Source organism: Bemisia tabaci, chromosome 10, assembly GCF_918797505.1.
Source record: "Bemisia tabaci chromosome 10, PGI_BMITA_v3".
Lineage (NCBI taxonomy): Eukaryota > Metazoa > Arthropoda > Insecta > Hemiptera > Aleyrodidae > Bemisia > Bemisia tabaci.
Window position 1 is genome coordinate 12,430,533 of NC_092802.1, and position 72,089 is coordinate 12,502,621.

General features: G+C 42.0%; 1 long non-coding RNA gene across 1 annotated transcript; it reads right to left on the reverse strand.

Moving 5' to 3' along the window:
* Window positions 1–29,443: 29,443 nt before the first annotated feature.
* Window positions 29,444–57,689, reverse strand: LOC109044676 (uncharacterized). Its single transcript, XR_002010313.2, has 2 exons — window positions 57,572–57,689; window positions 29,444–30,117 (listed from the first exon to the last, which is right to left on the reverse strand). It is a non-coding gene; the product is annotated as an uncharacterized lncRNA (long non-coding RNA).
* Window positions 57,690–72,089: the final 14,400 nt, after the last annotated feature.

Sequence of the window (72,089 nt, forward strand, 5' to 3'; positions counted from 1 at the left end):
AGGTGAAAAATGTTGCACAATCTTAGTGACATTGGAACGCTTGTGGTTCCTTTTTTCAAAATGCAATCCATATGTGCCATTGGCATCTATATGCAGGAAGCTGCTTTCATGGAAGAGCCAGAGATGGTAGTTCCTTATTGCAAAATGTAATCCGCTTGTAACAAACAAAACAATCACACGTGTTAATCTCCTTGCGTAGTTTTTTTGAATATAGAATTTCCGAAAATTTTCTCGTTTAGAATTAATATCGACTGCGAAATTCCCAAACCACGTATCTCGTTTGCTATTTTATATAATCTCCGCCCCTATTCAATTTATTTTAAGACAAGCAAATCAACATAATCGTTCCTCTAAGTTCTCAAAAAATTTCTTTCGTACGTAGAAGAAAAATCGCGGCAGTTTTTGAGAATCGTCGTCGAGTAGTTTTCCTATTTAAAAAATAATAAGTAAAATATGGTCGCAAACTGAGCTACGTGGTTTGCGAGCTCTACCATCGATATCCCAACAATTTTTCTCTGCAGAATAGCTTTCCTATCATTCCCACGGCTTAAACGTGCACCACTATCCAACAACGTGGAAGCTCGTATTGCCTACACTAAAAATTGAAGGCAAACTGACTTGATGTTAAACTAACCTCTTCCCGTTTGTTAAAAAGGAACTTTTATTTGTGCGTGTCTGAGTGAACTTGCTATATCATGATGATACCACTATTCGACCGCGTGGGAGCTCGTATTGCCTACACTAAAAATTGAAGGCAAACTGACTTGATGTTAAACTAACCTCTTCCCGTTTGTTGAAAAAGGAACTTTAATTTGTGCGTGTCCTGAGTGAACTTGTTATATCATTATGATACCACTATTCGACCACGAGGGAACTCGTATTGCCTACTGTAAAAATTGAAGGCGAACTGAAATGGCGTTAATGTAATATTTTTTCCCGTTCGGTTAAAAAGCTCTCTTTTTGCATTTGATTTCCCGCCGATAGAGATCGTCGGGGTATTATATATTGCCATCAGTATTGCGATAAATCTTTTTGACTTTTTTTCCGTTGATCGGACTTAAAATAAATCCAAATCCGTTTGAAACCAAAAGCAATAACCTCGCCATCCAACTCCCAAGAAGTCTGTCACAACTGTCAAAGGCCTGAGGCTCGAGATCGATAGCTAGCACGACTGACCACCTTTGCAACATCAGTCATCGAGGATCATATGATTCTGACAGGATTCGGGCCCTGCTGAAAGTTCCGAGCGCGGTTTTTTTGGTTCCTCGCGGCAGCCGAGCCAACAATTTGAAAGGGTGTTGCGTAAAGGAATTTGTTTTCGTTCCGATTTTATGGCCGTCGCTCGGCCGGCGAAATTGTTTTCAATGTAACCGCGTCCGGGCTCACCGAAAGTAAAAGTTGGAAACCTTCACTCTCGTCGGCTTTTAATGCATCAGGTTCGATCATTTTATTGTTATCGATCGGACGGACTCGGAGTTTAAGCCGAACCGAACATGCAGATCTGTTGTCGCATGTTTCGACGGATACGACTTTTACGGGAATGGAGATGTTGCATGTGTGAGGAATTTGCGATTTGATTAATGATTCTTATGTAAAAGTTTGTGAGAAACACGATGGTGCCACTGGTTTTTCTCTGAAATCAACTCCCAAGCTCAAAAAAAGCTCTCAAGTTGAGGCCAAAATGGAGGGGATATCCCACGCTATCCTGAGAGTCCACCTCTACATCAAGACAAACTCTCCATGCAAAGATAGGGAGCAAATACATTAGCAGGGATGCCGTGTTTTCAGTTTTGGAGTCCCCAAATAAAGTGGCAGCCCTGTCAATGTATTTGCTCCCTATCTTTGCACGGAGAGTTTGTCTTGATGTAGAGGTGGACTCTCAGGATAGCGTGGGATATCCCCTCCATTTTAGCCTCAACTTGAGAGCTTTTTTGAGCTTGGGAGTTGATTTCAGAGAAAACCAGTAGGACCATCGTGTTTCTCGCGAACTTTTACATAAGATCCTTTACCACAGGTTTAAAAGGCAGATCAATCGATAAATCGCAAAGCACGCCACAACACTGCTGTTGTCTTAGCAATGTATCGACGAAAACCGCTTGAAGTCGCCTCAACAAGGAGTATTTCATTAACATGAGGACGTTTTAATGCTCTTTGAATGATCTTAGCCTCGGCCAAAAAAATCTGGAAAATTATTCAGTGGCCCAGCAACTATCACGAAGCCCTTTTCTTCCGATTCAGTTCGGTAATTCACCGTCGTGCATTCGTCCGAGCACTTAACAGCTGTCGAATACCCAATAATCACGTTGCCGAACATCTAATCGCGCTCTGTATTACTTCGCGTGTTGAATGGAAGTATTATTGCACAATGCTCAACTGACAGCATCCTGATCATCTTGGCATCACCGGTGCACGAATTTGAGTACAGTACCCCATTTTTCAAGTACCTCATTTGAAGATATGCTAAAGAATCGATTATTAAGGTGTTCGTTGCAAGCACCCTGTTTATCGATCATTTGCCAAAGGTTCAAACGGCAGATCAGTCGATATATCGCAAAGCACTGCAGTGGCAACTGTGCAACAAAGCCGCGACAAGTTATCCAATCTCTTCCGCAGGTAAAAACCCACCCCTAATTCCCTCCCGTCTACCCTCTACGCAATCGGTGTGTTTCTCTCACTTACTCCTGCCACGCACCATCCGTTTGTCTCTCTCACTTTCTTTCCGACGCCGCAATGAAGCGGAAGATACGAGGAATGGTTATTAATTCGGCACTCTCCTCGCTGATCCCACGTTTTGATTGAGTGTACACTGCAACCCCTCATGTTAGTCACCGATCATAATGAATATCCTCAGACGAATCGACGCAGCCAAATTTTTGTATTCGCGGGTGTGAATAGGACGTTCAATTGGGGGGGAAAAAGTGACTATATTTAGGGAGCTCCAACACCGTAAGTGGAGATAAAATATTTCACGAAAAGTAAGAATTTGAAATTTCATGTGAAATTTCGTGAAATTTTAATATAACATTCAAAAATTGAGATTTATGGGTGGTTTTTATGAGTGTTTCTGCAATATATGAAATCCTCTGAAATGTTTTCAATTTTCTTAAATGTTACGTGAAATTTTATTCGAAATTTCATGGGCAATCTCAGGCCATTGGCGAATCCAGCAAATTGACAATGTCTTTTCTCTCCATTTAAACCTATGGAAATGTATCGATTCTTGACGGGCCAGGTGCTCCGACAGGAATCGATTCCTTAACGTAGGTTTAAATGGAGAGAATTCGGTGTTGCCAAATTGCTGAATCCGCTTCTGTCTCAGGTTGACCAACGCCTAACCAACGCTTTTATCCGTCGATAGACAATGCAATTAACTATCCCCCTCCAGAAACATATCAATAAAACCGAAAAAGTTTTTTTTTTTTTACTTGGGTGCGGAGATACCTTTTTTTTCTTGCTTTTTTTCTTTTTCTTTTAAGAGAGGGGGCTTTAACAACTGAAAGACGTGCCGAAGCTAAGTCCGACAAGAAATCTGCAACGCCGCAAACGGAAAAAACGTAGTTCCGCACTCTGGCCTCCCAAATACCATACCTCAATTCTACCGTGCGAAGGAAGAACGCCGTATGAACATTTGAGAGTTGCCAAAAATCTTCGAGTAAAAAATGTAATTTTGAAGAAAGTTATGCGTATTTTTCCTCGAAATTGTCCGATATTTTAGATTAAATTTGGAACAAAATTGTCTGAAAAATATTCAGAATTTTCTTAGTAAATTTGTTGCTTATTAGAAGAAATTTGGCAACGCCTGAAGGTCCATACGGCGTTTTTCCTAAGCACGGCAGAACGCATCATGGGCTAATATTTGTTACGGGGCCCAGGTCGGATCTTTCCGGGAGAGCCGACATGACACCTCCGCGCCAGATTGAAGAGGACCGGTTACTCGTCCGACGGACGGGGGGCCGTCGAGGGGGGGGGGTTTGGAGAATGAAAACAGAGTGTTGATTCTGGGTGAATAGCGATCACGATCCGACGGGTTGTCCAGCTTGAGGTAGTACCGTTACCGCGGCGAAGGGCCGCGCGGGGGGGGGGGGGGGGGGGGCACGGTTTCGGGCCCCAGAGCCCGGCAGCGCACCAGCGCACCTCCAGACTGCTACGGTGGGTGTCGTGCTTGCGAGATCGTCTTGAAAATCAGGGTTTATTTTTATGAAGCTCCGTGGGATATATAAATTTTTGCGCCGACCTAGCCCGCCTGGGGCTAGTGAATGCTAAAAAAATGCGAAATTTGCCTCCAAAATTGTAAAGGCGAAAAACATTCTGCACCCCTAAACACGCGCCCCGCGGATATCATATCACTCACACTTTAGAGAAACGCCGGGAACTCATCTCTTGTCTGTAATATTACCATGATTTAGTCCATAAATACAAAAAAATTGCACTGTTGATGTGAAGACGAGCAGGGGATAGTTTTTGCTCATGAGAGATTTTTGGCAACCAGGGAAGGGGACGAAATGGATATCTCTCTCTGCTTACTTTTCAATCCATCAAAATTTAGATCGAGTTTCTGCTCCTCACAGAGAAAAATTCCATTTAGATCAAAACTGCCGAACCGAAAAAACACGCTATTGGAATACATCATCGGGGATGAGGGAGGGGGCGGGTAACGCTTTTATGAATATTTTGGACATCACAGAGATAAAATAACCGTTGCTATATTGCTAATATTAAATTCCAGTTTCTCCATATTTCACTGGGGGAAGAAAAAACACATTGGATCCAGAGTCCAGACTTCTGAAACATTGACAAGAAAAAATACTCTTCATTCAATCAGATTTACGCTTAAATCAAAAGGAAATCCGCTCAAATTAAGAGGCTTGGTTCTTCATTTAAGCTAAAATCCGATTGAATCAAGAGTATTTTTTCTTGTCGATGTTTTTAAGAGTCTGGACTCTAATCCTATGTGTTTTTTCCCCCAATATTTCTGGAGGAATAATGTCACTTACTGCTGTCTTGCCTAAAACTACGTCATTTTCCGCGCACTTAAGGCTCTCTTATGCGTCTCGTTTTTACGCAATCAAGATGAATTTAACGGTTTTAGCTATTTCAGCGATTTCATCCGAAAGAGATATGACGAATTTTGAAGGAAACTCGATTTCGAAAATTCGACACATACCGTTCTTCTCGTTATCATGGCAGCTCCACTCAACGCGGTCCATTTGTTTTCCGTGATGTAAGCTCTCGACGCAAGCCGATCCACATGTTCCAAAGCATCAACCCCTACTCCGAAACCCGGCCCAATCCGGCACCTGCGGGTTCCCGGGGGATTTGAATATCGGCTACCTGTGTACCTGCTCCTCCCGGTCCCGGTCCCGGTCCCGCTAGACGGAGCCTGCGCAATCGCGAGCCCGGAACCTGTTCCCGGGATCCCATCTGTCCCGACCACCCCCTCCCCCTTCCGTAATCTCGCACCCTTCCGCGTTGTTGTTGCGTCGGCTCCCGCTGCATTTCCGTAAACCTCAACCTTTCTCGGGGTTCTCAACCTCGGCCTGGATCCGACGCGACGGTCACGCGCGGCGGGAATCGCCTCGGACGTAAAGTAGGCTTGTTTACCCCCGACGAGACATTAATGAGGCGTTTTGAGCCCCTCGTCTCCTGAAGGGTTGATCTCGAGACAGGACCCTCGTGCGGTGATTCCGGCGGCAGGTGGCGGCTCGTTCGCCCGACGCGTGATTTTGAAGGGAAACAAATGGGTCGTCGAGAGGCTAATCAGGCGGCCTTGATATTACCTCGTGGATTGTCGATAGGTTTCGGGCACTGTTTTGTTTTGTTGTCGTTGTTTTTTTTCCTTCTTCTTCATTTTTCAATTTTTTTTCCCGTTTATTTCTTCTTTTTTTGTTTTTCCTTCTTTCTTTTGGTTTTTCTTCTATTTTTGTTTTTTCTTCTTTTTTTGTTCCTTCGTCTTCTTTTTGTTTTTTCCTCTTCTTTTTTGTTTTTTTAATTTTCGTATTGAATTGAGCGCTACATATTGGAAATTTTAGTTTATAGCCGATTTCTTGAAAAATAACGAAAAAGTTACCCTAAAACTAGGAGATCGGATAATTTTAACACATGTAACCGAAACCGGCACTGCGCATCAACTACTTGTGTTTTTTTTTTTTTTTTGTTTTTTTTGAAAGTGTTGATGTAAAACATTATGGATATAGGACTTTATGTAACTTTTTGTTTTGTTAGGTAGCAAGTGGTTAAAATGAAGTTGTTGACCCCAAAAGTGAAGTTGAGTTAACAACTTCATTTCAACCCATAGCACTGGCTACCTAAGAAAACAAAAAGAAATTGGTTTTATTCATGGTTAAAATGAAGTTGTTGACCCCAAAAGTGAAGTTGAGTTAACAACTTCATTTCAACCCATAGCACTGGCTACCTAAGAAAACAAAAAGAAATTGGTTTTATTCATCAACCTGTAGCTGCTGTACACCTGACTTCTCGGAGTTCTGCTCTGACTAATTTTACTACATTTTGCCATTAAGAATGAGGAGACTTGTCTCGCCGTACTCTTTCTCACCCCATCCAGTGCCCGATTCCCTGGAAAGCTCTCACTCGTATCCCTCTCTCGGCCCGCGAGCCGCGAGTTAGAATTCACGACGAGCGTTTTACTCGCGCGAGCGTTCGCCGGAAAGGCCTCGCGAGCACCGACAACTGCGTCGCAAAAGGAGCGAGCCAGCGTGTAGGACTCGGCGGTTGTATAATCGGCGAATGACTCGTACTTCGCGCCGAGACAAAACCACCCATATCCATACGGTTCTCGTCGGCGGATGCGCGGTTCCTGGCCGGCGCCGCGGTATACCTCGCAGCTTGCGAGCTTTGGAAGGTGGCTGCGATGCTCGGCCGCCGATTGTGATCTGGAGAAAGCGGCCTCGACGCGCGCCCCCCCCCCCCCCTCCCTCCGCCCCCGATCCAGCCGCTGAAAACATTTTTGTTGCTGGGTTCTCGGCTGCCTCGCTCCGTGCAATTATATCTCTTCTGATCTCGTCAAGAGGTTTTTATCAACGGCCGGCGCCCCGTCGCACAGTGCAGTGTCCCATGGACAAAAATCGAAAATTCGACTTTGTCGGATAATAAAAATGACCGCTGGATTGAAGAAATGGATGGATGGGAAGAAAAAATTCGTAGTTTCTTGACACGAAAACGCTACTGGAGTGGAGGGAGGGGGAGGGGAAATCACGGAACCTGCGCGGATGCACAATTAGCAGAGATCCAGCAGCGGGCATCATATGTTATGACGGGTGATAACTGAAATTACTCTACTCAGAACGGAACAAGGTAGAATGTTTAGGTATAAAGTATGTTTGTCGATACAAAAACTATGTTGATCATTTTAAATTCTTAAATTAAGGGCCTCTCAGTCCGGTCTTCCGTTGATGATGCCAAAAATTCGATTTATTCTATATACGCATCTTCAAATGTAGATTAAAAAAATATATCAAAATATATCAACGCAAATTTTTGATATGTTGTTCAGAATACCTTCCAGATTCAGAATATGTTTAGTTTTTAGCCCTAAAGACCCCTAAATCGACGGAATCGTCATTTTTGTGACCTCAAGTCAGGGCTGAGGCGCGCACTGCGCGGCATATTGGCTTGTTTTTGTAACAGCCATACGGGAAACCAAAGAGAGCCAGTGTGCATGCATGAGTTCAGCCGTGTTTTTTGATAAGTTGTTAGAATGATGTTTCAAATCCATATCTCTTTGATTTCTACTCAATTGGACCTCAAATTTAACGACAATTATGGTGTCCGTCCTTTCATGTCAGAAATCAACTACGTGATCGATAAATGAGATGTGATGATATCTTTAAACAGAGATTAAAAAAATATATCAAAATATATCAACGCAATTTTTTGATATGTTGTTCAGAATACCTTCCAGATTCAGAATATGTTTAGTTTTTAGCCCCAAAGTCCCCCAAATCGACGGAATCGTCATTTTTGTGACCTCAAGTCAGGGCTCAGGCGCGCACTGAGCGGCATATTGGCTAATGACCATGTCTTTAAACATAGATTTAAAAAATATATCAAAATATATCAACGCAATTTTTTGATATGTTGTTCAGAATACCCTCCAGATTCAGAATATGTTTAGTTTTTAGCCCCAAAGTCCCCCAAATCGACGGAATCGTCATTTCTGTGACCTGAAGTCAGGGCTCAGGCGCGCACTGAGCGGCATATTGGCTTATGATCATGTCTTTAAACATAGATTTAAAAAATATATGAAAATATATCAATGCAATTTTTTGATATGTTGTTCACAATACCCGATAGATTCAGAATATGTTTAGTTTTAAGCCACAAACTGCCCCAAATCGACGGAATCGTCGGTTTTGTGACCTCAAGTCGGGAATTGGGTATACTCTTTGAACTGCATATTCGCCCCTGTTTAAGGCGAACTTTATGATTCCTTTCCGATAAAGAAAAAAAAAGTTACATACACATGTGCTTATTAGACATTATGTTCATTCTATACAATACTCTAACACATTCCCCCCCCCCTTGCCCCGAAAATTCTATCCGTCTTTCCGCATCGTCCTCTAGTTTTTCGGAATAACCGATTTTCCCTCGGATAATCACAGTTTTTGACCACTTTTTGTTTTTGCGACTTTTTTCTCACACAAAAATTTAAAAAAAAATATATAATACGTGTTAAAAAGGTTTAATCTGGGTAAACGTAACAGGGCCTGTTGTTAACCAGTAATTTCAGATCAAATCATGGGGAATGTGCCATGACCGTCTTTTTCCGACCAGAATCGATCTCTTTATAATTGTTACAGCCCTCCCTCCCCCCTCCAGGTGCTGCTTTAAGAATGTAATCCTATCTAATGATAGACTATATGGATAGGAGGTCTCATGTCAAATTTTCCTTCTCTATGTCCATCCGTCTTTGAGCTACGAGTTCAGTTCCTACCGCCCGAACGCTCACTATTTAGTAACTTTGTGACCGCTCCACCCCTCCCCGCCGCAAGTGTCATTTAAAAAATTTGACCTCATCTAACGATGGCCTATCGGTAGAAGAGGTCGCACCCAAATTTCACTTCTGTATGTGCTACCGACTTCGGACTAAAATGTTTGTCCCTACCGTCCAAACGTACGTCTTCAAATATCACTGCTTCCGCCCCCTCACCCCGCTACAAGAGTATCATTATGAAAGTTTGACCCCATCCGACAATAGCACATATTTATAGGAGGTCTCATATCAAAGAGCCGTATGCAAAAACGACATTTTTCGCCCCCCCCACTAAAACTTATTCAAACTTCGTCTATCAGTTATTAATACTAGAGCGCTTCTTTCCCCAAATTTTCAGACCCCCAAAAAATTTTGGGGGGGCGCTAGGGGGGGGGGTGGAAGTCAAAACCTGGGACCCTCGATATCTTTCGAACGAAACAAGATATTGAGGCCCGGTTTGGACGAAAAATCGTCTAAAATTGCATACTTTAAGATTCTAAAGGTCAAAATCCCAAAATTAAATTTTTAACTTAACTTATGTGCTTTTTTTCAGTTTTTGAGGAAAAACAATTTCTTTTAAACGGATTAAACTGAAATTTCACACTTTTTTGATTTGAACCAAAACCAGTTTTTTAAATTGTTCGTCTTTTTCCGCATCCAACGAGTGGTCGTATAAGCTGGGGAACCGAACGGTTCCGGAGTTATGATCGATTGAAGTTTCCGCTCAACGCGCGCCGACCGATTTTCGCGCGCAAAAAAGTCGGATTTGACTGTTATTAAATCAGATTTAATGTTCAAACTGAGCAAAATGCATTATTAGGGACTCTTGAGGGTCGCTGAGTTCAGAAATTACAGATACTTCCAAAAAATTCACGTTTTTAAAATTACAGCTCCGTACAGGACCACTGAGCGGCCGGTTGGCGCTCAGTGGGCCTCTAAAATAGCGCTACGGAGCTGTAATTTTAAAAACGTGAATTTTTTGGAAGTATCTGTAATTTCTGGACTCAGCGACCCTCAAGAGTCCCTAATAATGCATTTTGCTCAGTTTGAACATTAAATCTGATTTAATAACAGTCAAATCCGACTTTTTTGCGCGCGAAAATCGGTCGGCGCGCGTTGAGCGGAAACTTCAATCGATCATAACTCCGGAACCGTTCGGTTCCCCAGCTTATACGACCACTCGTTGGATGCGGAAAAAGACGAACAATTTAAAAAACTGGTTTTGGTTCAAATCAAAAAATGTGAAATTTCAGTTTAATCCGTTTAAAAGAAATTGTTTTTCCTCAAAAACTGAAAAAAAGCACATAAGTTAAGTTAAAAATTTAATTTTGGGATTTTGACCTTTAGAATCTTAAAGTATGCAATTTTAGACGATTTTTTCGTCCAAACCGGGCCTCAATATCTTGTTTCGTTCGAAAGATATCGAGGGTCCCAGGTTTTGACTTCCACCCCCCCTAGCGCCCCCCCAAAATTTTTTGGGGGTCTGAAAATTTGGGGAAAGAAGCGCTCTAGTATTAGTAACTGATAGACGAAGTTTGAATAAGTTTTAGTGGGGGGGCGAAAAATGTCGTTTTTGCATACGGCTCTTTCACTTTTCTATGACTTTCTGTCTTTGAGCTATGAGTTCGGTCTCTACCGCCCAAACACTCGCCTTCAAGTATCAGTACTCCCGCCCCCCTCCTCCCGCCCCAAAGTGTCATTAACAAAATTTGACCTCATCTAACGATAGTCTATATGTTCAAGACCTCTCATACCAAATTTCACAACTCTATGTGCTTGTGTCTGCGAGCTATGATTTTTGTCCCTACGCGCCATAAGGACACTGCACTGTGCGTCGCACGGTGGATCGAGTCAGTTAGAGAGGTTGGGCATCAAACTTTTAACTAAAACTTCAAATTTTGATGCCTTTTTCGTCAATTTTTTAATTTTAATGGGTACTCTTGGTAGACAATTTCAAGAGGAAACCTATGGAGCCACTTTCAAAACCTCAAGGTTTTGTATGAACGGTGTTATGAGCTTTTAAAGTTTTCAAATTTTGTCCGACCTCCTCCATTGACTCGGTCCACTATGCGTCGGATCGTTTGCGGGTACCGTTGCTCGGTGCGGTTCGGGAATCAAACTAATGAACCTAGTTGAAACGGATTTCATCCAGCCGTATGGTAGTAATAAACATCATATATGCCGTCGTATATCGGCGTCAACCGGAAAATATTGCTGAATATGCAAAATGCAAATCTGGGCTGTCCGGAAACCGTCAGGTGTTGCTGAGATTGCGCTAGCAGTGTTATTTTTCGGCTCATTCATTTTCAGAACTTGATTTTCGAAAATTTGCTTTAACTAGTGGTCTTGTTTTTATAATGAGAATTTTTCAGCCGAGGCCTTTGGATTCGTGTTAAATGATGGAAACAGTTGCACAATCTTAGCAACACCTAATGGCAAGTACCAACTTTGTAATTGGCTTTCTTAAAAGCAATAACTGTTAAAGCGGGGAGCTCTTTATTTCGGCCAAGAGTGCTTATACAAGGAAGATTTGACCAGGATTCGGAAAAATTATGAAATCAGGATTTCGCAGTCAAGAATCAGGAAAAATCAGGATTTCCCAAAATGACAAAAAAACACCCTGACACACCAATGATAAATGACACCCTGTGAAATTTCACGAAAATTTTACGCGAATCATACACGAGAATTGTATACGAATTTTCACACACGCGAGTAAATTTCACGAAATTTTCTATCTCTGGTAAGAAGATATGCGGTTAATATCCCGAACATCCGAGGAGGCGGCAACAGTGGCGCCGCCTCTTCGCGGCTGGCTTCCAGTTTGTTGCGCGCCTCTTTCTTTTTTTGATTGCCCAAAACAAATCCGAGAGTTTATTCCCACTAATTACAGTGGCCCGGGCCGGGCCCGCTATCACCGTTCCTTCCTGCTCCCTCCGTCTTCCGTCTTTCGATTCGGCCCTCTCCTCGCTCTCCCTTTCGGCGAAATTCGCTTCATCGGCGCCCGCTCATCGACGATCGTCTCAACTTATGAATCTAAAACACGTTTGTCCAAATTTTGGCCTCGGTAAATACGACCCAAGCCAAGGTAAGAAGAACAGAAGTATGCTCTATCAAGATAGGTATTCTTCATACACTGGAAAAAAAACACATTGGATCTAGAGTCAAGACTCTTAAAAACATCGACAAGAAAAAACTCTAGATCCAATGTGTTTTTTTTTCCAGTGTACAAAATTAAATCGTAGTACAGTATGTGGGGGTTTTTAGCCAACGTGCGTCAGAAATAGGTGAAAATCTCAATAGAGAGGGAAAAAGCTCACATGAGCACAATTTTTCCTCAAAGAGATATATTGTTTGGTGCAACATCAGTTACAACACTAGGTACGCTGCAATCAGTTTGAAAAATAAAATTTTGAAATTTCATGTGAAATATTTCATAAAATTCCATAAATTAATGAAAGAATATTGAAAAACGCCGGTTCATTTTAACGTGTAAATTGTGACCTTTTTTCTAATTTTGTGCGTTGAGAGTGCGGATTGCATACTCTAGCCCCTGAAAAATATAAAATATTTCACACCCTCGTAAAATTCCATGAGATATTCCTCTGAAATTTCAAATCTTTCCAATCTTACTTTTCCTTCAACCTACCCTGTGTTCTTCCCGACCCTTTTGAAGAGAATTCAGCATTCGGTTCCCGTCGCCATCATGGATATTTTTCCTTTAAGTTCTCGGGAACTTTAGATGAAATTACGAACAAAATTATCTGAAAAATTGAAGGAAAAATATTTACAAATTTTTCCGAAAATTCCTGGTTTACCAAAGGAAATTTTCCAACGTTTGAAGGCTCATACGGCGTTTTTCCTCAGCACGGCAGTTATTCCCATGAGAGCTCATGCATTTTTAGGAAGACGGGACATAACCTAAAGGCTATAACCAGGTATGGGTAGATGGTATTGGTGGACGATGAAAGCTCATGAATTTCGGCACTGCTTAGCGTGATTAACGACAGATCCCTATTCTCTCTGAAATTTTCCAAAATATGATGTGGGGAATTCAGGGGCAGTTTAATCTAGCGCTCGAATAAAACCCTCGAGTAATGCAACGGGAATTACGTCAGTGTGAATTCCGCATCGATTGCCCGTGTCGGGAAACACGCACCCACATTCATGCCGTGCTGAGAAAGAACCTCGTATGAGCATTCAACTGTTGCTAAATCTCCCCCGACAAAATATTTGTTTCTGAGGAAAATTATGCATATTTTTACTTTAAATTTTCATATATTTTAAATTGTATTACGAATAAAGTTGTCTAAAAAATTGGCAGAAGAACTTTCACAATTCTCTCAGTAAATTAATCTTTTATCGAAGGAAATCTGGCAACGTCTGAAGGCTCGTACGGCGTTTTTCCTTAGCGTGGTAGCTTTGTGGAGTCTCGTCGTCTACCCTCGAATTTTGTCGCTCAGTTGATGTAAGGACCTAACTCCATTTCAAAATGAACCATGTAGACCTAAGTACTAGCTCAAATACTCGCAGTTTTTGGTTTTGGCCACCAAGATGCCAAGATTTGATAACCATCAGTCCTTTATAAAATTTAAATGGTGCGAAAAGACATTGTTAAACATTAAGCTCAACATGTAAGTCAAGTAAGGTATCAATTTTGGTACAAATAGAAGCGGAAATCATTAAAATTACAAGATTTCAACAAATTGTAACAAGTTATACTCTTATTCTTATACTAACCCAATGAAATTTTTACTCTGTTTCAGGTGAGCGTCAGATACTTATTTGAAAATGCATGCGTAACTCATCTTTGATGGAATTCCCTGATCATCAAAGCGGGTAGATTCCCTTTCTCCAATCAATGAGTCCAGGTAAGCAGGCGTATTGAAGAGATTATGTAATGCGCTGAAAGTGTGCTTTTAGGTTCATACTTTTTTTTCAAGTCCACACCGGGTATCGTGTATTGATAGTTGTTTTTTAAGAAATTTTAATTCCTTCCCTCCAAAAAATATTTTTGATGAAAGCCGTTATTCGAACATCGCTCGTAACCTTTTAAACTGACGCTTAAGCCTGACGCGGTGACCCAGATAAATTCGACTAGTAGTCAAAGTCTGAATCACGGTGCAGCATCTAACGTTTCCTCATCAAAAACTTACGCAGATAAGAATGCACGCAATGATAACGTCAAAAAACGACATCCAACTGGAGGTTAACGTAACTGCCACACGAGACTGATCACGTCAACTTTTTGTTCAGCGGTGAATTTTAAAGCTCCATTTCGACAGGATCAATTTTATTCAAACGTCCTTTTAAAGGTCGTACAGAATTTTCAAAATTACTTTCAGTTATGCTATAGTACTTTGGAAAAAAAAACACATTGGATCAAGAATCCAGACTCTTAAAAACATCGACAAGAAAAAGTACTCTTGATTCAATCAGAATCTGGCTTAAATCAAGAACCAAGTCTCTTAATTTAAGCGGATCTCGTTTTGATTCCAGCAAAAATCCGATTGAATCAAGAGTATTTTTTCTTGTCAATGTTTTCAAGAGTCTGGACTCTCGATTCAATGTGTTTTTTGCCCAGTGTAGTTACTTTCAGATAATAGTTATTTCTATGATAATAATCAGTGATGAGGTCCAAACCAGTACAACTAACACTAAAGTTAATCAAATAATTATCCTCGCTTTTAAGAGTTGATCGACTAGCTTTAAACTGCGTACGTGCATCGATCGTTGATCGTGCCTTAAGGAAACACGTTTAAATTAAGAGGTTTCGCTCTGTATTCAAGCTAAAATTCGAGTGAATACAGGGTGTTTTTTCTTGTCAAAATTTTAAAGAGTCCAGACTCTGGATCCAACAGACCTTGCTTTTCAAGTGGAGTATACTCCGCTTCGCACTCGTATCGCTCCAGTTTCTTCGAGACAAAATAGACAAATTGAACGTAAGTTACTGAAGTTTTATGAGTCTTGACTCAAGATCCAAGAGACTTTTACCCGGCGTTCAGAAGATTTTCTGTACGTTTTCTGCCGTCAATATTCGAAGTCGAGAGCAAATATACGGGGTGCGAAAATACCTCGTCATTGAATTTTGTCTCGTCGCGGAACGAAACTTCAAACCTCCTTTCCTCGGTAGATCTTGATATAACTTGATTTCTTTCACTTATTCTCAGCCCAGATGATCTGAAGGAAAGTGATCGAGTAAAATAATCCTTACAACTTATATCTATATCATACGTTCAAACAGCCCTAAATTTCTCCAAGGCCTCAAGCAAATGTCCACTTCATTGAAATCGCATCTGATAAGGTGCACCGTACCACTGTTGGGCATCGTCTTTGATTTTTTCACGGAGTTCTTCACCAGTGACAAACGCATTTGGACGACCTCTCCCGTTCAATAACTGTCCGGTTCGTTGGCTACAGTAACAGGTCTTCAGTTGCCGCATCTCGGAAGAATTTAAATATTTTCCTCTTCCTTTATCTTCTACCGTCGTTGATTTGGGTAGGATCCTGTTTACATAACCTGCAAAATTCCAAGAAATGACTGCATCTTAAAGAATTATCCCAGGGGGACGAAAACCAGGGTGCCCATGCTGTTGTCTCCCTCAAAAAAGAACGTAATTACCTTTCAATGTCGCCAAATTTCCCCCGTCAAATTGCATTTTTACCAGGAAAGTTTTGCACATTTCCAACCGCAAATTTTACCGATTTTTCATCTGATCTCATGCAGAAATCCAAAAATATTTTCAGACAAAAATTATGCGCATGTACATACTTGTACAAACATCAATTTTTCAACCTTTGGATGGCGTTTTGTTCCTTCGTCCGGGAATCGGCGATCTAGGGACACACTGGAAAAAAAACCACATTGGATCTTGAGTCCAGACTCTAGAAAACATTGACAAGAAAAAGGACTCTTGATTCAATCAGATTTAAGCTTAAATCAAAAGGAAATCCGCTCAAATTAAGCAGCTTGGGTCTTGATTTAAGCTTAAATCTGATTGAATCAAGAGTATTTTTTCTTGTCGATGTTTTTAAGAGTCTGGACTCTAGTTCCAATGTGTTATTTTTTTCTAGTGCAGTACGGACACGTCGAAATATGGATATATTAGGGCTCAAAAGAGCAGCTAACCTTCCAAAATGAAAAATGTCAATACCAATCTCTATTCCAATATCAAACCAAGAAGGCCAAGAATGTCCATTAATGAGCGTTTTTCCGCAAAAATCTGTAAATTTATGCAATAACTAAGTCTCAAATACTTGCTTTACAAGCAACGGGTCGTAACAATATTGAAATAATAAATCACTCTAGACTAATTGAATCCATAGGTATGGTAGCTCCATGGCCTAACTTCAAAATTACCGACATGTCCGTACTCTACCTGTGCACTCTAACGAAAACCATCTCTAACGATCTCTTAAAAATAGATCGTATTCGATACATCAAACGAGTGAGATTGTATCGATATCGATTGGTTCGAAACATAAACACAAGCCTCAAAAGTCAATCGAATAATCTGACGGAACGGGTTTTTCGTGATAGATTTTTGATTCGAATGAGTTCCAATTGGCCAAGAATAGAGGAATTGCTACGAAATGTCTAATTTTTAGCTTTTCTGATTAATATCCTGAAATTTTGGTTTGAGGTCATATTCTATTGCTTTGAACCAAACGATACATCGAACCACTATCGAATACGATCTGCAAGAATTCGTCAAGCTGGCCTCTTCCTACTAGGTCCAATTATATGAAATTAAGTCTGCTTTCGGAAAAGCTCAGTCCCTCTAAACCTGACCCGCGCTCCTCTTTAATGACCCATTCTGCCGTGCTAAGGAAAAACGCCGTATGAACATTCGAGCGTTGCCAAATTTTCCCGCATAAAATACGTATTTCCTATAAAAATTACTCATAATTTTCTTTGAAATTATCAGATATTTCAGATAAAATTACCGACGAAATCCTCCACAAAATTGGAGAGGAAATATTCACAAATTTTCCTGAGAATTCGTGATTTGTCGAGGGAAATTTGGGAACGCCTGATGGTTCATACGGTGTTCTTTCGTAGCGCGGCAGCATTTCCCGTAAAAATTCCGTTAATTGACACAGGATAATGAAGACTTTTGTGAAATTCGGCACCTTTGCAGGTCCTCCGAATCTGTCTCTCCAAACGGCCTCGGACAACACTTTTACTTTCCATCGCGGGCGGGCCGTCGCACAGTGGGTCAGCCATCGAGACATGACATTATTTTACTATAACTCCGATTTTTTATGTCAATTCCGCCACATGAGAAGTTTTCGGGGATGTTTTTCAGAGGAAATTTTACGAAAAAAAGAATGGGAGCATTTTTAAACTTCTACGTTTTGAATTAATGAAGATACTAGCGTTTTGAGGTTTCGTATCTTCGTTTCGCTCGCCTGTGCGACTGCGTGGTGCGCCGAAATTTTTTCTCGCCATCTTTCTTCGGCAGTAAATCTTGGGAATCCGGGCGATGGTTGCGAATTCGCGAGCCTGTCTTGTCTTGTCTTGTCTTGTCTTGTCGCGAATAAAAATCCGCGCGCGCGGAAAAAAGAGGAAGAACAAGAAGGTAAAAGCTGTCGCATAAATTACGTCGATGTTTGATACCGATGGGAGGCCGACTTTCGCTTTCCCCAATTCGCCGAAAGCCCGTCGCGAGTGATTGTCACTGCCCTCCTGACCAAAAAACGCGTATCGCCTGGAAATATCCTATGTTTATACGCGGTTTTGCGTTACGATTGGGCGCTCGGGATGATTCGTGCGCGCATGCGCGTTGCATGATTTGGTGGGTCAGTCGCTCGCGTTACAAACTTGTGTTTTGATGGCTGATACTTCCTCGAGCATTTATCAACGTAACGACCAGCCACCAGAAGTTTGAAAAATATCCTGTAATAATTGGAAAAAAAAGTCACGTTTGGTAACAGCAAAACACCATTTGTTGTCGGGATTGACCCTCCGCAGAAGGATCTGACATCTGCGTAAAGAAACCGCTCTAAAAAGAGCTAGGTATTTTGACGGTGAAATCTAACCAAACACGTATCTCGTTTTGCGGTGTTTTAAAAAATCTGCTCCGCCCATGTTTATATTTTTTACAGGAGAACCAAGCGACTCATTCCTTGAAATTTTCTCAGTGTTAGTCGCGCATAGGGAAAATATTACGGAAGTTCTGAAAAAGTGCGGAAATTCCGCAAGAAGGTCCGGAATTTCTTTCATTTTTGTCGCAATTTGAGCGAGAAATTCAAACTTTTGAAAGTTTTCGAATCTTGTCAGATGGAGGTACTGAAAAAGTTTTGAATTTCTTAGAAATGTACTGAAATAGTATTGATTTTTGGCCAGCCTGTTTTACTAGACACCGAAAAACCAATCTTTCATAGGGAGAAATTTGGCTACATCCGGATTCTCATACGGCGTACTTCCTTCGTATGGCCGGAAAGGAAAAGGCATGACCAACGAGGATGAAAACATCCGGACGAGTGTTTTGCAAAGGCAAAAAGACAAACATATCATGAGGATCCCTTTATCCCTGCTACAGCTCCGCGAATTCCATCCCCTCGGACCCGATTGTTTCGGCGGGGGCGCGAATTGGTCGCGGTTTTCCCGATTCCGTCCGACCGCAGGGCGGAAGGGGGGGGGGGTAGGGGGTTGAGGGCGAGGCCACTTTGTTCCGCCTTGAAAAGAGCGGGCCCGCGATGAGCCGTTTAGTTTGGATTTCGGACACGAAGCGCGAAAATTCGTGGGTAAACCATTTCCTACGTGACGTGGTTCCAAACGCGCCTCGTTCTGCCCTCTGCGCAGTTTGCAGATTGACGACCAAAAGATAATACGGACAACATTTTGCAATAAGGAACCACTATTTCTGGCCCATTTTAGAAACAACATAGATGTCATTGGTTTCCCTATGCAGTTATGTGCTTTTATAGAAGAACCAGAGATAGTGGTTCCTTATTGCAAAATGTAATCCATGCGGTGCCCTAGCATCTAGAATTTCAAGAAAAAGTAGCGACGGTTATTGAATAGGATGTCTGCAAGTCCGGAATTTCCGGAGAGTCCGGAATAATTACGGATTTTTTAGGAGCGGTCCGAAAGTACTGAAAAAAATGCGGAAATTCCGCAAGAAGGTCTGGAATTTTTTAATTTTTTTTGTAATTTTTGTCGTAATTTGAGCGAGAATTTCTAACTTATGAAATTTTTCCGAATTTCGTCAATTTATTGGAGGTACTGAAAAAGTACTGAATTTTCCTGCTTAGGAGGTAGTGAATTTCTTGGGAATGCACTGAAAAAGTACAGTAAAAGTACTGATTTATGGCCAGCCTGTTTTAGTAGACGCCCTGTTGAAGCGATTTTTACAAAACTAACAATTTTAAAGCCAATTCCTGAAAATAACATAAAACTTTTGTATCAGGAAATCCCTTTTGGGTTTAAGTAAATTCTTTGGTAAGTAATATTTAGGCATAAAAAGTTGTAGTAAAAATTCTAAAACTTCCTTTCATAAACACCCCTCACCAAGAAAAAAGTCTATTGGACTCAGACTTCAGACTCGTTGAAAATTTGGCAAGAAAAAAATACTCTTGATTCAATCGGGTTTTTGCCTTAATGAAAAAAAATCCACTCAAATTAAGAGGCTTGGCTTTCGATTTAGGCAAAAATCCGATTTAATGAAGAGTATTTTTTCTGGGCCATTTTTTCAAGAGTCTTGACTCTAGATCCACGAGACGTTTTTTCCAGTGAACGAAAAATATTCCTAACTTTCCTAAAAAATGATAATTTTATCAGAAGAAATTTGGCAACACATTAGTTTAAACTTTTCAACACTTGAATTTTCGCATCTTTACCATTCGGTGAAAATCAGGTTCGCTGAACTTTCGCGCGTGACGAACACCAATTTTTCTGACACCTTAGTAATCACGCCCATTCCTCTTCTTCGTAGGAAAGGGCAGGGGGTCTGAGCTTGTCGTATTGAGTCTTTGGGGGGGGGGGGTGGCTCAAATATTGACTGAAATGCCCAACTTAATATACTTAATCGGCCTCATACAGAAGAGGAAGTCCTAGTTTGATCCATTGAGCACGCTCTCGCAGTGTTCAAGGGCTCTCGTTCTTTTTTTGGCTAAAAATTCAAAATCTGGCGATATTATTGCGATATTATTATTATTGTATTATTTGCTTATACTATTATTCTTCATCGTTGCTATATATCGCATGCCAGTTCAACCTCGCCAGAAACCGTGACAAATCACATGAACACGTGAGAGCAAAATGGAGTAACGCTTTCTTCGAACCCCCGTCCCCCTAAATCGCTACGTAATTTATGAACGGTCCTTTAGTTTCTACTCCGCGTTTTATGATTTTTGAATATCCGCGGTCAGAGGCGGATCCAGCAAGTTGGCAACGCCGGCTTTCCTCCATTTAAAGCCGTGTAGAATAATCGATTTCTGTCAGAGCACCTGATCCCTCCGAGAATCGATACATCTCCATAAATTGATATGGAGAAATGACAATGTTTCCAACTTTCTGGATCCGCCAATGTAACCGCGGTCCTCCAGTCTCACAGGGCGCGGATAATAATCTAGACCACCCTGTTTTAATCCCGTAATGGATGCGCCACCCTTACCATGCGTCTCGTCACTCCTCAAGTCCGGTGGCGAGGCGTGAATGATCGATGATCGACTATCGGTATTTCCCCATTTGAAGCTGTGGTGAAGAATCGATTATTAAGGTGTGCCTAGTATTTCGATCCTTTTCGATAGGTATAAATGGCAGATCAATCGATTAATCGCAATGCACACCACGCTGAAGTCCTGACTCATCCGTCGGATTCCGGGACGCGAGGCGTGAACGATCGATTATCGATATTTTCCCATTTGAAGCTGTGGTGAAGAATCGATTATCAAGGTGTCCCCTGTTTTTCGATCGTTTTCCATAGGTTTAAATGGCAGACCAATCGATGTATCGCAAAGCACGCCACGGCACCGCTGAAGTCCTGGCTCCTGCGCCGGATTCCGGGACGCGGTCATAATTTGGTCATCTCTGTCGTTACCGGGCGATGAGGGAGGTGGGGGTGGAGGGAATCACGCGAACGGAAAGCAGGGAAAGTGAGGGGCGGCACCCGGCGAAACGTAATGAAAAGGTTAACGACTCGCCGCTTCACATTTCGCATTTCGCGTTTCGCGTTTGGTCAGGGGTGAATCGCCTTCCCTCCTCCGATCCTAGCCCTCGCGGCTCCTCCGCTCTCGTTTTCGTCCCGGCCGTTCTGCCGTGCCGAGGAAAAATGCCGCAAGTGCCGCCCGACGTTTCCAAATTTCCCTCGATTAAAATCATTATTTTCTGGGAAACGTGGGATAATTTTTCTTCCGGGCTTTTGGACAGTTTTCTTCGCAATTCGATCTGTAATACCTGAAAATTTCAATGAAATATATATCGACGGTGAAACTACCAAACCACGTATCTCGTTTGCGGTGTTTAAAAATCTACGCTCACATTTTATTCTTTTGAAGTAGACCAAATCAATATCATTCCTTGAAATTTTCACGGAATTTTCTCCGCTCAAAGAAGAAAAATCACAGAAATTTTCAAGACTAGATGTTAAGTAGTTTTTCATTTAAAAAATAAAGTATGACAGGAAGTCTGCGACATCGCAAACCGAGATACGTGGTTTGGTAGTTTCACCGTCGATATGTTACGTCTCAACGTCCCAATCCAGTGGTGATTTTACATTGTTCTCAAGGTTGCCACAGTCCGGGAAAACCGGGAAATGTCAGGGAATTTTACGAAGTCAGAGAAACCTGGGAAATGTCAGGGAAAATGACGAAAATGTCAGGGAAATTTGTTAAATCATTCTGTCGAACTTGAGAGCTTTTTTTTGAGCTTGTGAGTTGATATCAGAGAAAACCAGTAGAACCATCGTGTTTCTCGTGAACTTTTACGTAAGAATCAATAGTCAAATCGCGAATTCCTCACGCATGCAACAGCTGCATTAAAGGGTTGTAATCACAGTCCTTCCGTAACCAACTTCCTACCATGGTAGGTCTCACATGGTTTACGTGGTAAAAATAGGATGTCTTCATACTCGTTCTTGCTCTTAGGGAGCCTCATATGGTTTATTCGCCATCAGCGGGCTGATTGTTGACGGTGGTAGACAAAACTATAGACAAAGAAGACAAAAGAGATATGGAGGGATCCTATTGGTGGAAGCGGGTATAGTTGCGACTGACAAAGAAGGTAGGTAACTGACGAACTAACGGCAACCCACAAGAAACTCCATAGGAGGTCGATAATTTTCTCCTTCAATCTGGAGGGACCAACCATTTCAACCAATAGGATCGCTCCTTACTCTCTATGTCTTCTTTGTCTATAGCTTTGTCTATCAATTTCAACAATCAGCTCGCTGTGTGTGTGCTTAGCTTCATCATGTGATTGGTGTTAGTGGTCGCGAGTGCTTTGAGCTTAATTTAAGCATTACTGTAATTTTGTGTACCTTTCTTCAGCTGTTTGAATCCAGCTCATGTAAACCTTAGTCGAGGGATAAAAGTATCAGAGCTTCTCCACTTGTGCACACACATAAATTAACTAAAAAATTGATTAAAACAGAGCTGTGAGATCGACTGCTAATTTGCAGGTGTAGTTTCAGTTTGATTTAATTTAAAGGAATCGGTGCAGATATCAAGGATATTAATAGGTTTTAACACTAATGTAATCGAGGGAAAAAGTTGGTATAATCTATTTCATTTGAGTGCATGTCCAAGAGGGGAGTACGCGATTTTGGTGATCGCTCCCTCGTCTGGCATCGCTGATTTTAACCAAAATTTAATTTTAAGTTTTAGAAAAAAGCTCTCATTGTTGTGGCCGTATGCGTAAAAACGTCAAAAATACGTAAAATCGATTGATTTCTTTTAAAATCTCTCCCACGTTAAGAAAGGTTAAATTCTTCGCCGAACGTTGCAACATTTTCTTTTGATAAAACACGAATATTCTGGGATGATAACCATGAATATTTTTCCCACAATCTGTTAGAGAATTTTGTTCACACTTTAATTTGACGTAATACAAAGAAAAATCACTCATAACTCTCCTTTAAAAATTAAACATGTTATCAGGGGAAATTCGGCAGCATTTGACTATTTTTACGGAGTTTTTCCCTCAAAACGGCAGTATGATGATCGCGATGCACCCCGAATGCAAAAGTGCAACGAGACTCTCCATGTCGGCCGACAACGAATGATGTTACCTCTACTGCCGTGCTAAGGAAAAACGCCGAATAAACCGTCAGGCGTCGCCAAATTTTCTTTGGTAAATCACGAATTCTCGGGAAAACTTTTTAATATTTTTCTTCCAGATTTTCAGATAATTTTATTTGCAATTTCACATGAAGGTCCTGAAAATTTGAGGGAAAAATACTCATAGCTTCCTGAAAAATAAGTATTTTATCGAAGGAAATTTGGCAACGCTCGAATGTTGTCACGCCGTTTTTCCTTAACACGGCAGTCTACTGCCGTGCTAAGGAAAAACGCCGTATGAACATTCGAGAGTTGCCAAATTTCCTTCAATTAAATGTTTATTTTTGAGGAAAGTTGTGGATATTTTTCCCTCAAATTTTCAGGACCTTCATGTGAAATTGCAAATAAAATTATCTAAAAAATTGGAAGGAAAATATTCATAAGTTTACCAGTAAATTCGTGATTTATCAAAGGAAATTTGGCAACGCCTGAAGGTTCATACGGCGTTTTTCCCTAACACGGCGGTCTAGTCTCCCGGAATCACACTTGCGCATTTGCGCGATGCACTTCGCGACGCAAAATCGAGTGATTATTTTTATTTACCGAGGTTTTCATGCCCCAGTTAGATAAACTCGGCGTCAGACTCCTTCAAATATATTTACTTTCAAGAGCACGTGAATCGGTGACTCCTCGAAATTCGGTAGTGCACACAAAGCGCGGATAATCGACCGGTGGCTAAAGTATGAATTCAAGCACTTTGTTGCAGATTCCTTCCTCATTTGTGTTATTTTTCTACTCTTCCCCTTCTTTTTTTCCAGCGCGAAAGGGTACAGTTTTGGGAACTATAATGTACAGCGAAAACTCCGTAACTACGTTAATTTTACATTTGGCACACATTTTACATCTTGCAATTAGGAACTATAAATTCTGACTCAGTATAAAAACAAAGTACGAACCATTAGTTTCCTTATGCACATACGTGTTTTTTCGGATGAGCCAGAATGTATAGTCCCTAATTGCAAAATTAAGTCCATTTTTCTTTGCCGAGTCATTTCCCTGACGGAAGAACGAAACTCCATTTTAAGGTCGTAAAATTGAGCTTTTGGCGAACTTTTAAAATCAGGTTCCACCAATTTTTCCGAGCTTTTTCATGTATATTGCATTCAAATTTTGTCCGGGGACCCCCCACTGTTCTAAATCTCGCCGCGACTAAAATCAGCGCTCAGCTGGTCATTACCTATCCCAAAACCCGCTGAAAACTATCAGGTCAGTAAAAGTTTATCCTCTACGACTTTAACCTACATCTACCGGTTAGGACATAAATTGGAAATTTCAGAGGAAAAACGAACAAATTTTGGGAATTTCATCAGTTGCAGGGTATAGTATTTCGGCGTAAAATTATCGCGAACTCTTCAAATTCGGATTCTACTCATTTTTCTGCATTCCTTTAAATCTTTGCAATTTCGTCCGGGTGAACCCTAAATACTTCAAATCTCGCTCCGACTAACAACACCACACTCCACACACCGCAATCAGCGCTGAGCGCGGGTCCTCACCTTTCCCGAAACCCGCCAAAGACAAATCCAAAAACCAATAGTTTTGGTGTATAATAGAAAGTTTAGAGGAAAAAGGGGCAAACTTTGGAATTCTCTTAAGGATTAAGGGAATTTAAGGGTAAAATCTTCGCGAACTCCTCCATTTCGGATTCTACTCATTTTTCTGCGTTCCTTTAAATCTTTGCAATTTTTTCCGGGTTACCCCCAAATATTTCATCAGTTGCAGGGTATTTCGGGGTAAAATTTGTCCGAGCTTATGATGAACTTCTCAAAATCGGGTTTTACTAATTTTTCTGAGTTTCTTAAACCCTTGTATCGTAATTTCGTGCGAGTTACCCCCAAATATTTCAAATCCCGCCCCGACCAACACCACACTCCACCCACCGCAATCAGCGCTCAGCGCGGGTCCTCACCTTTCCCGAAACCCGCCGAAAACGATCAGGGAACCGTCCTCCGACCGCTGGGGGGGGGGGGGGGGGGGTGTTCGGGCGGCGGGCGAAAGGAGAAACGTTGCCGCGCCGACCCGCCGAGCCGCACCCGCGCGTTAGTTGACCAAGTGCACTCGCTGCGCGCGGACGGGAACCCAGCACTACAGCGCGCGCGCCACGCCGAGACCCGAAACCGTAACCCTTCGCCCTCTCCGCGTGTGACGTCTCTCTCCCCCGCGTGCGAACGACTTTTCGGTGCGTTTTCGGTTTGTGACCGGTGGACGATGCGATGACTCGCCGGATTATCATCATCGACGAGTGATAACGCGGTGATAAGTGTCCGCCCCCGCCTCCCCTTAAGTGTTTGTGTGCAAGTGATGTGTTTAAACGATAGTATGGATAGTACGTTCAAAATTAATGGTATTGACTCTTTAGTATTTTTCTCTCTCTCTCTCTCTCTCTTCTCCTGCCCCTCGTTTATTTTTGCGCTTTTTCTCGCCACTTTTCCTCGACCTGTCGTTTTGTTTTTCCCTCCGGTTTCCCGCTCGACCTGGCGAACGTTGGAAAGACGTCCTGTCACACTGGCAAAAAAACACATTGGATCTAGAGTCCAGACTCTTGAAAACATTGACAAGAAAACATACTCTTGATTCAATCGGATTTTTGCTCGAATCAAAACGAAATCCGCTTAAATTACGAGGCTTGGTTCTTGATTTAAGCTAGATTCTGATTGAATCAAGAGTACTTTTTCTTGTCGATGTTTTAGAGTCTGGACTCTAGATCCAATGTGTTTTTTTCCAGTGCAGCTATGTAAATTTTTACTTTCTCGCTCCCCTTCATGGAGGTTTTTTTTTTTATGAACAAATCTAAAGAAACGAATGGCTTGTACTTTCACCCAATAGCGTATCAGAGCCATCATGCGACGACCATCACGTGTGCTAGGTGTTTTTTTTTTTCATATTTTGGTTTTTGGGGTTTCACGCATGTCACGTGTGTACAGAAAGGAATACAACCTTTAACCTTTACCTATAATTTTGAAATTCCGTTTTAGGATAGTTTTTTTTTAATTAATTTTGCGAAACGATGGAGCCATGCCCTTTTTTCTACACTCAGAATTATTTTTTTACTCTCATTTCAAATTTTTTAGGAATTTTGAGCAAAAGAGATCTTCGTAATTGTTTCGTTTAAAGCATACCGAATGCTTTTTGACACCACCCACTTTTTTCACTCTGTTTCTTCTCCAATCGCATTTTAAACCTCCTTTTGGTCTCATTTCGTGATAAAATCGCGAGTTTTACGAGAATACTGTCAACTTGACTTTCAAGCCGAGGAGAAAATAGCGAGTTAAGTCCAATTTCACCATGATTTACACAGCTCGGCAGAAATCACAAAAAAAAAGGTGGAAAAGGAAAAACACTCTGCCATGTCAGTCGATTATACATGTTACAACATTTTTTCCCTTGTGTAGGTTCAATTATTTTCCCTTTCTCCCTTAAACAAATATAAATAAAAATATAAAAAGAAAAAAAAATGAAGCATATCGAGTATCCTCCTTCTACATCGTTTCTACAACTCGTACACTCCCATTGCATGATCGAATAAAATGCTAGCGCCTTCTAGTATTTTCATCTCCGCAGCTGTCAGTACGATGTGTTTCTCTGGGGTCATCATACTTCGCAAGGCCGAATGTGGCACAGTCACCTACTTATTCCATTCCCTTTGTTGCTCTCCAAAATCCGATCCCAAGCCTCGTCGAATCTTATCAGCACCCAGGGGCCATTACGCACCTTACTATCAATCGCATACCTTCTCTCTGTACATTTTAATGGGACTTTATATTATGCCCACGGGATGAAATGGGTCCCGTGCGAACGTGTGATTTTTAACAATATTGGATGTACCATTCCCCCGTCCTAAGGACAAACGCCGTTTAAGCCTTTAGATGTTGCCCAATTTCCTTCAATAAAAATCAAATTTACTGAGAAAATTGTGAATATTTTTCAGTCAATTTTTTTCACGATTTAATCCAAAATATCTGAACAATTCAAGGGAGAATATGCATAGCTTTCCTAAAAAAATACATGTTCTATTCGAGGATATTCGGCAACCCTCGAATGTTCTTACGGCGTTCTTCCTTAGCACGGCAGAATATATGCCCTCTGTGACCTTTGTGATGGGATACCCTCTTCTAGAACTGTGCTTTGAGATGGAATACCCTCTTCTAGAACTGTGCTTTGAGATGGAATATCCTCTTCTGGAACTGTACTTTCGGGAGCTTCCTTTCGAGGTGGTAGTGGTTGACCTTTGGGAATTTTTTAGTTGAAACCCAAAATTTCTTCTCCTTTTTCTTCCCCTCATTTCATTCTAAAATGTTTCCACTTTAGGAAAGTTTTAGGGGTCGATTCCGCGGGCCGATTATTGAAATTGATAGACAAAGCTATAGACAAAGAAGACAAAAGGGATATGGAGAGATCCTATCGGTGGAATCGGTCGGTTGCAATGGACGAAGGAGGTAGATAATAGACCAACTAACGGCAACCCACGAGAAACCCTAAAGTTAGTCCATCAAATTCCCCCCCTAGTCTGTAGGAACCACTCATTTCAACCAATAGGATTGCTCCACATTCCGTGTGTCTTCTTTGTCCATACCTTAGTCTATCAATTACAATAATCAGCCAACTGCTTTTTTAGAATCTTTGTCTTAATCTGTGTAATTGCTCATTAACATACGTCGCATCTTCGAATGAGATTCCAAAGGGAGGCTTCCGGAAATGTTCCAGGAAATCATTCACTCGGAACTCGTTTATTGAAATGAGAATTTTTCATAACTCGAAAGCATATCTTAAGAATGTAACCACTGTATATATCTACCTGCAAAAAAAAGAGGTATAGACATGCAGTTTTAAAAATTAAGATCGTTGCACTTCGGTGGATTTCTGCGGGTCCAGTTTAGATCGTTTTTCTACGGGTGTCGAGTGACATTTCTCCTTAGCTCCCAGTAATTAATCAGCTTTGACATTTTTTTCGGAAGCTCCTGCAATTTATGAGAATCTCCTCTGAGATTTCAGCTCAGAAATTTAGGAAATGTTAATCCAGAGAGAGAATTAATACGAATAATGACATGGCCCAACCGAACATGGCTCGGTTCGGACTGCCATAATCAATTTTTTTTTGCGAAATATACGTTTATTTCATGTATGTATGCAATTTAAAACATATTAATCGATTCGCTCGGAACTCATCCATTTCTTTAAATGTTTTTATTTTTTCTCTCATTCATTTCATCATAAGTTCATTATTTAGTTGACTACGATACGTAGAGTAGTTGCATGCTTTAAAATACCTGAGCCCCCCCCCCCCCCAAAAAAAAAAAAAAAAAACTACACAAATTGATTGCGGTAGACGCACGGGTCGTAAGACAGTAACTTGGAATTTTTTAGCCATCGTGCTTTTAAAAATCAGCATGAAGCTGAAAATCTTAATACAGAGGGAAAAAGCTCCCATGAAATAATTTTCTCGCAAAGCGATACGCTGTTTGGTCATTATTGAAACACCTCTCGTTAGCACAGCTAGTTTTTAGGTTAGCAATGAAGGCGCCAGAGTACCCTCTATGCGAAGGTGTTTTTTCAAAGGTGCAAGGGTCGGCGTGTGATCTTGCATGTTTTCTCTCACCGTTGCGTTATGTGTTCGGTTCGGACGGCGGCGTCTAGCGCCCCCCCCCCCCCCCCCCTCGCCCCGCCGGCCGATCTTAACTGCCGCTCCATAAGTTATTTAGCCTATTTTCCCGTTGTCCGGCTTAAATTAGACCCCGGTCGCTTTCAGCTTGTCGTTAAAGACATTTCTTCCGCGTGACGTCATGAAGAAACGGCTTTCGCCGTCTCGCTTTTCGCGGTTCGAGATCCCTTGGGGTCAAGAGATTCGGATCTATCTCGGTATTGCAAATGTGGTGCAATTTGGTAGGTGCGCTACATGCATGATGCATGCTCATCGCGGAAGAGGCCTTTGGCGGATCCAGCAAATCGGCAACATTTTTTTTCTCCATTTAAACCTACGGAAATGTATCGATTCGTGGAGGGATCGGGTGGTCAGACAAGAATCGATTATTTACACAGGTTTAAACGGAGGAAATCCGGTGTTGCCTAATTGCTGGATCCGCCTCTGAATTAGGCTGTGATTTATTGTGGTGCACTCGGTTTATTTGAACTTTTGAAAGTGTATACTTGAAATGAAAAAAAAAAAAAAAAAAATTGAAATTTTCACAAAGATTTTATTTTCAACGGTACAATTTCATATGCTTTTTGTTTCACGAAGCTGAGCAAAATGCCAACGCTCCTACTAGAGATTTTGAAGAAGAGCACAAACCCATTTTGAATATGATATTTATCAATCATCAGGAAATCCTTATTTTCAGGGCCGGATTAGCGCTTAGGGGTCTGAGAAAAATGAGTAAATCAGAGCTGTGTCGCAGACGCACTTTTACAATCCCTTTTCCGCTTCACTCTAAAATGTAAAAGTTCGTTTCGATATACCATTAGCTGATTCCTACGCATGCTACGAAGATGATTCGAGTAAGTCCTAGTTACTTAGCTAACGGCAGAATTCCATAATCAAATCATTTACTTCACTGTTAACAAGGTCTTATCGGAAAACTGCACTATGAGAACTTGGACTAATTCGAATCACTTTTGAAAGTTGACGCTGAAATCGCACCTAATCGCACCTCTAGTATTTTCTCTTTCTTCCTCTATCAATAAAAACCCATACGCATTGTTTAATGGGACGATTGCAAAAGGAATTCAAGTTTAAAATGAATCAAATTAAATTAATTTAATTGAAAATAATCATCGTGCAATCCGACAGCGGGAGTCCATGCCTCGGCGCCAGGTTGAGGTGATAGCCGGAGTTGAATTCATTTCACACCCTGCAACATAAAAGCACGCATAGCAGATTAGAGATTGCTCAATTTTTGTGGGAAACCAGTTTCAGAAAACTTCGATCCGCGGCTCTCAACGCGAGGGCCTTGCCGAAGGCCGACAACGCGTCGACGGCTTCGCTTTGGAGCATTAAAAATATCGAGTTGAAATGCGTCGGTTCAGTTCGCACATGAAACGCTTTCAGCCTTTTTTGCGCTAATTTTTTCAGCCGTGAAAACTGCATCCGAAGAGCGAAGGTTTCGTGAGTCAAACCCATGCGTAACGGAGTGCATCGCTGAATCGATTTTTCCTCTCCTTCGTACCTGCATAAAACTATTTTCATCGGGGAAAAAGGATCACATGAGCCTTGAAATTCATCTGAATGGCAGGGTCACAGGTCTCATTCGGAGATGGACTTGCCTCGTTTCGAAAATAACGTTTTTTTTCCACGCTCGGAGAAAGTGGGACTTTTTCGTGCGTCATTCTGTGCTTTTACCCGGGATGGCTCCATTCCGGAGGACATGAAAAATGCACTCTAAAATGACAGATCCAAGGTTAGTGCAGTTGCAAGCTCAATGCAATTTGTAGACACGCAAAAAGTGCGGCTGGAACGTCGGCTATGACGCTCGGCGCTGACTAAAGACTCCTACTTTCGTATGAAAAAGTTCGTGCTTTGGAAAATTGACATTGGCGTAAAAATCGGATCACAATTCGAAGAATCGGAGTAACTGCTATTAAATATACTCGCATAGGTCCCGCGTTAATAATAAGCGATAATACGTTGTTTCTCTCACGAGAGAACGCAACTCCATTTCGATGTTGCCGAATTTCTCCTCGCAAATTCCATATTAACCGGGAGAATATCGGGCATTTCTGAGTTGAAATTTTTACTAATTTTTCCGGAGATTTCATGCGAAATAGAAAAATGTTGGATACAAATTTAACAGGTACATTTTTGTAAAATAAAATGAAAGTTTGACTCAATTCGGCAACCTTGGAATACAGTTACGCTCCTTCGTTCGAGAGACTACAAAGAATGCAGTAAATTGAGAGGAAAACGGGAAAGTCAATTTTTTTATTCTCTCAACACATTTCTTACATCTCTCACAGTTCTTACATATGAAGCACTTCAAATGTAAGAACCAAAGTTTTTCGGATGTGAGAACCGAAGTTTTTCGGATGTGAAAACCGAAGTATTTCAGATGTAAGAACCGAAGTTTTTCGGATGTGAGAACCGAAGTACTTCAGATGTAGGAACTGAAGTTTCAGATGTGTGACCCAAACCTCAGTAGCTGGACCTTAAGTGTTCAGACGCTCAATCTGAAAACTTCAAAGATCCATAGGACTTAAACTTCAGGTCCCGCGTACGAAGTTTTTTCCTCCGTGTAAGTGGAAAATAAAGTCCAGTCATCGACTTATCGAGCTGAAAGCGGGCCCATTTTACGAAATCCGATCTAACCTTTAAGTTAGACTGAGTTAAGCAGAAAGGAACCATCCCACATTTTGGAAAAAATTGAGTTATGAGTGGTTTTGAACTCAACCACTGCTCTACTATCTATCGCCAAAAATTCAAAGTTTTTTGAACTTGAAGTTCATCTTTCACATTGAGTTTTATGTAGGAGCCAAACTTTAAACCTCTTTTTCTCGGTTCGATCCCGATGTGGCTTGGTTCCTTTCTGTTTAACTCCGTCCAATTGTCTCTGGAATGGGCTAAAAATAGTAGTTCCTTAGTGGAAAAGGAAGTCCAGTTATCGAGCCGAAAGCGGTCCCATCTTAAAACTTAAAAGCATCCGACCTAACCCAAAGCGAGGTCCGCGATCGCTCCGGGCGGGTCTCGGATTCAGTCTCAGATCGGCGCAGCTGTTCCCGGGCGGAATTTTTTTCGGCAGAAAGCGGGAATTCGGTGGCGGCGAAGGCGGCGGTGGAGGCGAAGCTGCGGTCATCGACCCGGGCGACGTCACCCCGGCCGGGCCGACCGTCGGCGGCGTTCGCGGCGAAAAATACAAACACGATAATCTTATCGGAGCGAGGAAACCGAGCCTGACTGAGTGACATAATTCGTGGGCCATCGCCCGTTTTTTTCCGGTTTCCCAGCCGCGACTCCTGGCCCGGGTCCTCCGCGCCGCAGCCACCGGTTCCGACGTAAGAGCTACCTGTGAAGCTCGGCGCTCGGGATGACGTCACGCGCTCCTCGGAGATTTCCGCCGCTTTCCTCGCGCTCCAGGGCCTGCGACTTGATTAGAGTTCCTTCGTACCAGTGTTCGGAACTCATCTTTGAGTTTCGGGAGCCACGTGGCTCATCAAACTCGAGTTTTAGGGGACACTCACTGGTAAAAAAAACCTCTTGGTTCAAGAGTGCAGTCTCTTGTCGCCGGATTTAAGAGTCTGGACTCTTGTTTCAATGCAAAATCCGCTTGAAACAAGCGTTCAAGACTCTTAAATCCGGCGACAAGAAACTGCACTCTTAAGTCAATGCACCGCGGCATTGGTCCAAGAGGTTTTTTTTTACCAGTGCTGGCGATTTTTAGGGGCAGAATTGACTTTTCGCCTAAATACCACGGCGCATTCAGTGAAAAGTTAGACGCAGGATGTTTTAGTTACTGAACAAGTAGCTGTAACGTGGGAGAAATTTCGGAAAATCACCAAATAGAAAAATCAGGATTTTTTTCTGGGGGAAAGGGGGGGGGGGGCAATGTTCAGGGGCTACGATGGCGCAGAGCCTTCATTTTTCAGGCGCCATGGCCAATTTCTTAGGCGCATTTGGCGCGTTGGCGCCTGTGAGTTTCGAACACTGTAGAAAGTTAAGATAACAGGAATCCTCATCTGCGCGGGCTAAGCGTTGAAATTGATAGATAAAGCGACAGACAAAGAGCACATAATGAGTATGGAGCGATCTTATTTGTTAATTTGGGTGGTTTTTATAGAGTAGACTCCCTTTATGCTGAGAGCAAAGACGATACGAATCCAATTCTGATTGGTTCCCGTACTTAAGGCCTCCATAGTCCATAGGATTTTGGAGGAAAAAAAAACAACAAATTTTTCTTTTCGGGCCATCTCAACTTATTTTCCTATTAAATGACAGAGGACTCGCAAAAATCCACATGATGGTTTTGGCGTAGGTTAGAAATCTACCGCTTGGCGATCTTTCTCCGGTCCCATTTTTTTCCTGATCATTAATGTTATTCGCACAGTCACACGGAATAATATTAGGCAGCGGTCTTCATCCGCAGCCTCGTTATTTTTTACGTGGCTCATTATCACGCCGCGAGCAAGAGAGGCAGCATTTTTTCTCACATTCATTATGTTTTCTCCCGTTTTTTCCTTCTCTTTCCGATCAGATGTGAAGGAATTAGGTTAGTAAGGGCATTAACCGTTGTTCCCAAGGTTGCCACTCTCGTGTAACATTTACCTATACTCTTTCCTTCCAATGAGAACTATGAAGATTTTTACTGGGAATTTTCAGATAATTTAGATCTAATTGCGAGTAAGGTTTTCTGAAAAATTGGAGGAAAAATACACCTAGATCTCCCTAAAAATTCGTTATTTATGAAAGGAAATTTGCCAGCGTCTAAAAGTTCAAAGTCCAGGGCTTCAGAAAATGCCCAATCATGCGCCGGAAAAGCCCCAAAAATGTGGAAGGGGGAACATTTTGAGGGGCCTAAGTCGAAAATCAAAAGAAAACTGAAAGCAGACGTCAGTTTCTTTTAGGTTAGTGGGAAATTTTGTGGGAAACTGATGAGGTAAATGTGGTAAGGCGGCCTGCGGGCGTTTTAAATGTGAAAGCTTGGAAGATTTTGCACCCTTGGTTCATACGACGTTCTTTCTTAGCACGGCAGCCCAGTGGAATGTGAAGCTCGAAGACTTTGAAGAAATGTCCTAAAATCCCAAAATCATCTAGTGATGGATTTTTTTCTCATGAGCACTGAAGAGCTACCTTTGAACACAGTGGATAAACAATACAAATTTTCGAAAATATTTTAATTCGGCGTTTTGGACGATTAAGAGCGGCCCAAGCAAGGTACAATTTTTGGATAACGGCATGGAGCGCGCACATGTTAGGATCTTTGCCCCTGTGAAAATGAATTTGGGAGTCATATCAGACGGCCGAGCGACTTGGACACTTTTAACCTCATCAATCCGGATCGAAATTAACTTCGATATTTTTAGAACACTTCGCTTGTTTTTCGCACACGTGAACACGTGACCGGGGAAATCGTTTTTCGCAGCATTGCAAAATGAACGACCTTAATCAGCATTGCCAGAAAGGGGGAAATTCGCCCCATTTTAAGCGTCAAGGCACGAGATTTAGAACCTAGCACTGCCTCAGAGTCGCCAGACGCCAAATCAGCATTTTCCCCAGTGGAGGACAATGGCGTGGCGTGCTTTGCGATGTATCGATTGATCTGCCATTCAAACCTATGGAAAAGGATCGATGACCAGGGTGTCTGCAACGAACACCATAGCTTCAAATGGGGAAATATCGACATTCGATTATTCTCACCCCGCCACTGCACAGGAAAAAAAGTCTCTTGGATCTAAAGTCCAGACTCTTAAAAATACTGACAAGAAAAAATACTCTTGATTCAATCGAAATTTTTGCTTGAATCGAATGGAAATCCGCCGAAATAGAGAGGCTCGGCTCTTCGATTCAAGGAAAAATCGGATTGAATAGAGAGTATATTTTCAGGTCAATGTTCTAAAGAGTCTGGACTCTAGATCCAAACAACTATTTTTTCCAGTGTGGTAGGAATGATCTTCCTTACGAGATTTAAGGTCGTTTCAACATGAATTTCTTTCGCGACGAATTTAACATGAATATTTTCTCAAGTGTACGGATATAGAAGCGTCGCTTTCCGCGTCAATGTTCAAAGCCCCGAATTGAAGCGATGACTGTACTCGCATGTAATTTTGCATGATGCACGATCTAGTTTGCTGGTGCCGTCCCCTGCAGGTGCGGCGGTTTCATACTATTGTTTCAGATCACATCCAGCCGTTGCCTCCCATCAATTGGTCCGTCCTGACGATGAAATTCCCCCGTAGAGGAGCATCAGAAAGGAATTTAAAGTTATGAGCCGGGTAGCCTTGACTTCGGTAGGGATCAGGCGATTGAACATCATCTAAACACAATTTTTTGATAAGCCGATACATTGTTGGATTGCATATCGTTCTATATAAATGAAAGAAAGTCGGTGAACATCGAAAAAAAATTTATTGAGAAATTATTTTGACTTGAAGCGTCGTTCTCGTCGACAAAATTTGGTTTTTTCGAGTTGTATAAACGTTGTTTTGTTATTATTTTCTTAACTTAACCTTAACGATAGCAAAACAACGTTTCCTTAACTCGAAAAAACTGACTTAACAACAGAAAGACTGGTAACCGTATTGACTTATTTTATTCGAAGGACATTTTCATCCCCGATATGCGCACCTGACTGAATTATCGCATAAATAACCCCAATTCCTTCCTTGCCATTTTTCTACTCTTTCACTTCCTTTCTCTACCTTGCCGCCTTTTCTGTCTCTACTTTATTTTCCCCCAACAATTTTGGGCCCTTTTTCAAAGGCAAAGGAAAGTAATGAGCAGTTCAAAGCTAGTACAGAGCCCATGGGGGGCATGTGCCCCTTCTCCTAATTAAAAATTCTAAAGAATTTTATTTCAGTAGGCAAACTCGCCGACAACATGTCCTTCGAGTTTTAAGCCGAAAATAAATCGAAAAATTTGCGAACACTGTTTCCTAACCCAGCAGAGGTCGCAGAGGAGGAAAGAGGGAGGAGCTCAAGTTATTAGCCGAAAATTTTCATCTTGTTTTTCGAATTAAGACTCGATGAACAGGGTTGAGGTTATTGAAACTAACTCATTTACGTTCTTTACTCAGGGAAAAATACCAGGATGTCGCTAGATTTGGAAACTTAACCACCAGAATCGTTGGAGGCTGTGAAATAACTTTTGAAACAAAAAACAAAACCGATCTTAAAAACCCGCGTCAACGCTCGCCCAAAGATAATAGTTACCCCAAAGTGGAAGTTACCAGAATCCATCTCGACTCGCATACAGAATCTACACAGTGCATCGTATCAAGGTGAAAACAATCCAAAATGCCGCGGAACTTGGGGAGTGAACCGATATAGTGTGTGGGCTATGCAGGTCCGGTTGCCCTTCGACCCACAGGATTACGCCCCCCGTTTTTCAAAATGTTGACCCCCAGTGTGCCGGGATGAGAACCCCCTTCCGAAAGACGAGGCTGAAAGATTCGCTCGGAAGTGGTTGTTAGTGTGGGGTTGTGTTAGTGTAGCGAGCGGGAACTCAGTGACGGCCGTCGAAATGTTCGAAATGTGGAATTCTGTGAGTACGAAACTGGATTTGGAGGGCGCGGACCAGGCACAGGATGAGGAATCCGCGAGACAGCAGGCCTGCCAACAGCCTCATACCTCCTCGGGCTCTATCAAAGGTAGGCCACTATCTCCTCTTTCAACTCCGTTCTTCGCTTTCTGTCTTCAGTTCCTTTCACTGTCACTTCTTGCTTGGTTCATCCCTTCTCTCGAAATGTCACGAAATCCTGGGAAGTTTCATTTTCTGGCAGCTTTCCCCCTCCCCCTCCCCCCCAAGATCTGGGTGAGCAGGGTGTCTACAAGTTCGGCATTTCCGGAAAGTCCGGATATCGCACTGGTTTTTTGAGGGCGGTCCGGAAGTACTGAAAAAGTGCGGAATTTCGTAATAAGGTCCGGAATTTTTACATTTTTTGTCACTTTTGTCGCAAAACTGCACTGTCGCACTTTTTGTTCGAGCGGGAAATTCAAATTTGTGAAATTTGCCGAATTTCGTCAATTGGAGGTACTGAAAAAGTACTGAATTTCTCCATTGAAGAGGTACTGAATTTTTTGGGAATGGACTGATTTTTTAAGGGCGGTCCGAAAGTACTGAAAAAGTACGGAATTTCGCGAAAAGGTTCGGAATTTTTGTCATTTTTGTCGCAATTTGAGCGGGAAATTCACATTTTTGAAATTTGCCGATTTTCGTCAATTGGAGGCACTGTAAAAGTACTAATTTTTAGCCAGCCTGTTCTAGTAGACACCCTGGTGAGTTAAATGGTAAGGTCCCTTGGAACTCGTTGAGCAAGCCCACAGAAATTTCAGTAGTTTCATCCTCTTTGTATGCGTAGGATGAAAGGAATCATGCCAAATTTCCTTTCATAAATCCCGAATTTTTTGGAAAATTTGTAAACGTTTTTACTCCAGTTTTTCTGATAATTTTTTCGTAATTTCGCCTAGATTTCCTGAAAATTCCTAGGAAAAATATCCATGGCTTTCTTCAAAAAATAAATATTTTATCGAAGGAAATTTTGCAACTCGCGAATGTTTATACGGCGTTTTTCCTTAGCAGGGCAGAAGACTTCAGTGTCCTATCATTACCCACTCCCCTTCATTCTGCCCTTGAAGAGAAATCAGCCGGTTTTATCGTCGAAAAATACCTCGAAAAAATATCCGAATACTCTAATTTCTAAAATTGTATATATGGACGCACGTGGCAACACTGCATTACATCGGAACTGAAAAGAAAGCGGTGACTTAAGCTCGCGCGGCGCGGTTCGTGGTTTCGCCGTGTAATCCGAGTCGTGGACAATTACATCATTTCTTTATCTTCGTCCTCTCTTCCTTCCCTATTCCCTCGCCTCGCCCCCCCCCCCCCCGAGCATCTTTTTAAAAGCTCTCGCTATACCTGCTCCGCTTTTAGGCTTCGACGGTGAAACACAAGTAGGACGATGCTCGAAGAAATGTTTTATTTTTATTTTTTATTTTTTTTTTCTTTTTTTTCACTTTATACACTGAAAAAAAATAATCTTCAATTTGCCGCCAAGAAGTATTTCTTCTTAAATCAAGAATTTTGCTGGTTAATATAAACTACTTTTTTACTTAACCCAAGCATTATTTTTCTTGTATTAAGAAAAATTCAGCTTAAAGCAAGATAAAAAAAATTCTTGGCGGCAAATTCAAGAATCATCATGCTTAAGCCAAGCTACTTTTTTTTTCAGTGATACTTAGTGAGGAAATGGCGGAAGTGATATTTGGATCGCGTATAACAGGAAGGAACCAAGCCACATCAGCTATTGCCTCAACCGGGCAATTTAATTTTTTACGAGGGAACGTGTGTGCGGATTCCTTTTAAAATTTCAAGAAATTTGCTTCGTGCTATGAAGAAAATTCACTGAAATTCGGACGAAAATCCGCGCAATCGTTTTTATGTTAAAAATTAAAGTGTCCAATTAAAATTGGCGATAGCTGATGTAGCTTGGTTCCTTTCAGTTTAACGCGGTGCATTTGCGGTAAAGTACGGATCCAGTGCAAATCAGCGTGATATCTGGGACGGTTTTCGTAGTTCTTCCGTGAGCAGCTCCTCCCCTCGCGGAGGCCAATGCTACCGTTCTGAGGAAGAACGCCATATGAACCTTCTGGCGTTGCCAAATTTCCTCTGGCAAATCGCTAATTTTCAGGAAAATTTTTGAATATTTTGCTGGCAACTTCTCGGATAATTTTGTTTGTAATGGGCCTGTTGCATGCAAGAGATTCAGCCGTACAAATAGACTATTTAGAGGTTAAATGACACGATAATTACGATGGTCACATTAAAAAAGTCTGAAATACACTCCTTACTGCGCAATCTGCGTTATTAGGAACGCGCTTTTTCAAATTTCCCGCGTCATGGGGGCAGTTTCCTAACGGAAACAATTAACGACAATTCGCGGCTATTTCCGGTCAACTAAAACTGACGACATAGGTAACCTAAAAATCGGAGCTCGTGATATCGTGAAATGAAATGTAGAAGGATTGCGTTGGATATTTAAAAGTTGATCGATCTGGTTACCGCATAAACGTATATGGACTACTATAAGAGATCACGTTGGATTTGTAAACAAACTGAAGGAAAAAATAACAACAACAACAACGACTCGGCATCTTCCGGAAATCACCGAGCCCGCCATTTGCTCGTTTCCGGTGATTCGAAAACTGCCCCCAGACACGGGAAATTTGAAAAAGCGCGTTCCTAACAACGCAAATTGCGCAGTAAGGAGTGTATTTCAGACTGTTTTAATGTGACCATCGTAATTTTCGTGTCATTTAACCTCTAAAAAGTCTATTTGCGCGGCTGTATCTCTTGCATGCAACAGGCCCATTTGATCTCAAGTGGCTGACGATTTCAAGGAGAAATATTCATAATTTTCCTCAAAAATAAACATTTTATCAAAGTAAATTTGGCACCTCTCGAATGTTCTTACGGCGTTTTTCCGTAGCGCCGCAGAATGGCGGGCGCGGCAAGTAGGCAACATCGCTCTCACTCCATTTAAATCTATGGAAATGAATCGATTCGCGTAGCACGGATTCAAATGGATAGAAAACAATGTTGTCAACTTATTGGATCAGTCTCTGCGGGCCTCACTGGAGAAAAAAAAAAAACACATTGGATCTAGAGTCCAGACTCTTAAAAACATCGACAAGAAAAAGTACGCTTGATTCAATCAGAATCTAGCTTAAATCAAGAACCAAGCCTCTTAATTTAAGCGGATTTCGTTTTGATTCACGCAAAAATCCGATTGAATCAAGAGAATTCTTTCTTGTCGATGTTTTCAAGAGTCTGGACTCTAGATCCAATATGTTTTTTTCCAGTGCTTCTCCCAAACTAGAGTGCATCAGCTCGATATCTGGACTTGAGTAGCCGTCTATAAATTACGATGCTCCATGTTTTAACCCTCCTCCTCCATAGACACATATCAGGCTACCCCCCTGGACCCTCTTCCTTCTGGTGACCAACATAATTTATGAATGATGCCCAATGTTTGTGGTAAAAGGAGTGGGGGCTATTTTATTCAATCGAACAAGAAATAATGTTTTATTGACATGGGCAGTCGATCAATAAATTGCCTAATTTGACTATTCACATGTGATATATTGATAATGAATCCAGATGAGCAGCTACGATGAAACACATTCGCCACAACATTAATTCCAACAAATTTTCACTCGCTGCAAAGGTCTCGACGCCAGCAACTGCATGTGTTACGGGTTTTTATCGAAGCATGCATCGGTTTTAATTGTGTGATTGATGTACATGCGTAGCACTTTGACAAAAAGTTGAATTTCGACGGCCGACGCATGCTGTTAACGTAGCAAGGCAAATGCGGTCATGAAATATCTAAGGGTCGAGATAAAGTTTGGCCATAATATTAGCCATCACGCATCACGAGGAAAAATGTACAGTTGCCCCTCGATAATGGAGATGTTGCATGTGTGAGGAATTTGCGATTTGACAATCGATTCATGTGTAGAAGTTAGCGAGAAACACGATGGTGCCACTGGTTTTCTCTGAAATCAACTCCCAAGCTCAAAAAAGCTCTCAAGTTGAGGCCGAAATGGAGGGGATACCCCACGCTATCCTGAGAGTCCACCTCTACATCAAGACAAACTCTCCATGCAAAGATAGGGAGCAAATACATTGACAGGGCTGCCACTTTATATGGGGACTCCAAAGCTGAAAAGCCGGAATCACTGCTAATGTGTTTGCTCCCTATCTTTGCATGGAGAGTTTGTTTTGATGTAGAGGTGGACTCTCAGGATAGCGTGGGATATCCCTCCATTTTGGCCTCAACTTGAGAGCTTTTTTTGAGCTTGGGAGTCGATTTCAGAGAAAACCAGTGGCACCATCGTGTTTCTCGCGAACTTTTACGTAAGAATCAACAGTCAAATCGCAAATTCCTCACGCATGCAACATCTCCATTCGAACCTCTTTAATTGAAAAACCTCGATAGTTCAAAGTAAAAGGCTCGTCCCGTGAAAAATGAAGCCGTATTCCAATTAAATTTTCTTGCAATAGAACAGTACGTGCTGGAAAAAAGGTAAACATTTTGAGTGGAGTTACGGCTTTTTTGTTTGTGGGCGGCAGTAGATTGATTTAGGAATCACTACATGAGTTTTGCATTAAGAGGGATGAAATGCTGCCCTTTTGTGTATGAAATCACACACTCCCGTCAGTCCCTGAATCATATCCTGATGAAAAAAAGCGTAATGTATGAAGTTCGACAACCTTGCTCCGATGCATAAATTTCCAGCACTCGGACAAGTTATCGCGGTTTGACAGTATGGTTGACAGCATGGGTGCAACATTGCCGTGCTATTGAAGAACGCCGTATGAGCCTTCAGGCGTTGCCAAATTTTCTTCGATAAAACCTGAATTTTCAGGGAAATCTTTGAATATTTTTCCTCCAATATTTCAGAACATTTTATTCACCACCAGATGTAAATTATCTGAAAATTTCAAGCGAAAATTTTCATAACTTTTCTCAAAATTAAACATTTTACTGGAGGAAATTTGGCAACTCTCGAATGTTCATACGGCGTTCTTCCTTAGCACGGCATAACAACTGCATCTGGGCGCCGCCGATACTTCGGCGGAGCATTAAAGCGGCGTTAAAATTACTCGCGGCGGTAAACGCGGGTTTCAAGCGCGGAGCAGTGGACTTCAGCCCCCGATCATGAACTAGATAATGATGCCGCGATAAGCCTCTCTCTTAATGAGGCGCTAATACGGTCATGAAAACATTTTATCGTCCTGTAGTGGCGCGGCGTGCTCTGCGATCCATCGATTGAGCCGCCGTTTACACGGATGGAAGAGGATCGATTGAGGGGGTGTTCGCAACGAAAACTTTCATAATCGATTCTTTACCGTAGTTTCAAATGGGGAAATATCGATAATCGATTGTTCCTGCAACTGTATTCCCGCTGGAAATTTAATACATCGGGGAGTGAATAGAATATGCATGAGCGTAGCTTGGGAGGGGCTTTGCAACCCCCCCCCCCCCATTCAGTCAGGGAAAACCGGGAAATGTCAGGGAAAATTTGTTAAATCTCGTTCATTTGCATTCTAGAATGGGCTTGAGGTTTCGAGTAACAAATTTTGCCCAAAAACTATTTTCAATTTTGCCCTCTTAACCATCCGTCACATCTTAAATCATCAGGGAATTTCGCCAAAATGTGTCAGGGAAATCAGGGAAACGCCAGGGAATTTAATTTTCTAAACTCTGTGGTAACCCTGTCCGATCCAACTCGAAAATTCGCTTTAATATACGAGTGCGATTCCGATCAACCAAGTCTGGATCGGACTGGGAAATCCTGAGGTTGGGGTCGTCTATGACGGTAGCGGTTGAGTTGCGGCCCCGGACGGTGCGCGGGGGGAAGGGGGGGGCACCCGGGTGTCTGCGCCCATCTAACCCTCCATCTGCGACCGGGGGAGGGGGGGGGGGGTCCCGTGGTCCAGTGACCGCGAATCGAAGCAGAGCGTCGAGGTCTCGAATCGAATCGCCCGCAGACAACGACGACGGAGACAGTTCGTCGATTCCCCACGACGGACACCGCCGATGACCGTAAACAGACTCGAGGTCCACCGAACGCGCCCTTGCCAAATTTACAGCTTCCTCCGGTGATTTTTCCTTCTGGGTTTGATTTTTCTATGGTTTTTGTCAAGGCTCATGTCACATTGGAAAGTCTTTCATAAACGTGAATTATTTTTTGAATTTTCAAGTTCTGGCTCGTACACAAACTGATTGCGGTGGACGCACGGGTCGTGAGACAGTATGTTGCAGTTTTCTTTTGCCAACGTGCGTAAAAAATTCATCATAAAGCTGAAAATCTCAATACAGAGGGAAAAAGCTCATTTGAGCACAGTTTTCCCTCAAAGAGATATGCTGTTTAGTACAACACTAGTTAACTAACTTCCTGAATGGACGTAACTAGTGTTGTACCAAACAGGTGAGAGAAAACCGTGCTCAAATGAGCTGTTTCCCTCTGTATTGAGATTTTCACCTTTATGCTGAATTTTTCATCAGTCATTACTAGGCGAATTTTATTTAATGTCTTTTCCTCACCAAGTTGCCATTCAACCATCATTAGGCGAAAAATAGTGTCCACCTCCAAATTTAACTTTAGCCTTATTCGATTACACAACATAGATTGTTGATGCAGGGTATCTAAAATATATTGTCTTTTTGTGGTGGCTCGTCGTTTCTTTCACGGAAGAACGTAACTAAATTCCAATGTTGTCAAATTTTCCCTCTCAAATTGTATTTTTACCAGGAGAACCTTGATCATTTCCAACCAAAAATTTCACGGATTTTCCTTATGATCTCATGCAAACATCAGAGGAATTTCGGAAAAAAATTGCTTTGTTACATTCCTGTGAAATAATAGAATCGTTCGAGTCAATTTAGCAACCTTGGAATGTAACTTACGTTCGTTCATCCTAACGACCCAAAACTTTCCACGAAAAAATGGCAAAATGAGGTTAGCAAGGACGCTGATTGTGGCAAGGGCCCCATTGTGCTGCGCTGCGCCCCGAGTCTGAATCGGAAACCGACTATATCCTATAAAAATTCCAAGTACATGAGTGGTTTTTGCCCAGCGATGCGGTGTTATTATCATTTCCCCACTTAAGTGCAAGAAAAATGGCAAAACGTAACGGGCAAATGAAGATAAAAAGCTTCTTTGCCGCTGGTCGTTCATGTTTTATTCATGCTGAGCAGAGAATGATTTATTCCTGTGCTTGCAACCAAAAGAGTGTTTTCGAAAGGGGGGAGGGGGAGAATCGTCAAGTTGCCTTTTTGGAAGCATTGTTACTATCCACGCGAAAAATTTGCTTATCTACGCATGGCGCTGTCTGTTTTTAGGAAAATTGAAATTTCTGAAATATCCCACGGGTTTCCTCGGCCGACATGCTCGCAAAAACCTTGGGATTTTCTTCAATTCCGCCGTGCTAAGGAAAAACGCTCACTGGAAAAAAACACATTGGATCTAGAGTCCAGACTCTTAAAAATCATCGACAAGAAAAAATACTCTCGATTCAATCAGATTTAAGCTTAATTCAAGAACCAAGCCTCTTAATTTGAGCGGATTTCCTTTTGATTTAAGCTTAAATCTGATTGAATCAAGAGTCCTTTTTCTTGTCAATGTTTTCAAGAGTCTGGACTCTAGATCCAATGTGTTTTTTTTCCCAGTGCTGCACGGTGGATCAATTCAATTAGAGAGGTTGGACATGAAATTTTTTACTAAAACCGTCAAATTTGGTGTTTATTTCGGCACATTGTAATTTTAAGAGGTGCTTGTAGGAGAAAAATTCACGAGGAAAGCAATGAAATCACGTTGAGAACCTTAAGATTTTGTATATAAACGGAGTTATAAGCTTTTAAAGTTTCCAAATTTTGTCCTACCCCTCCTATTGACTCAATCCACCGTGCGCCGTATGAACCTTCGAGCATTGTCTAATTTCTATTGATAAGGTAGGCTTTGTCGAGAAAACCTACGAATATCTTCCTCCCAGTTTATCAGATAATTTTGTTCGCAATCTCACCTAAAGTTCCTAAAAGTTTCAAGGGAAGATATTCATAAATTTCCGTAAAAGTAAACATTTTATGAGAGCCGGTAACTCTCGAATGTTCATGCGGTGTTCCTCCTCAGCACGGCAGAATGGTCAAGGGTTGGAGCGCCTTCAATCTATTATGATACTCTACGCGTTGTTATAGAGCTAGTTTAGTTGCCTATCCGTCGATTTTCGTCATACGCTCTTGTGAGTGTGCCAGTTGTTTAAGATCATATTTTGCGAGGAGCAAATTGTGTATTCGCATAAACGGTAAAATAATCAATGCTCTGCACTCGTTCTCTTATTTCTGAATTGTATGATTTTTCATTTATTCACCTGTGGCTTGCAAATATCCGGCTATTGTCAATTGCCTGCGAAGTATGGACATGATGGTTCTGATTCTTAAGCATCGAGAAAATTTCTATGAGTCTTTTGGACCATGGTGTTCACATTTACGAGGACTGGAGTTCTAACACATTTCGGCCCATTTTCCCTCAACTATAATTATTTTGGAGTTGCTACTTTCTTCGGTAACACGGCATCGCAAGTGATATCCTGCAGTGTTTACCGTAGGTTCGCCTCGTTGCATCGTCTGGATTTTTGGTTAACACTGCTTGACATCTGCACGGTGCTCCTGAAAGGGGTTTAACTCGAAGTTGGTCCTGACATAAAAATTTGAGCTGGAATGTCAAGAGGAGCACTACCAGACACTAAAAACCACAATTTCGAAATAGGTTGTTGGAGCTCCTGGAGAAATAATCGCGATTTTATGGTTTTTTTAGGCTTTTTTCGGAAAATAAGCTCAGCCTATTTTAGCCATTCTTCAATTCTCTCCTTTATTTCTACAATTTTTTTTTTTTTTCAAATCTAATGCTGTATCGTCGTTTCTAATATCGCCAAAAACAGTGCGGTCGCCTGTTAGCGCGAAACGCATATTAGCACCTACATGACTGCAGGAACCCCGCATTGCGTCAAACACAGTGCGTCAGTGCGGTCGCCGCGCGCCGCATATTAGCGCCTTCAAGAAGGCAGGAATACTTCACGCCTTGCGCCTAACGCAGTGCGGTCGCTGGGGACCGCGCCTGGTATGGTGCTGCCCATAAAAATCTTCCGCGGGTCATAATGTTACGAGGGATCTATATACCACCACCACTCTCAATTCAATGTAGTCGTATCGTTTACTTCCTTATTTTCATATTATCAGCAATCGATTCCATCAACCTTTTGAAACTGCTTTTGTTGAATTGAAATTTGGTACTAATTTTTCCAATTTTTCCCGTTTGTTTCAGGTACGTTTCAACTGGTCTCAACGAGTTTCAATTTTAAGGGCAATGGTTAATTTGTGAGTAAATGCATGTACAAATTTTTCTGAATACTCCGGAAAATTCTCTTTGCTTGGACTTTGTAGGTTACCTTAGTCATTTGCGCCTATATATTCTCAAAAAATGAGCTGTTTAAAATTCATCTTCTTCCACTTTCTATCCTCTCTCTTTTCATTCTTTCTCTCGCTGTATTTCTCCCCTTCTCATTTTTTTCTTCCGCCTCTTCTTTTTCTTCCTCTTCCACCTCTTTTCGTTCCTCTTTTTCTTCTTCCTCTTCATCTTCTTTTTTCCTCCTCCCCCTTTTTCTTCTACTTCCTCCTCTTCTTTTTCATTCCTTCCCCGTTTCTTTTTCTTTTTATTCCTCCCTCTTCCTCCTCTTCTTTTTCTCTCCTCTCTTTCCTCCTCTTTTATTCTGTTTTCCTTCTTTTTCTTCCTCTTCCTCCCTTCTTTTTCTTCCCTTCTTCTACCTCTTCTTCTTCCTCCTCTTTTTCATTTTCTTCCTCTTCCATCTCTTTTCCCTCCTCTTTTTCTTCTTCCTCCTCTTCTTCTTCTTCATCTTCTTTTTTCCTCCTTCCCCTTTTCCTCTTATTTCTCTTCTTCATATTCTTCCTCCGTTTCCTTTTCTTTCTCCCTTCTTCTTCCTCTTCCTCTTCTTTTTCTCTCCTATTTTTCCTCCTCTTTTTATTCTTTTTCCTCTTCTTTTTCTCTCCTATTTTTCCTCTTCCTCCCTTCTTTTTCCTCTCTTCTTCTTCTTCCTCCTTTACTTCTTATTCCATCCCTACTCCTTCTTTTCTTCCCTTTTATTCTCCTCCTCGACTGAAAATATCGCGTCATTCGCAGCCATCCTTTCAGCATACGCCCACCCACTCGTCCCGTGCACATGCAACTTCATCCTCCACGTACATACACGAAGTACAGCACTTCAGCTCGATCGGCACGGCAAACCCCCCCCCCCCCCTTCCTAGCTGCTCTCGACGGAGGACGCCGCCGCGCGGTCGGTTTTAGCGAGTAAAGAGCAAGGAGCATGTGGAAAAGAGAAAGTGCCTCGCGCCTCGCCACCGCCATCGCGTCGACTGCCAACTCCACGGTCGGGAGCCGAGACAGAACCGCCCAACTCCCGCCGAGTGCCGCGGTGCGGATACGCGCTTTCGGCTCGCAGAACTCGGAGCCCACGGTTATGTCAGCCGACTGCCCCGGTAACTCCGAGCCGTAATAACGGAGCCCGGGGGGGGGGGGGGGGGGGCTTCTCGCCCCCCGATCCCGCCGTTCGGAGCCGCTCGTTTCCGGGCGCGAGATGTGACGCCGCGGCTCCGTGGGATCAACATTGATGCTTTGCGCTTTTTCAACTTTCGAACGGAGTTAGGAACCAGAGACGGATATGCATACAGACTCTGTAGTAACAGGGAAGGACCAAGCCACATCAGCTACTGCCAAATTTAATCGGACGGTTTAACTTTTTACAAGAAAACTTGTGCAGATTTCAGTGCAGGGGCGGACTGGCCATGGGGGCGGGGAGGCGATCGCCTCCTAACAATTTGCCGCGGAGGTCCCGAAGGGGCCCCCGCGGCGAATTTTTTTCGAGTCATCATTTTTTTCCCGTAATGTTGTAATTTTCCCATCCTTCTCAGTCACTAAAAGGCCCTGAAATCCTTGAAAATTTGTCTCTAAGAGACATGAAAGGTCGCCTAAAGCTTATGTGATGAAGGGACCCCCGAAGAATCCTGAGAATGGGATATTTTGAAGTTCAAGTACTATAGAATCCAACGCCAATAATGCTTAAAATTGCGTTTATAAAGTGTGAAATTTTCAAAATTTTTCGGGGGAGGGCCCCCGGACCTTCTTAGAGGGGCCCCCGAACGACAGGAGGGGCCCCCACATTTAGGTCGCCTCCTAACTTTTCGACTACCAGTCCGCCCCTGTTTCAGTGGATTCATTCTGAGCATTGTAGGAGGTAAATTCTTTAAAATTTTCAAAGGAATCCGCATAAACGTTCTCTTTCAAAAAATAAAATTTTCCGGTTAGATTTAGCAACAGCTGATGTGGCTTGGTTCCTTTTCTGCTAAACGCGGTTCAATTTGTTTCTTCAGAGTTGTATCCATCGAGGGCAGTGTTCGAAACTCACCTTTGAGTTTTAGGAGCCGTGTGGCGCATCAAGCCCGATTTTTAGGCGCCATTGAAGATTTTTTAGGGGCCAAATTGACTTTTTGCCTGTTTATTACGGTACATTCGGTGAAAAGTTAGACGCAATATGTTTTCGTAACTGAACTAGTAAGTAGCTGTAACTTGGGGAAGACAAAAGCACTAAGAATGAAATCGTGAAGAATAGAAAAAGCAAGCTTTCACTTGTAGTGCTGAAAATTTTGAGTTTTTTCAATTCAAATAGATTTGTTTTCTTTCTTTATGTGACTTCCAGTGAAAATCCACATTTTTAGGGGGTAATTTTTAGGGACCACGTTGGCGCAGAGCCTTCATTTTTTAGGCGCCATGACCAATTTTTTAGGCGCATTTGGCGCGTTTGCGCCTGTGAGTTTTGAACACTGATCGAGGGCTCGCTCTGCATAGTACGAGGCAAATTCCATAAAATTTTCAAAGAAATCCGCATGAACGCCCTTTTTCAAAAAATTAAATTTCCCGATTAAATTTGGCAATAGCTGATGAGGCTTGGTTTCTTTTCTGCTAAACGCGGTCCAGTTTTTTTTTTTCAGAGTTGTATCCATCGAGCACTGGAAAAAAAAACACATTGGATCTAGAGTCCAGACTCTTAAAAACATCGACAAGAAAAAATACTCTTGATTCAATCGGATTTTTGCCTAAATCAAGAACCAAGCCTCTTAATTTGAGCGGATTTCCTATTGATTTAAGCTTAAACCTGATTGAATCAAGAGTCCTTTTTCTTTTCAATGTTTTCAAGAGTCTGCACTCTAGATCCAATGTGTTTTTTTTTTTTTTTTTTTTTTTTTTTTCCAGTGAGGGCTCTGCTCCTGGGAGACGCTGAGCGTTTGTGGCAGCGGGCGTATAACGAAGAGAGCTTTCGCAGACACGTCACGTCGCGTCGGCCGGTGCCGTGGAGCGGGTGGCTCGGGATCCAGCATTCGGCCGCAAATTCGAGTTTTATTGGCAATAAACGAAGGCCGTAAAGATCTCTCGCCGCCGCAGCCTCCACCGCCGCCGACGCGACCCACGGCATCGCCCGCGTCGCGTCATTGTCGCGACGACGTCTGCGCCCGCCCGGGCCACGCATGATCGACGCCCGACGACGACTGTGACGTCGCTCTGGCTCTGTTGCCGTGACAACACTCTGCCGTGCTAAGGAAAAACGTCGTATGAACCTTCAGGCGTTGCCAAATTTTCTTCGATGAAACACGAATTTCCTGGTAAACTTATGAATGCACTGTTAAAAATCCCGGCGCGAAATTCACGCTTACTCAGTTGCTATTTTGACCACCTGCTACTCTGAGTGCGTGGATCCGGCGCGAAATAAGCTCGGTGCGAATTTCGCGCTCTGGCCGGAGTGAAAATATGACAGGCAAATGTAAAACGGAACTGCCGCAGCATGGATTTGAACTCGGTTTGCGGCTGTGAATGACGAGTGGGAATTTTCAGAAAATTTTGTATGTACTTTCATCTAAAATATCTGAATTCAAGGGAAAATTTGCATGATTGTCATTAAAAATACATGTTTTATCAAGGGAAATTTGGCAACTCGAACGTTCATGCGGCGTTCTTCCTTATAGGTCCAGTTACACGATCAAATTGAGCCATCAAATTGGGCCTCTCATTGGTCGCATTCAGAATGCGACCAATGAGAGGCCCTGGTGAGAGTGTACCTGGACCTTAACACGGCAGAATGAATATCGAAAATAGTCGCACCGATGAAGTATGGGATGTGGTGACCCTTAGACGTTCTGACTACCGACTACGTTCTTATTCCAGGAAATCTAGGTGCTGGTATCAGATGGCTGGAAGTTTGGAAACTCATAATTGGTAAAGAGACACTGGGGGGTCCATGAGGTCGACTTTTAAGTTAACTAAGGAGATCTTTCATCTTTCGGAAGCAGGTTCGTAGAATGTGCAACATTTTGTCGGAAACGGGGACGCTGCAAGGAATCTGATACCTTTTTAGCTATGGTTGAAATCTTCACTTTTAAAGTACCTGACGAGGAAGATGGTTCCTAGAAAGTCAACGCATAGCCTTATCCCTCCTCATTTTTCTTAACTTTTAGAAATAACTTTCTCCGAAAGAAAGCATCTAGACGTTTACTCGTCAACCCTACTTTCGCAAGTTTCGTGTGAAATAAAACTGTGAAGGAACATGAGTTCCTACTCCCTGCCTCGTAACAAACCCGCAACTCGAAAGCTTAAGCAGGCCCGCCATAAGCAGGGGGGACACTGGGTCCCTGGTACCGGGGCCCTGGCCCCCATGCCGCCGGTGACAAACCACTACGGATTCACATATAACCCTTGTCTCGTGAGGAAAAGTGAAAAATTCCGCTTAAGGTGAATAAATTTTCAAACACACACTGGGGCACTTTGGAATTCACGTTGTTCACAAACACCGGTTGTTCCCTTGGCAACATCGCAGTGGCGCGGCGTGCTTTGCGATATATTGATTGATCTTCCATTCAAACCCATGGTAAAGGATCGATTAACAGAGCGTTCGCAGTGAACACCTTAAAGATCGGTTCTTTACCATAGCCTCAACTGGAGAAATATCGATAGCGTAATGTGGCCCCCTTGCCGCCCGCCCGGGTCCTGATATTCGATTCTCGTCGTCGTTTTATTTAACGGTTATTCTGCCGTGCTAAGGAAAAACGCCGCACAAACATTCAAAAGTTGCCAAATTTCCTTCGAAAAAATGTATGTTTTTGGGGAAACTCATGATTATTTTTCCTTGAAATTTTCAGGAGCTTCACGTGAAATTGCGGAAAAAATCACCTGCAAAATTAAAAGGAACACATTCATAAGTTTACCAGGAAATTCGTGTTTTATCTTAGGAAATTTGGCAACGCCTGAAGGTTCATACGGCGTTTTTCCTCAGCACGGCAGTATTATCGGACACAATGTTTGTTTTGATGCGTTTGCATTTGCGGCAGTGCAGCGGCCGCCGCGCCGTGCCGAGCGTTAAAATCGCACTCGCGCGAATTTATCACGCGAATTGCGGCTAGCGAATCAGCGCGGATGCCACGTTTGTCCTCGAATTGCCGAATTTCCACCCGGATTGAAAGATTTCCGGAGTGTGGGTGGCTCGAGCTGGCAACGCTGGAGGTCGTAAGTGTTGCCAGGCGATGTTCAGCGGCTGTCAATGCAATTAGCGCTGCTCTGCGCGCGGAGATGGCGCCCGAACTTCGGTGACCCGGCGAGTGACCATCCTGCCGTGGTAAGGAAAAACGCCGTATGGACCTTCTGGCGTTGCCAAATTTCCTTTGATAAATCACGAATTTTATGGTCAACTTATAAATATTTTCCTTCCGATTTTTCAGATGATCTTGCTCGCAAGTTTACCTAAAGTCCCTGAAAATCTCGAGGAAAAATATTCATAACTTTCCTCAAAAATAAGCATTTTATCGAAGGAAATTTGGCAACTCTCGAATGTTCATACGGCGTTATTCCTTAGCACGGCAGTAAGGAAAGACGCCGTATGAACCTTCTGGCGTTGCCAAATTTCCTTTGATAAAACACGAATTTCCTGGTAAATTTATGAGTATTTACCTTTCGATTTTTCAGATTATTTTGTACGCAATTTCACCTAAAATTCGTGAAAATTTCAAGGAAAAATATTCACACCTTCCCCAAAAAATAAACATTTTATAGAAAGAAATGTGGCAACTCTCGAATGTTCCTACGGCGTTCTTCCTTAGCACGGCAGCATTCTTTACCAGTGATGTACCGTGCTTTGCGATAGATCGATTGATTTGCCATTTAAACCCATAGGAAAGGATCGATAAACAGGGTGTTCGCAAAGAACACGTTAATAATCGATTCTTTACCATGGTTTCAAATGGGGAATTGTCATATTTCGCCACTGAGAAGACTATCCGACCAAATTGCGGCTTTCAAGTCCTTTCAAGGTACAGATCTTTTATTTCAATAATTGCAAATAATAATTGATCAACCAATCGATGGTTCCAAAATTTTAAAGCACATTCATAAAATTCCCGGAATTTTAAAAGCGTCACCCCTCAAAGCCCTTCACCCAAAAAGTGATTCGTGATACGTGAGATCCTCTTGAAGAAAAATAGAAGGGTTGAATCCCCCAATGGAGTCAATAGGCGCGTATTTAAATGTGCCCTTTCTACTTTGAATCAGCTGTCCCGTCAAGACGTGGCTTCGGACATTGGATAGCTTGGACGTCCAAGTTAAATTTTCAGGCTGTGATTTTATTTTTAGCCCTTTATGCCTCTACCTCCACCCCCTCCTCCTGCACCCGGAACGCAGGATTAATGGTCCGCGCAGTTGCCATCATCTGCCGGTGTTTTCAAGTCATTGAGACAGGTCTTGAGTTTGAATCCCGTCGGTGGCGACGAAATTTCGCCAAACTGATGAGCGAGTACCTGATGAGACAGATTTCACTCATATTCGATGCCGAAAAAATTGGGGAAAAAACTAAGGGCATGGGTTTGATTAATATACCCGCCTATATCTGTGATAAAAGGGTGAAATTGTCATTTCAGTGATCCTACGCATGTAAAAAGCACAGAAAAAACGAAAATCGAGGTGTATGAACTCAAACATTTCCGAAAATCCTTACCATGAAGCTCTAAAATTAAATCATCGTACTTTGATGCGCACTTCATTTTCATTCTTGATGGTTATGGAGGTTTAAATACTATGCAAAAAAAAATCTACTCATTTTCTCAATTTTCGACTTCAAATTTTTATTTTTTAAATGAACACGCTATCACAAGCAATATTTTTAAATACTATGCAAAAAAATCTACTCATTTTCTCGATTTTCGACTTCAAATTCTTATTTTTTAAATGAACACGCTATCACAAGCAATATTTTTATCCGCTATACTTCAATTAATTCAGGCGGCAAATTGACATCACCACACATATCGCTAAAGAGGCGTTTTTCACAATCATGCTTTTTCAAACTCCCCGAGTCACTCCAAAGCTACGTCGTCACCAGCGAAATCGTCGGAATTCAGTTTTAAAAGTTGCTACCACGAGAAAAATGTTCGAATATTTTATTCGTCCATTTAAGTACGCTTCCTTATACTGGGTGTCTACCGGACGTAACAACCGGAAAATATCAGAAAAAATGAGGGGAATCAGTCATGGATCAGGAAATTCTAAAGGTTTCAAACATTTGATTAATTTCTCTAAAAATGTCGATTTTTAAAATCGAACTAGTGTCAATTTATTCGCGCAAAAAGTCATGGAATCTCGTCTCAAATATGAGGATAAATCAGAAATACATGAGGAAAATTAAAAATTGAATTTTAGTAGAAACGTCGTATCTCCATCCACGTGGCAAGGGGCCCTCGAGAAATCAGAGGCGGATCCAGTAATTTGGCAACACCGGATTTCCTCTATTTAAACCTGTGTTAAATAATCGATTGTTGTCGGAGCACCTGGCCCCTCTAAGAATCGATACATTTCCATAGGTTTAAATTGAGAAAAGACAATTTTGCGTATTTGCTGGATCCGCCGATGCGAGAAATTCGCGCACATTCGGAATAATTATTTCGAGTACGTCAAAATGATATTGAAAATTGACATTGATGGACCATAAATAAAATATGTCTTCGAAGTCAGGCGATCCAGTCTCATGGCAAGCCTGGAGAGAAGGAGATGGGAGCCAGAAGGCGAAAGCTCTATCAAAAAATCGGTCCGTCGGAGTAAAAATAAAAATGGTGATCGTCCATCGGCAGCGGGAAGAAATTAAAATAATTCGGGATGCGTGCCCCCGGCCGGGTAGGCAACCGGCGAGGGTGAGTGGCAGAGGGCCAGCCGACAGGCCGAAACCGAGAGTGGTACATTTTCTCTATTCAAATGTGCTCCGCGAACAGCAGTGTTTTCCGCCAACGTTGGCAGATTGCGAGGAAAAGACGGTCATTTCAGGCTATGATAGAGTCCCTGTAAAGGGATAGCACGGGCCGGGGATGTCGGTAATTTTGAGGCTAGAACAGGGAGTTTTTAGGACTCAAAAGGGCAGCCAACCTATGAATTCAAACTATTCAGAGTGATTTATTACTACAGTTGTTACGACCTATCGTTTGTAAAGCAAATGTTTCACTTAGTTTTTGCTTGTGTTCACTCGTTTTGGCGGAAGAACACTCACTGATCAACATTCTTGGCCATCTTGGTTTGACATTGAAATCTGAAGATTGGCAGGGATATTTTTTGTGTTAGAAGGTTGTGTGCCCTTCTGGGCCCCAAGAGCTCCAGAGAAATTGTTGGATGAATCGGTTCGAAAATTTCACCGTATTCTGTCGGCAGCACAATGGAAATTCAGTGAAATATTCGGACAGATTCGTTACACAATGGACCACTAGACTAGGCACGAATTTCAGCATTCTGATATATTTTTCTGAACCAAAATTTCACGTAAAACAGGATGCGCACAAAAAAAAAAATTACCAAAATCGATTCTTTCCGAAGATATTCAATGATTCTTCGTGCGTGAATTCAAACCACCGGCTCATGAAAACTCAATGCTCTACGTGACTCACATCGCGCGCTAAACGTTATCATGACGGTCTCTGCGATATAAAAATCTGGCAACATCAATCTTGACGCTTTGTCTCAGCTACAGCAAGTTGCATATAGTTTGAACAACGTATGGTGGGAAATGAACATTGCTCGATTGAGAAGCTTGCTGAAATCGTTGTAGTGCGCGATTTGACTCGCGTAGAGCTTTGAGTTTCTTGTGATTGGGCAGTTCAAATTCCTCGTAACCAATATGAAATAAAAAAGTTAATATCTTCGTTAGGAGTTGGTTTCAGTAATTTTCGTTGTGTGAATCGTGTCTTAGGTAAAATTCTAGTCAAGAAACACGTATCTGATTGCTTAAATTCGTACCTTGTCTACTGGTCCATTTCTCTGTACAAAAATGAAATGGCGGCGGGAATTTTGAAACGTCGCGTGGCGCTTGCGATACTTCGGCCGGAAGGAGACGATATCCCGACATGCCCGTTCTCTCCCGACATGAGCACTCTGGATCTCAGATTCGCATTTTCGATCTCAGCGGAGAATCCAGGGATTTCCGCGGAAAGGTGGCAACGGCGCGGAGGCTATAAGGGGGTCGACGCCCGTCGGCCCAGTAGGCGCCGATCCAAGTTAAACACAACCCGCTGCTCGCATCCCCCCGTCCCCCTCCCCGCCGCCCGTTCCCCCTCGGCCCCCTCCTGAGGGCCCCCCTCGACGAGCCAACACTTCCGTGATCGCAGATTTGAATGTGCTCCCCCCCGCCCCCCTCCGGTCCCTGCCGCCCCCCTCACCCGCCCCGCCCGTCCTCGCCCCAACGACGTCGGTTTCCCATGTTTTCTTTCGTTTTCCGCGCCGGATCCGTATACGCTGCCGCGCTGAGTAAAAACGACGTATAAGCATTACTATGTTGCCAAATTTCCTCTCAGGAAATATTTGTTTTTGAAAAAAGTCACAAATATTTTTCCTCGAAATTTTCAGACTCTTTGAATCGAATTACGAACGAATTTCCTCTGGGAAATCGGAGAAGAAATATTCTCAGTTTGTTCTGAGAATTCGTGATTTGTATAAACAAATTTGGCAACACCTGACGGCTTATACGGGGTTTTCACCTAACACGGCGGTGCGTTTCTATTTCTGATTTTTGGTCGTTATGAAATCGTTTTGAAATGATTAGGTGTCGTGATAATCTCGGGGAATGGTTCGTTAAAGAGACATGTGGTCGGGTTTTGGCCGTGGATCGTGGCTGGGGGAAAAAAGCCTCTTGGATTCATAGTCCAGACTTTTTAAAGTTCCAAGAATCTGGAGCCCGAATCCCAGATACTTTTTTTTTCCAGTAATCGCAGAAAAAAGAACCGTGGATCTAGCCGTCTTCTCAGCTCCTTTTGCCGCCAGCTAAAAAATGTGTTTCGTTATCTTCTTACGTGAATAAAAAAGTATGGGGTCTTCAATTTCATTATTGTATTTGAAGCCGAACCTAGAATAAATGGACTGCATTTTGCAATTCGGAGCTACAAAATCTGGCATAGTTTAGAAACAACGTATGCACCATTAGTTTCCTTATGCACATAAGTGTTTTTACAGATGAGCCAGGAATTATAGTTCCGAATTGCAAAATGTAGTCCAAATCGAAGATAAATATCACGACGCCTCTTCTTGGAACCCGATTCCAACGATCTCAAATCGAAGAGACGAAACTTCATCCTAACCTTGAACAACTGTCACTTTCGAATTGAATATCTACCAGAAGGATATTGGTCGTTTCTGACTAAAAATTTCACCAACTTTTCATCTGGTTACACACGAAAATCAGGAACATTTCGCACAGAAATCTCACTTTCGTACTCACTTGACCTTAAATAAACATTTTAAGTCATTTTTACGTTTCTTCATCCGAAAAACCGACGTTTTTTGCACCAACTTCAAACGACCGTAATTCTAGCTCAGAGTGCCCCTTTTAATTACACCTCGCCCCAAAGCGTCCGCACTACTATTCTTTTAATTAAAGTTTGAATTATAAAGGGCCGAAAGTTCCTTTCCCGCCGAACGGCACGGAGCTTGAATAAATCGCGGAAAATATCAAGTTTCAATTTCTCGAGCCCTTTTTTCAGGTTCCGAGAAATTCCCGCGAAACTTCCTGGAAAAGCGGCCGCGGGAAGAGGCAAGACGGGCTCCTTCCGGAGGAAAAGCAACGATGATTATTCGGGATGGTGCTAAGTTATTACCGAAATAAGATTAACGACTTAATATTAATTGCATTGAATGAGGCTCCGCTCTAGGTTGGGTGGCGGGATTGGATTTTCAGCCGTGCTAATAGGGTCCTAATTTCCAGCCCAGCCCAACCGTACACTCTGCCGTGCTAAGGATAAACGCCGTATGAACCTTCAGGCGTTGCCAAATTTCCTTTGATATAACACTAATTTTCAAGAACATTTTTGAATATTTTTCCTCCAATTTCTCAGAAAATTCTGTTTGTAATTTGATCTAAAACTTCTGAAAATTTCAAGGAAAAATATTCATGACTAACCTCAAAAATGAACTTTTGATCTAAGGAAATTTGGCAACTCTCGAATGTTCATACGGCGTTCTTCCTTAGTACGGCTGCACTGCCCCTCCACTACTTTGCCGCACTAAGGAAGGACGCCGTATGATCCATTAGGCGTTGCCTGATTTCCTCCGGAAACAATGGATTTTCAAGAAAACTTGTGATATTTGTCCTCAGATTTTTTTGGAGGATTCCGTTGGCAATTTTATCTAAAAAGTCTGAAAATGTTTAGGAAAAATATTCATAATTTTTGTTCAAAAATTCATATTTTCTGAGCGATTCCTATTTCTGGTGCGTAGCTGTCAGAAAGCGTGACCCTAGAACCATCCTTAATATTTGTTCAAATCATTATTACTGCACTATACGTCAACTTAAAATACACACGGTTTCCACTCAATCGAAATGAGGTTTATTTTTCCAGAGCCGACTTTTATCCTTTTTTTGCAAGTATCGAAAAAAATATCCATCCGCTTTCTGTCAAAGAGAAAACTAAAGAGAAAAAAAAAAAATCATGTGGTCCATAAAATTATACGCAAAATATCTACCTGATATATTTTTTGGAGCTCTGTTCTTTGTCATCGTCCCGCCCGGAGCGCGGATACGCAACTTTGAAATCACTTCTCAAAGTCAACGATTCCGTACATTTCTCGAAGAATCTGTAAAAAATCAAACAAAATTGTTTAAAATTAGTTATTGAACGTAGAGGCAGCACTGGAAAAAAACACATTTGGATCTAGAGTCCAGACTCTTGAAAACATTGACAAGAAAAAATACTCTTGATTGAATCAGATTTTTGCTTAAATCAAAAGAAAGGAAAGTAGGGGTGGGTCGAAAAATCCCAAATTCGGCGTTACGAATTTTATAAACGGCCCCAAAAACCTCTGCATTGTCACAGTGTAAAGCGCATAAATGGGCGTATTTAAATATTGCCGAGAGAAGTGTTCATATTCCAAAGCTACATTTTAATAATAATAGGATTCGACCGTTCATGGATGAGAGACAAGGTTTTACGACAGAAGATAAAAAGTCTCGCTTTTTTTATTACAGACCTTTAAGTCCCTCAATAGGAAAAGTTTCCCTTGTTCCCGGGGTGCTCTATAACGTCCCCCGGTCACGTAAGAGCGCGACTTTATTTTTACGTGAGCCCCAAATCGCACGGAACTTTACGGACGAGAGAGCTCATCTGAAAGCCCAATAACGTCCTTACGACAGTGAGTCCACGGTAAGTGGTAGCGGAATATTATCTCCGTTTCAGTCGTAATATTAAACTTCAGGCGAACTTTCAGACCGTTCCTCCACTCCGGAGCAGTAATTTTACCGTACACCTACAACGGTTAATAGAATCCCGGTGAATAACTCTTAGAATTTCGTCAATTTACTTAACTTATCGGATCCTCGAGTGCCCCGATGGAGATTGATGGGGTGAGCGAATTGTCTGAAAACATTGGAAACTTTGATTATAAACGCACTAGTGGCGATAGAAATAAACTGTAACATTCCGAATGCTCTCCGATTGGCTGATAGGATGTGCACCCAGAGAAAGAAATAATCGTTGTGCATGGAATCTGCGTGCTACTTACGTTTCCAATACTACCGTGGTAAGGAATAACACCGTATGAACATTCGAGAGTTGCCAGATTTCCTTCGATAAATTGTTTATTTTTGAGGAAAATTGTGAATATTTTTCCTCGAAATTTTCAGGCACTCTAGATCAAATTACAAACCAAATTATCAGAGCAATTGGCAGAAAAATATTCATAGAGTTTCCTGAAAATTAGTGATTTGCCAGAGAAAATTTTGCAATGCCTGAAGGTTCATACGGCGTTTTTACCTAGCACGGTAGAATGGGCCTGTTGCAAACTTTTTCTGGAGCAAAAATAATAGTTGTCTCTTACAGAAAATGTCTCAAAAATCACGATGAGCGCATTAGCAAAGTCTGAAATGCACTCCTAACTTCACAATCTGCGTAAGAAATTTGCGGGTTTTTTTAGCTTCTCGCTTCCAAGACGGCACTACGGCGCAGATGAACATTTTGTTAGAGAAGTCGTTCCATCGAACAAGTGGCTATTGTGAAGTTAGGAGATCATTTCAGACTTTGCTAATGCGCTCGACGTTTTTTGAGACATTTTCGATTAAGACCAACTTTTATTTTTGCTCCGGCAAAAGTTCGCAACAGGCCCAATGGATCGACGTTAACAGAAACGCACCTAGCTGCATTTTAGGGGATGTAATGAGTTGAAAGTAAAGGTTTTGAATTCAACATGCCGCACATTTTCTCCTGTCGAAAATCATCGTTTTGCCTATTGCTTATCGTGATTTTAAAGCCAACTGCTGTTACCAACAAATCTTCTTTTTCAGGGTGTCTAGCATCAGAAAAAACCGGAAACCCCGGAAAATATCAGGAATTTTGGTCGATCAGGAAAATATCAGGAAAATCAGGGAGATTGGACGTTTTATCAGGAATTCTTCTTACGCGAATCTCCTCAGCGGAGAAAGTCTTACTCCTTTTTGCCTACCGTGCCAGGAGTCGAGAAAAATTAGGAAAATATCAGGAATTTTCGAAATGAAAAAATCACGAAGTTTTTATAAAATATCAGGAAAAATCAGTAAAATGTCAGGATTTTTCAAAATTAAAAAATACTAGACACCCTGTTTTTACCTCAGCTGAAGTTTACAACAGGCCTATTAGGTGAGGCCTGGAATGCACTATGATCAATGTAAGATCATCCTTCGCTTCATCCAGAATCACGTACCTCACAAGATCAGTTTTTATTTTTTTAATCTACGCATTCATTTTGCTCCGAGCGTAATACTCTCATAATGAATTTTGCTATATTGACCAACGAACTTCTCCTCGCTAACCGAAGATGTTCTCGATCTAGGTATTTGGCGAGGTGATAGAAATACAGGTCGGCGAAAACGAAGCGAAATATTAATTAAATTCTTCCGTTTAATATTCCCGCGGTGATCGCATTTACGCATGTTTGCCAGATTGTCTCGTCTGTTTGGCATTATTGATGGCACGTTTCACCATCGTCCCTCATAGAGAGACATTTCAACACAAAATTTTGGTTAATACAGGAAGTGAAACACAAAATAACCCTAGCCTTGGGTTAAAAATTTCGAAAGAAAATGCCAGCTAGTTTTCTTGAAGAAATTCGATAAGAAATAAGTGGTGACTTTGAATACCAGCGTCGCAATCGGATGAATGCATTTTCCCAGTCTCACCATTGTTTTCTGCGCTAAACTCACCGCAAACTGTACCAATATCAACACAAAATTTGTGTTTGTTTGTGTTCCACCTTCTATATTAAACAAAAGTATCACTGAAAAAAAAAGTTCGGTAAATCCGAACTAGTTAGGATCATATGGAACCACGATTTTGTTCGGTACACACGACCGAATTATTAGGTCTGCTTAGCCGAACTGTTCGGTCCACTGAACCGAACTGTAAGAATTTATTATGGTTCGGTCGCACAAACCGAACAATGCGGTTGAACAGACCGAATAATTCGGTTGTGTCTACCGAACAAAAGCTGGTTCCATATGATCCTAACTAGTTCAGATTTACCGAACTTTTTATTTCAGTGATAACACAAGAACCCAAATATTTTTATGAGAGTAGTAGTTCGATTGTGTTCAAGTCAAATTATCTCCAGGAGGTCAATTGTATCCAGGATGTCAGTTGTGTCCAACTGCGTTTCTAAAATGAGCCAGAAACAGTAGTGGTATAAGATACTGTCCATTAATAAGTAGCGAATAAAAATGAAGAATTTTCTATAGTTGTGGCAACACAGGAAGCGGGCCATGGAGCGTCCCCGAGAGCCATCCAGCTTTAGCGCGTGTAATTAAAAAATGAGGGAAATATTCCCGAGTCCCAACCCCAGGAACACTGCTACTACGTCTTGTACCTGTATTAAATTCCTGCCTGCCTCAGTCGCTTGACCCCTGACCTCGCAATCTCCTCGCGTTCGATGTTGCGGGCTACGTAGGCGGATCCAGCGAATTGGCAACATCGTTTTTCTCCATTTAAACCCATGGAAATATATCGATTCTTGGAGGGGCCAGGTGCCGGCTAATCACGGACAGAGAAAGGTTAGCTATTTTGAAGTGCTAGTGCAACAGAGCTAGTGAATCATAAAATTGGAATGATCTTCCTTTTCACTCTAACTATGTAAGCAATTTTTTGATGGGAACTCTAAACTGTTTCAAGTTCGCTGTGCAATATTCTTTCCATAAAATATTTTATAACTTATTTGTTTTTGTTTGATTTCAGGTGAGTGACGATTTCTGTGACTAAATTTCAATTTTGGAATAGCAAAGCTGGTTTAATGTGAGTACTTTCCTTTTTATTCCCGCTTGAGTTGTTATGAGCATAACTCCCCTTTTTTGATAAAAGGTCAGTCGCGCGGTTTTAGCTCTAACATGATTTGCCCTGCTGAGGCAAAAGCGGGTCGCGTTCAGCAAAAAGGAACTAAGTCATATCAGCTATCGCCAAATCGAACCGGGCAATTTTATTTTTTACAAGAGAACGTTTGTACGGATTCCCTCGAAAATTGTGAGGAATTTGCTTCGCATTATGCAGAAAAATCTCTGAAATTTGCACATAAATTCGCACAACCGTTTTCATGTAAAAAATTGAATGGCCAAATTCAATGGACCACTAGACAAGGTACGAATTTAAGCATTCTGATACATGATTCTTAACCAGAATTTCACGTAGAGCACGATTCGTGCAACGAAAATTACTAAAACCAACTCATAACGAAGATATCAACATTTTTATTTCACATTGGTCACGAGGAATTTGAACTGCCCGCTCACAAGAAACTCAAAGCTCCACGTGAGTCAAATCGCGCACTATACAACAGTTTCAGCAAGCTCCTCAATCGAGCAATGTTTACTTCCCACCATGTGTTTTTCAAACTATAAGTAATTTGCTATAGCTGAGCCAAAGCGTCAAGATTGAGGTTGCCAAATTTGTTTTATCGCAGAGACGTTCATGAAAACGTTTAGCGGGCTATGTGAATCACGTAGAGCATTGAGTTTTCATCAGCTGGTGGTGTCAATTCACGCACCAAGAATCATTAAACATCTTCGGAAGGAGTTGATTTCGGTAATTTTCGTTGAGCGCATCGTGTTTTACGTGAAATTTTGGTGAAGACACATGTATCAGAATGCTGAAATTCGTACCTTGTTTAGTGGTTCATTTGGCATTAGCTGATGTGGCTTGGTTCCTTTCTGCTTAACGCAGTCCAAATAATGAGCCATACTCCCGGGACATTGCGGAAGGGGATATCGCCACAATCTGTTATGCTTACGTTACTCATCTATGTTGTTAAGTCATTCAACTCGGCAAGTAGAAAGTTTACCTACGCGAGTAACACGCAGAGACCTAAAGGAAGAACATAACGTCAGTAGCAAGACGAGTAACGCAAGCGTAGCAGACCATGACAATTTTATTCCGGCTCGGTGTGTCATAGGTCGGCTAGAGGCAGATCCAGTAATTCGGTAACACCGGATTCCCACCATTAAAACCGTAAAAAAAATATATTTTTCAAAAACTCAAAGATGAGGACGTCAGAAGAAAACACGAAAGAAGCTTTCACCATTTCCCTCTGCTATCCTCTTCCATCAAAACTCTGTGCGCAGTCGACGAAATGTAAGGACGAGTGTGTATTCGCGTCGTAGATGATGTTAGGAGTGAAATTGTTGAAGTTGAGAGGATCCGAATGCGAACGACAGGCAGGCAGAGCTAGCGTGAAGCAACGAAGCACGGCGTTGCCGACCGTGAAAGCAGCTGAAATTCACCGCGATACCATTTCAAAACGGTTGCATTTCCGGCTAAAATGACACCGCTGTTCTTACGATCGCGACCTGGGAGTGGCGAACTATAGGGGTTTCGCTCTGTTGCTACTCGCTCGGTCGCCGGTCGAAAAATTTTACATCACATCCTCGCAAGGGAAATATTTCAGGATTACTTGAAAATTTAATTACAAAAAATTACCATCAGCTTTTATAATGTCGAAGAAATTGCAGACCTATTTAATTCTGCCACCGTTTCGTGTTTTTCTCGCAAATTGCTCCTTACGGGGTGTAAACAACGGAAAAAATGGGTCAGTTGCGTGTTACATGAAATCATGCTTTGTTGGTCGATTCTCATCGGCCAGCAAACAATAATATAACTGTTCAAACGCTAAGTTTGCGCGCTAAATATTACAGCGAAGGAACAGGTGATATGGATAAAACCATGATCTCAGGTAATTTTTACGCTAACAAGATAGGTTTGGGACTCTACTTGGTCTCAGAAGTGGACCTAATTTTGGGCTCAAAGCTTGAATAGGTACTCTAGTCCAGTCTCTAAAAACGGGTAAGATTCCTAAGTTTTAACGGGGGTCTTGCAGGTCTTTTGGATCACCCTGTATAGATACTCTCTTTGGTCTCATGAACACCGGAAAAAAAAGTTGCTTGGATCGAGAGTCCAGACTTTTAATAACATTGACAAGAACACATACTCTCCATTCAATCCGATTTTTCTTGAATCGAAGAGCCGAGCCTCTTGATTTAGGCGGATTTCCTTTTGATTCAAGCAAAAAGTCCGATTGAATCGAGAATATTTTTTCCTGTCAATGATTTTGGGAGTCTGGACTCTAGAGCCAAGCGCCTTTTGTTTCCACACTGGGAAAAAAAAACACATTGGATTTAGAGTCCAGACTCTTGAAAACATTGATAAGAAAAAATACTCTTGATTCAATCAGATTTTTGCTTAAATCAAAAGGAAATCCGCTCAAATTAAGAGGCTTGGTTCTTGATTTAAGCAAAAATCCGATTGAATCAAGAGTATTTTTTCTTGTCAATGTTTTCAAGAGTCTGGACTCTAGATCCAATGTGTTTTTCGTTTTTTTTTTGTTTTTTTTCCCAGTACAGTGAATGGACGCTGTTTTGGGGCAAAAACGCGAAATAAAAGGTGTCAAAGTAACTCGAGTACAAAGAACCGGAGCGAATCGTCCGCGGAGAAAGAAAGATGATTAAATTCGGCGTAGGTGGAGAGCGGAGTGGGATGACGTCACGGGCCAGAAATCAGTCGCAATACTGGAATATTCCGGCCGTGATTCAATGCCAAATGCGGCGGCGCGGGCCGGCGGTTTGTTGCAATCCTGTTATGATATAACGCGAGACGAGAGGTATGGTCGTCGTGCGCCAAGTTCACGCGTCCCGAACCGGGAGACAGGTGACCCTTGAACGTGATTGGTCCTTCACTGCGTGACCAGAAGGACTGACAGACTGGGGAAGGAGGGGAGGGAAATCAGAGGGATTGGAACACCCCCTTTCAATGCTCACATTCCATGTTCATCAAAAGTTCCGGGATTCGGAGCTTTTTTGTTCCAATTTCTTCCACTCCACTCCACGACCGTCGAAAAATCCGAGAAAGTGCCGGAAAAACCTAATGATCCGGATAATTTTGGGAATTTCGAGAGTTCCGGGGAAAATTCAGGAAAATCTTTAAAGTCCCGGAATTCGGTACTAGTTTTGGGAAATGGGAGCAATGCCATCCTTTCTTCGTGAAAGCTCCCTGAGACGACCCAAGTCAAAGGGGAAGAAAGGCAAAAAAAAACAGAAAAACTGATCTCATTTTCGCATGTTCTTGATCTAGTGCAAACAATAGAGTACCTATCAAGGAAAAGCATGGATCCATCGAATAATGAAGCTCCTGGGGCCGAAAAGGCCAAAAAACCTTCTACACAAAAAATGCCACTTGCACTTCCAATCTTCAGATTTCATTAACAAATTAGGTTCAGTCGCACGATCAAATTGAGCCATCAAACTGAAGCTCTGATTCGTCGAAAAAGACCTGAGGTGAGGATGCGACCAATGAGAGGCCCAATTCGATGGCTCAATTTGATCGCGTAACTGGACCTATTGAGATTGTAAAAATGTACATGAATGAGCGTTCTACCGCGAGTATGAGTAAATGCATGCAAAAAAGATGTCAAACGCGTGGTTTTTAAACGACGGGTCGTAGCAATTGTAGTAATAAATCGTTTTGGATAATTTGAATTCATAGGTCAGCTGTCTTTTTGGGCCCTCTCCAAGACCGTACCTCAAAATTACCGACATGTTTGTACTCGGGACGTTCGCAAGTACGCAATCGGGAAATGGAAGAAATCAGTGGTGTGGCGTGCTTTGCGATATATCGATTGTTATGCCATTTAAACCTATGGTAAAGGATCTATTATTAAGGTGCTCGCTGCGAACACCCCGTTTATCGATCCTTTTCTATAGGTTTAAATGGCGTGACCATCGATTTATTGCAAAGCACGCCACACCACTGAAGAAATATAGGGATCGGTGGGACATCGCAGAACGTAGATGTATGCCTCGCGAGAGGCAACCGCATGGAAGTGTTCTGCCGTGCCAAGGAAGAACGCCGTATGCGCCTTCAGACGTTGCCAATTTTGTACGCAATTTAATCCAAAACATTTGAAAATTCCAAGAAAAAATATGCATGAGTGTTGTCAAAAATGCAAGTTATATCGAGGGAAATTCGGCAACCCTCGAATGCTCATACGGCGTTCTTCCTTCGATAAAATATGTATTTTTGACGAAAGTGCATATTTTCCCTTGAAATTTTCAGATATTTTAAATTAAATTGCGTACAAAATTGTCCAGAAATTTTGGGGGAAAATATTTACATTTTTCCCTATAAATTCGTTGTTTATCGGAGGAAATTCGGCAACGTCTGAAGGCTCATACGGCGTTTTTCCTTAGCACGGCAGTATTGTGGGAGATCGTTGCGACTAACAATGTCCTAGATTGTTGGGGCCAAGTTCGGTGCGTAGTTTCGCTCGCACCTTGCCTTGTTTCCATTTGGACTACATCTTGCAATTCGGAACTATAATTACTGGCTCATTTGTAGAAACACTTACGTGCTTAGGAAAGCTAATAGTACGTACGTTGTTTCTAAACTGTTACGGAAACCTTTTGCGCCTAAATTTTCACTAAATGCGCCGTATTATATAGGCAAAAAGTCAATTTGGCCCCTATAAAATCTTCAATGGCGCCTAAAATTCAGGCGCCACATGGCTCCTAAAACTTAAAGGTGAGTTTCGAACACTGTATATAACAACCACCCGGTTCAACCTATAGTATCGCTCTATGTTTTCTTTGTCTATCACTTTGTCTACCGCTTTGTCCGTCAATGTCAATATTCAGCCCGCTGATGAACATCCAACAGAGCGAGTCACGGATGGATACTGGTCGCTGACAGAGGAGTTCGAGTGCTTCTGCGCCGGCGACATGGCTCATGCATTCTCACATCGTTACTTTAAAGGGGAATTATAGGTTCACTATATTGTTGCATATTGCACTTGTAAAATTTTATCGGCACTACACACAATTATATAGACTTAAAACTTTTTTTGGCAAAACCGATTACTTACTTATTTACTATTCACGATGGCCATTTCGGGTGGTCAGGCCGCCCATCATCAGGTGACTGAAAGTCCAACATCCAGTCACCTGATGATGGGCGGCCTGACCACCCGAAATGGCCATCGTGAATAGTAAATAAGTAAGTAATCGGTTTTGCCAAAAAAAGTTTTAAGTCTATATAATTATAGGTTCGACTCGGCAACAGCGGGGCTTCGCGCCGTTCGAGAGCAGCACCGCGCCGCGCCGCCCCGCTAAGTTTTGGTCAATGACCCGCCGCCAGAGCGCATGCGCCGACATCATACTGACCTACTTTAGGAGTCGGAAAATTGAGATTGCATACTCGGCAAATCTCGGGCAAGTTCGGCCGCGCTCGACGCTCCCCGTCGCCCCGCCCACCCACCGCCTCCGCGGACTCCGCGATACGGTGGGGGGAGGGGGGCTGTTTGGTTTGACGCTGTCGTTCCGCGACTTGGCGGAAGAAAGAGGAAAGTTGTGTGTTAATGATCCGGGCGACCGGGGAAATTACGCCGGTAACTTTTTAGTGGCCGGAACTTTTCCCGGCCCAGGGGGGGCGCGCTGCGAACCCGAGGTTGTTTTATTTTGCCGGGAGGGAACTCAGTGTTGGAAACTCACCTTTGAGTTTTAGGAGCCATATGGCGCTACAAGCCCGATTTTTAGGCGCCAAATTGACTTTTTGCCCATATACCACGGCGTATTTAGTGAAAAGTTAGACGCAAGATGTTTTAGTTACAGAACCAGTAACTGTAACTTGGGAAAAATTTCGACAAATCACCAAACAGAAAAATTAGGATATTTTTTGGAAGGGGGAGGGTCAATTTTTAGGGGCAACGTTGGCGCCGAGCCCTCTTTTTTTAGGCGCCATGACCGATTTTTTAGGCGCATTTGGTGCGTTGGCGCCTGTGAGTTTCGAACACTGGAGGGAAGGCTGATTTGGATCGCATTTAGCAGGAAGGAACTAGCGTGTGTTAAAAAAAGTTGCTTCTTCATAATTATCTAAAAAATTTCCCAGAATAGCTAATGGCTTTTCCTGCCCATCAAGAAATTTTAGTTTTAAAGAAAAATAATTGTGAATAATCGAGTAATTTTAAAAGAAGTGAAGAGGTTGCACGATTTTGAAAACACCGTAATTGTGCGGGTTCCTTTTTGCCATCCCATTTGGAATACATTTTGCAATATGGAACCACAATCTTTGGCTCTTCCATAAAAACACCTTTCTGCATAGGGAAACCGATAATTCATATGTTGTTTCTAAGGTGAGCCAGAAAAAGTGGTTCCTTTGACTCGATTCTATACTGTTATTTGGACAGAATCAAACAGATAGGAATCAAGTAACATTTTGGGACGAAATGATCGGAAGTTCTCTTGAGCTTAGGGGCCGCCCCTAAATTACATAACGCACTTCTTTATACCGTGGGAACTTCCGAGCAAAGGGCAGAAAATTCCTTTGCCAGCGGAAATTAGGCAACCAGGCGTTGCAGAACAGTTGGACAGGAAAAAACCGTAAGCCGCGCTCTGTCCGCCGCGGAAGTCAAACTGTGTCACACGTTAAAAACACTTGCAACAGATCTATTCATTTCATTTCACCGAAACGCGGACGAACAGTTCGGCAACACTGGCGTGGAGTCGCGACGCGCGTTGGCCGGACAGATAAAAACTCATCAAAGTAATTACGCAGTAAATAAACCGCAACAAACTTGCAACAATCCCACAACCCACCGAATAAAAATCATAATAAATAAATATACGAAAATCAAAAGAAAGAAAGGGACGGGGTATTAATAGACGTGTTAAATCCGCATGTCGGAAAGCAAATTCGCATGGCTCATATTCCCCTGTGACTAATGGTCATATGTTTTGTGTTCAGCGAGGATCCATGTTGCCAGAAGCCCAGTCAAATATTTTTTGATGGACGGTCAAAACTGCATCGAAATGTGGTTGGTTGGTAGGTACATTTATTTGGTACCTTTAACATCTGAGACATTAACACCTTAGAGGAGAGATCAAAATAGTGTGGTACAGAATTTTAAAAAAAGGGGTCACAAAAGGGTAGTACACAAAATTAAAAGATAGGACAAGGAAAGAATACATTAATTTTGTAGATTAATTCGTTTGAAAAAGATAGGAATTTCATGATGAAATTTTGAAAGTATGGTATTGAGATCAGAAAATGGAGGGAACATTTTTACCCGACTTGGGAAAAACAAAAATTCGGTTTGTGCGGATTCGTCGTTTTCAGGGTACGCGTATCTGTTACTTTCCCCCAAACTATTTTTTCTTCTTTTTTTTTCATTGGAAAGGTAGGCACAAATTTGTATCGCCTCGAAAAAAGCCAAATTCGAAAAAAATGAAAATTCCCTTTGACGCGGAAACGTTGGTTTTTTTTAAAATTCCCCCTCCTGCTTATTTTTTCCCTCAATTTGATAAATTTTACAGAGATAGGAACATTTTTTTTTTCATTTTGAAAAGAGACCATAGAAATGCTCATAGGTATCACACTATCAACGGACCGAAGATATTTTTATTCCAATTTTTTCTACAAGGTAATTTTTTGGAAATGAATAACACGCACTTATAAATTTGCAATTCACAGAAGATTCTCGACAGAATACGGTTTTTTCGTTCCCCGGATTTTTGTTTCGTCGTAATGTTTGAAACGGAGTAACTCATTTTCCTCGATCTAGTGTTGTTGAGAATACATAAAAAAAAGTGGCCGATTAATTTTCATCCGAGTTTCTTGTTGAGTAACCATTTCGTTACTGATTGATGAAAGCAAGGTGGAAGGAACCACGGGCGTCACTACCGCGGTGGATGACGTCAAAAAACCGACTATTCAAAGGGAGATATCTCGATCAATATTGAACGTAGAAGGTTACGGTTGGACGGATCTTATTGTTTTTAGCTAATCAACAAAAATCAACCATCAAAAGACGATTACATGACCAGGGCAACTGATCCATTGTGGGAAGCGAAATTTATGAGTGCAAAGGCAGACGGATGCAATTTCAATGGAAGTCCAAAACTGCCCCGGAATCTATTAAAATTTAACTAAAATTAACCGGCGTTTGACCTGTTAAAAATGCGCTTTACCCAATGTGCTGAAGAAATATATCGTAAGATTATCTCTGTCCTACACCCTTTGTCAGTTGCCGATATCAGTGCCCTTCGTTTCCGATAAAATCTTTACAGATTTACGTCATTTGTCTCAGTGTTAATACCGCTACTTGATAAGAATCAATTTCAAACATAAATTTATGGATTACGCTAACATTGCTCATTACTGTTCAAAAACACAGATTGTTCAGCAATGCAATTTACAGGCGAATCTTGTCTCTAGTCACTAATATTCACCTTAAACATCACAGAAAAAAAAAAAAATTGCTGATTTAAGAATTTGGCAGTTGAAGAAAGTGTCCGTCATGTTTCGATGTAGGTTTTACGATAAAAAATGCTAATTTAATCACCCCCGTGGTTAAATTAGCTTTCCACTTTTGTAAAATTTACATTTGAAACATTTTGGACACTTTCTAACGAAAAATTTATTAACTCAAATTAACCGGCGTTGGACCGGTTAAAAATGCGCTTTACTTAATTTGCTGAAGAGGTATATCGTAAGATTATCTCTGTCTTGCCCCCTTTGTGAGTGGCCGATATCAGTGCCCTTCATTTCCGATAAAATCTCACTGGAAAAAAAAAACACATTGGATCTAGAGTCCAGACTTTTAGAAACATCGACAAGAAAAAATACTCATGATTCAATCAGATTTAAGCTTAAATCAAGAACCCAGCCTCTTAATTTGAGGGGATTTCCTTTCGATTTAAGCTTGAATCTGATTGAATCAAGAGTCCTTTTTCTTGTCAATGTTTTCAACATTCTAGACTCTACATCAAATTTAATGTGTTCTTCTTTCCAGTGCTTCACAGATACGTCATTTTTCTCAGTGTCAATACCGTTACATGATAAGAATCGATTTCAAACATAAATTTGTGGATCATATATCGATACATATCGCAAAGCACGCCACGTCATTGGTGGATTTCCGAAACGGCAACGGGGAGGTGGCGGCGGTCGTGCGGAGCGACGCGTCTTCTGGAGCCCGCGCGGGGCGGGGTGGGGCGGGGCGATATTTTTAACCCGTATATTTTCTGAGCGGGTCAAAAGCGGCCCCGGAAATTAGGTCGATTTTCCTCCTCTGAGGAGGCGCGGAGGTCCGGGCGATCGAGTGTCGGCCGGCGTCGGGCGCCGCGACGCGACACGCGGCGCACTTCGCACTTGGGCCCACCTTGGAGCCACCGCATCGGGCGCGCGCGGGCCTCAAGTGCAGGTCAGGTGCACCGTCGCGCCGCGCCGCTGGCCGCATTGGGTCTGGGCCGCCGCAGCCGACGCCCCCTCCCCCCCCCCCCCCCCCTATCCTTGAGAATGATCAACCCATTTGTACGGAGTGTTTCGAGGATATCGTCACTGCACCGCAGGATAGACCTAGTATGGACTTGGAGATTGAAAATAACCCTTGTGTTATTTATTTAATAGTTAGTTAGTTAGTTAGTTAGTTAGTTAGTTAGTTAGTTAGTTAGTTAGTTAGTTAATATATTTTAAGACATTCAGCGTCACAGGCTATTAACGTCTCACTGGAAAAAAAAACACATTTGATCTAGAATACAGACTCTTGAAAACATCGACAAGAAAAAATACTCTTGATTCAATCGGATTTTTGGTTAAATCAAGAACCAAGCCTCTTAATTTGAGCGGATTTCCTTTTGATTTAAGCTTCAATCCGATTGAATCAAGAGTATTTTTTCTTGTCGATGTTTTCAAGAGTCTGGACTCTAGATCCAATGTGTTTTTTTATTCCAGTGCGAATTTGGAAAATGGGTGTAAATACGAATATTTAGATTTTTAAATTAAGAGAGGCAAAGAGTTTCAGAAGTTTGGTAGTTACATTGGTTTGGTTATCGCATGTTAGTGGGTTTGTATTCTTGTCGATCGTAGGTGAGTAGATCTGTGATTGAGATCCCTGAAGGCAGAGCAGTCCATAATCACGTGTTTGACGGTTAGAGGTAATAAATTGCAGAAGTTATAGATGGGTTTATCTTCTTTGCAGATGAGATGATTGTGACTGAAGATCGTATTCGATAGGGGTTCGATGTATCGTTTGATTTTATAGAACATGACCTCAAACACAAATTTTATGATTTAAATAGGGAAACCCAGGATTGCCACAGTCATGGAAAACCGGAAAATGTCAGGGAATTTTAAAAAGTCAGGAAAACCGGAAAATGTCAGGGAATTTTAAAAAGCCAGGAAAACCGGGAAATGTCAGGGAGAGTGACGAAAATGTCAATGAAAATGTGTTAAAACACCTTTATTAAGAGACTTCTTTACGTGGTGATTTACTGCGTATTTTCGGGGCTAAAATTCTCGACGAGCCCGCATTTAAAAGTCCAAAACCAAAATCTCCATATCTCTGAAGGCTAGGACTTCGACACCTATCCTTTTTTTATAAACTTTGCGTTTCCTGTAAAACCTCATATTTCTTTCCATTTTTTTACAGAATTTCAACCGCAAATCAATCTAGGATGTCGTAATTATGATGAAGAATTTTAATTACTTTT